Genomic DNA, 72,089 nt, shown 5'->3' on the forward strand with positions numbered 1-72,089 from the left:
TTCAGGTCTCTCCTATTTATATTCCAGTCTCTTATTAAAATCACTGCATGGTTGCTAGGGGAATCTGGACCCTAGCAACCAGATGGCAGAAATTGTAAACTGGAGAACTACTGAAAAAAAAGCTAAATAACTTAAAAACCACAAATAATAAAAAATGAAAACCAATTACAAATTGTCTCAGAATATTCCTCTCTACATCAAACTAACAGTTAATGCAAAAGTGAACAACCCCTTTCTATTCTTCATCTTCAAAACCAGTTGTAGAAGCTGTTGATCCACAGGATCCTGCCCCATTCCCCTGACAGACACATAAACATAAAATTCTAGATTTATAGCCCCCCCAATGTGCGTATGTGAAACTATAAAACTCCTTGTACAAAAACATGGGTTCAGACTCAATACAAAGGTAGAAAGGAAACTTTTATAGCGACAGAACATTCCTTAGTCGGCACCAGTCACAGCCGGGACCTTTCCCCCATAAAATGTAAAACTAAAAACACATGAATGACTCCACATAAAAGAGAATCGTCAGTAAACAAGGCAAAACATACCAACAACTATAAGCAATGGTATTTGTATGAACCAATGTGCAATAGGTCATCAGCTGCCTTAAAGGGGAAGTAAAGTCTAAACTAGAATAAGGCTAGAAATGCTGTATTTTGTATAATAAACATAAACATGAACTTACTGCCCCACAAGCCTAATCAAACAAATGATTTATGCTTTCAAAGTTGGCCACAGGGGGTCACCATCTTGTAACTTTGTTATACATCTTTGCAAGACTAAGACTGTGCACATGCTCAGTGTGATCTGGGCTGCTTAGGGATTGTCATAAATGATCAAAACAGCACAAGTCAAATAATATCTGCCAGAAGTTGATACAACAAAACTGATTAATAATCAGAATATACAGACTGCACTGAGTCCTGTGTTATCATGTAATCTAATGTGGATTTTATAGTTTTTCTATTGTTTAATACAAACTTTCTCCAACTCTGCAGAACCAGTGGCTGCAGCAAAATAATCCTCCAAATAGAATCCCAGTTTATCTGTTTAAATCTGGCTCCATGATCTTTGTCCCTGCAGCTGGAGTTGGAAACAGTAAAGGGGATGTAAAGGCAAAAATAAAATCCAATACAAATCTCTACACAGTCACTGACTGCTCTACAGGGAAACAAACAAAGCTGCTTGAGTTCTGCATGGCTGGGAAGTAAGGCGGGGGCTCCCCCTGCTGTTCATAAGTATGATTGTTTCCCTGCAGAGCAGTTAGGGACCGTCTGACAATTCCTATCCACAGCAGTAAATGAAGGGAGAATTTCACTGCATACAATCAGGTTTCTTATAAAAACGGTACACATTTTTTAAAGTATATTGGAGATAGGTTTCTTTTTAAAGAAAGTAAAAATTGGATTTTATTTTTTTGCCTTTACATGCCCTTTAAAGGATAAGTAAACCTTACAAATTAGTGCATATAAAATTGATGGTTGTGCTCTTCTAAGAAATTTTGCAATGTACATTCATTATTTTTTTTTTTTTTGATACCAAGATATTAAGGGATACATGTGCTGTTAATATGAATGAATTTTGTTACAACAGCACCACCTGCTGGTCAGTTTCCCACCAGTCTGACCAGCAAGTAGTCAAGGAAGTTGTCAGGAGAAAGAAAGAGGCTGCTCTGATGTTCTTCTGCTTAGGAAAAGAATTAGAAACATTTCTCACATCTTTCCTAAGCAGAAGAACATCAGCCTATTTCTTTCTCCTGACAACTTCCTTGACTACTTGGTGGTCAGACTGGTGGGAAACTGACCAGCAGGTGGCGCTGTTGAAACAAAATTATAAAATGCTAGATGTGCTAGCATTCGTTTGTGCTTAGCAAAAATTCTCTTGTGATCTTGCGCTTAGGTCAATTTGCATAGGGCGGGTAATTTAAAGTTGTACGGACGTCTTTATTATAAATGTTGGTACAAATGCTTGAAGTTACCACTTTTTATTACACAAGTCCAGGGAACCTTAATAAAAGAGAGTTAATATAATGAGCCCACTGTAAAATGAATGTTCCATATGTTATGAAATGTCTGGAGAAAACCGCTTACCAAAAAAAAAAGCTTAAGTTACGACTTTTGCAGGCAATTCCGCTTAAAAAAAGGAAAAGTCGCCAGCGTTTTTGGAACTTTAATGCATTTTCGGCTCACAGGATATGATGTAAGTGACAGAAGACGGAGAAAGATGTAGCTGCTTTATAGCACTTCACCTGGTCTGACGTCAGAAGTTCAGTAAAATCCGCACTTTAGTGAATTTGCGGAGTAACGACCTTTGGCTAGAGTGAAAAATCGACTGGCGATAGAGTCTGAACGAACAATAGTGATGGTCTTTTCCACTAGTGAATTGACGCCTGCACCTGTTAGTGAAATGGCGATGTCCCTGCGGATGGTAACCCTGGCGAATTGACGCTGGCGTTGGACACTTTGTCGTTTAGTGAATCTGCCGATATGTATCCAAATCTCAGGGCCGGAACTAGGGGTAGGCAGAGTAGGCACGTGCCTAGGGCGCAAAGCTGGAGGGGCGCCAGGCACGTACCTGCTCAGTCACCTACCCCATGTCCGGTCCTGTCTCTACCCGACTGCCGCTTCTATTCATTGATTAAATGTGTTTCTGCGCATGCGCGCTTTAATGCAGCTTTGCGCATGTGCGCTGGAACGCAGCTTCATGCATGCGCGGTGGAACACAGTTTTGCGCATTGCGCTATCAAGCGCGCACTCAGCCGGCGCTGTGGCTAGCCAGGTTGCCTAGATCGCCTGGTCGGGTTGGCCCGGCTCTGCCAAATCTATATTGATTCTAGCTTCCTAAAAAGCCAGTTTATGGCCAATATAAGTTGCCAACTCCTTCAGACTTTGTATGGGGGCCTGTCCAATTGATTTCAGGAAGAAAATAGATAATATCTCATGGGAAAGTTTGAACATCCCGTTAATTATGTATGAAAAGAGGCACACAGAGGCTATTACTGTACAAACAGTATATCTATATATATACATTTACTGTCATATAAAATTCCCTGTAAATTCTGCCTGAGCCAAACGTCACGATGGCACAAGGTTTCTGACAGAAATAGAACATCGTAACTTCTCCCCCGACTTGTAAAATAAGCACAAACATCAAATTCACACGTATAGGAATGTAATGAAAACTACAGAGGAAAAAGTCCCGCTGCAAATGACAGCCGATTATGTTCAAGGGGCGGATCGTCTTTAATTGAACTTTTGGCAGGTTATGGAATGGCAAATTCTAAGCAACTTTTCTGTTGGACTTCATCATTTATCTTCTATCGTTTTTGAATGAATTGCCCTTTTCTGCTGATTCTTTCCAGATTTCAGATGGGGGGTCACTGACCCCATCTAAAAAAACAAATGCTCCATAAGGCTACAAATGTATTGTTATTGCTATTTGTATTACTCATCTTTCTATTCAGGCCTCTCCTATTCATATCCCAGTCTCAATTCAAAACCAATGCGTGTTTACTAGGGGAATTTGGACCCTAGCAAAGATGGCTGACACTGCAAACTGGAGAACTGCTGAATAAAAGCTAAATAACTAAAAAAACAAAAATAATAAAAAAAGAAAACCAATTGCAAATAGTCTCAGAATATCCCTCTCTACATCAGGGATCCCCAACCTTTAGAACCCGTGAGCAACATTCAGAAGTAAAAGGAGTTGGGGAGCAACACTAGCATGAAAAATGTTCTTGGGGTGCCAAATAAGGGCTGTGATTGGCCATTTAGTAGCCCTAGACAGCAGCCCCGGTGGGCCCAGGGCCCCCCAGTCTGACCCTGCACTTGGGTACCGAGGGGATTATTTAACAAATTCCCATGCTTGATTTGCGCTTATTTATTAATAAAATAACCCAAATGAATTGGATCACGGAAAAACTCAATAAAATCAAAATGCTTGGTTTTTTCAAGCTTTTTCCCGAAAACCCCAAAAAAGTCAGTTTCCTGGACTAAACCCTCCAGAGAACACGATAACTTCAGTATGAGATAGGTGCCTCCCCCATTGACTTATACAGGACCTCGGATTTGGGCTTTTTGTAGTATCCGGGTACAATAAATCTCGAAAAATTCTAGTTTTTCTTTTCCTTGAAAAAATGCAATTTTGCCTCAAAAAAGTCCGACCAGAATAAATTTGAGTTAAAAAGTTCATTCTTTTTATTCGGACATAATAAATAGCCATTTGCCAATTGTGCCTAATTGAGCAATTACTCCTAAGCTAAAGGTGGCAATATGCGCTACAATTACGATCTCGCAGGAAAGTTCGTTTTCAATAGTAAAGTGGTTATTTATCAAAGTACGATTTTATCTCAACATTTTGGGCTATAAACACAGATCAAATCCGCTCAGGTTTTTAACGCTTACGTTTTCCTGAAAAATTGCTTTGCGGGGGAAAAAAATCAGATTTTCGTGTTTTGTACAGATTTTTCATCTGATTTTCACCCGAAAACTCAGATTTCTTATGCTTTTTGTCCAAAAACTCTGAAAACTTCGGAATATTGCACGAAACCCAGCGCACATCAAAAAATCATTGGGACTTATATGCAACCTCGACAGGTCTGAGATGCCTGATTTTCTGATTCTGACTTTTCCATCCTCGGGGTTCAATAAATTCTGAAAAAATTTTGATTTTTTAAAAGTCAGATTTTATAAAAAAAAAAATCACAAATTTTTCATGACTTTTGCATTCGGAGTTTACTAAATAACCCCCTAAGCTGAATTGTCAGATATACAGATTGAAAGAATAGAATTCTACCTGTATCTGACGATTCAGCACTAACAATGGCCGATGTTCAAGTGACTTCAAAGGTGCCCAATCAAAATTTTTGGTCGAGCTGATAGACATCCAAGTCTTCTGCTGATATTGGATGGCTTGTCTCCCTCTATAGATGTACAAGTTTATTGGTGCACCTATGACCACCTTAATTGGCCAATCCTTGTACATATCCAGGGGTTGTCACCAATAACCACCAATCAGAATCATACAAACTCTGAAGATCAAAAGATGGACCTACTTGTGTATATATTCCAAACACATTGTTATATATAAGGAGAACGTCATATTCAAATAAAATATGAACAAACATTCAAAGAATAAGCAAATCGAAATAATACAAATAAAAACAAAAAAAGGCATACAAAATTAGTAAGCAATTTAATACACAAAGGGGTTCATTTATAAACACTGGGCAGATTTGCACCTGGGCAGTATCCCATGGCAACAAATCAGATGTTTGCTTACATTTTTCTTTCTGCAGCTGGCTGAAAAAAATCAAATCAATGATTGGTTGCTTTGGGTTATTGCCCAGTGTTTATAAATGAGTCCCAAAGGGTTTATGCAATAAAAGGGGCTGAGTAAACCATAGCTACCAATCAGAAGGCAGAATTTACTGGTCACATATTTAAAAGCAAACATCCTATTGGTTGCTATCGGATAGTGGCACCGGGCAAACTTATGTAATAAAAGGCACTAGGTTTTCAGCTTTTGTAATGGGGGGAAAAACTTTGGCACCTAAAAGCCAAGTTTTTTTTGGTATGAAACCCTACATGAATGTAAGCTCATACAAACCTTTACAGTTTCCTGAGCACAAAAGCTAAAGGTGGCCATACATGGGCAGATTAAAGAAGCCTATATTGGTCCTTTATACCAATTCAGTAGCCAAATTTGGTAGATTTTTGCCCTGGGCAAAAATCTACCAAATATCGATCGACGAGGTCGAGGGCCGCATCGGCTATTTGATGCAGTCTTTTTCCCGTCGGCGTCCATTTCCTTCGTCATAATCCGATCATTTGGCCCTAGGGTCAAACGATCGGATTAACCCGATATCTCTCTGCCTTTGGTGGGCATATCGGGGAAAGATCTGCTCATTTGGTGACCTCGCTAAATTTTATTGTGTATGGCCACCTTAAGGCGAACATAAATGGGCACATCTAGGACTGACTCCAACATTTAATCACTTCTCAATATACTTTGATTTTAATACGTTAAAATTGAGGACTGAATAGTCATGATGATTATTGTTCCACCTTTGGCTACTGGCTTTAATACAATATACCTATAAAGGAGTAGTGCAGTGAGATAGAAAAAGTTGTGTTGACTAATTAACAACCATCCCACAACTGGGTAAGATAAAACTGTTACCAAAGTGGCTGACCAATAAACTAATTAATAATGGCCATATGAAACATCTGTATCATACAAATATACCAGGTAATCATTCTCGAACGGTTACCTTGACCATTACTAGCGAAACTGCGCAACAAAAAAGTTGCCAAGACAAATTTGAACCCGAAACAAAAAAAGTCGCCATAAAAAGAAATGCCCATTGACTTTAATGTATTTGGACAAGAAAGTCGCCAAGACAAAAAGTTGCCAAGATAAAAAAAGTCACCACAAGAAAAAAATGCCCATTGACTTTAATGCATTTAGAGTGAGAAAAATGTATCCCGCATGTAAAAAATTGTTACACATAAAAAAAACAGCCAATGCGATTTGCAAATTTTTAGAAGTTTTGTGAATATTTTGGCGAAGTGAAACAGGACAGATTTGCTCATCACTTACCATTACAATTCGTACCATATTATTACTATAGAGAAAAGTGATTGTGGAATCCAGAGAAGAGTCATGATCTGCATATTAGGAACCCTGGGACTGATAATGGAATCTCTCTCTTTAGTGAGCAGGTGGCTGTGTCAGGACTGGTCTCCAACGATGTCCTTTTGGTTCCCTGGAACCTTCTGCTGTGGAACAAGGCAGAGATTGATTCAAAGTGCAGCAAAGTGAAGGGTCAGAGAGAATTATGGTGACAATTTTTTGCAAACTTGGTGCCAAAATGGAGACTATGAATGAGGTTATATGCTCCTTGGAGATGGTCAAATAGTTCAGGAATTAATATAAGAGGATACCAAAAACATTGATTTTGTTCAAGCCTCTTCTCAAAGAAGAAGAAGTGGACTTTCAAATAAAACCCTTGGAAAGATTTTCTTGAATGTACTCCTTCATGGCCTGAATTTAAGACCTGCCAGACACTAAGTTCTGCCTCTGGGATGCACAGTTCCAGGGACAAGGTCAATGGGGCCCTAATGGGGCCTATGAGGAGGAATGATATCTACATTCTTCTTCTGAGAGAAGTCCAGAAAGTTCTTGTAATGCTCAAGTAAAACAGTTGAACCATAAGTAACAGAAAGCACAAGAGATGACAATTGGAGTTACTGGAAGAACCCCAGGAGGAGAGTTCCCCCGAGGCCCAGTCAGTGCTTGGGTTGTGCTGTAGAGGAAGACCAAGGATAACTGGAATAGCTGGGCATCTAATGATCAGGAAGGCAATTAGTTGGGAATGAAGCCAACTAATTTGCAAAAGAAGAGGGATGGATTTCTGTAACAATCTCGTTATCGGGAACCTTACTTGGCGACAGGTAAACTCACAATGCACAGAGTATCCCTGCGGATTCCGGTGTTCACCGACGCCCTTTTGGGGGCTGGGCTTTCTGCTGTGGAAAACACAAGGAAGAGTGCGTGCCAACAACAAGTCCGTTAACGAGGTACTGGCAAGGATAAAGAGGAGACGTAGTCGAGAATCAGGCAAGAGGTTCAAGACGGGCGGCAATAATCGGAGTAAAAAAACAGGAATTCATATCACAAACAAATGCTTCGGCGCAAAACTGGAACCAGCTTGCGCACTTTCAAAATGGAGGACTGGCTGAGGAAAAGACGCCAGCGTCAACCAGTCCCGGTGCACAAACCGGTAAGTGCGTGCCTGCACACAAGACGTGAAGAGGCGCACCTGGAGGTAACAGACCGGAAAGATCTCCTGGCGTGTCTCACAATTTCCTAGGGAAGAAAATTCAGATTTTCCTCTTCTTTACACTTAATAATCTGGCCCTGATTGGGGGACATTATTCTCAGTCATATGGTTTATATCCCCATGTACTTTTTCTTGTGCAACTTGTCTTCTCTAGACATTACCTACGCCTCCATCCCCTCTCCAAAACTCATTCACCTCTTTATAACAAACAACGGAAGAATTTTCTTCAAGGAATGCATCGCCGTACTTCTTCATTGCTTTTGGGAGAACTATTTACAGTTACTGTATGTCCAATCATCACTATGTGGGCATTTATAGAAGTTAACTTATCTAGGAGTGAAAATGATTTGCCCAGATGAGACTCCCCTCTCAGACCTAGGCTTTATCAGGCAAGTCTTGAAGAGATGACCTCTCTGGCCACAATGCCAAACCATCTATTCTTCTGTGGGTTCAGGAGTCAAGCTAGTAGTGCTGAGCTGCATAGGTTCCTCAGCTTGAGTTACTTGCAAGTTCCAGGGAGCATATGCACAAGTGAGCCCTGGATTTACCATCTGTACGTGGTATTTTCTTTATTTCTTTTGAACGTTGAACCTACAGGAGCTTCCAATTGCTGAAGCTGAATTGCATGCAAATGGCCATATAAACTTATTTGCCCTTAGTGATGCAACATTCACCTAGTTTATCAAAATTCTTTTTTGTACACTTATGCTGGATGTTCATTAAGAATGTTGTATTGTGGGTAAAAAAAAACATACCATGCTGGTGCAACATTTCACAACTGAGCCCTAATATATTTTTTTTTATAAATAAACCCTATCCTATATTGTTTTTGTGCTAAAAATAAATCCCAGGTCAGCAAAAGCAATTTTGTCAGCACCAAATGCATTCAGCAAATGCAAAAATGATTTTAAAAGAAAGTATTATTGTTTGCAAAATGATTAATACACATACTAAGATAATTATTCCTATTGTTAATTATTAACGGCAATACATCATTTTATGACAATGACATGGTTTTTGTGTTCATTTTGTGTTCATTTTTTTTTCTTGCAGAGAATTCATTTTTGGACAATGAAATGATTTCGGTGTTAACAGAATTCACTTTGAGTGGACAAAATGATTTTGTGACTGTGTTTGTCAACAAAATTCGAATGTGTGAATTTTAAAAAATACATTTTTTGTTCCAAAATAATAAACTATATTTAACTGGTGTTAACATATACCTATAACAAGATAATATTCCAGACTCATTCAGTTACTTGTTGACAATATTCTTATTTTTAGCTTTTTAACACAGACACTTGGACTTTGCATCCTGTAAATGTAAATCTAAAATTCATACACTGAGGAACACCTTGCGTTACTCCTCCTCTCTGCACCCACCCAGCGCATCATATCTATGTATATAAGAGCTAGAGGAGTATGTGGGAGACACACACAAGGAATAAGGGTGAGAATTAAAGGGGAGAGATCTGACCTGTTCCTCATGGGGACCCTGCAATGGACTTTGGCTCTGCTCATACTCATGTGTGGGGTGATATCAGGTGGGTTTTTCTTATGATATAACTTTCCATAAGTTCTAAATTCTAATTGGAATTAGATTTAAAAATCACATGTTAAAATAATATTTTATGCTCTCCTGGGTCTCTAACTATATTTTTTCAAAAAGCGAGAACCAGAGAACAGAAAGGGGTAAGATAAAAAAAAAAAAAATACATTTATAAATAACTTTAAATCCATTGATTTTTTAAAAAAAAAAATTAACATATATTGGTAAGTGGCTTCAAATTATTCAAAATTATTTATTTCTGATTAAAACGACTTAGTTAAAGGGATACTGTCGTGAGAAAACATGTTTTTTTTTCAAATTGCATCAGTTAATAGTGCTGCTCCAGCAGAATTCTGCACTGAAATCCATTTTTCAAAAGAGCAAACAGATTTTTTATATTTAATTTTGAAATCAGGAGCAGAGCAATGGGAAGGTAACCAGATAACAGCTCCCTAACACAAGATAACAGCTGCCTGGTAGATCTAAGAACAACACTCAATAGTAAAATCCAGGTCCCACTGAGACACATTCAGTTACATTGAGTAGGAGAAACAACAGCCTGCCAGAAAGCAGTTCCATCCTAAAGTGCTGGCTCTTTCTGAAAGCACATGACCAGGCAAAATGACCTGAGATGCACCTACACACCAATATTACAACTAAATACACTTGCTGGTTCAGGAATGACATTTTATATTGTAGAGTGAATTATTTGTAGTGTAAACAGTGTCATTTAGAAATAAAAACCACACCATAACAATCATGACAGAATCCCTTTATGTACTATAATAATATATATTTATATACCTTTAACAGCTAAAATTTTATCCATAGACAATCTCTTGCATGTCCATATGCTGAATAACAAATATTGCTGTTTTTTATTTTAAATCTCTGAATATTCAAAATTTATGTTGTAAAAAAAAATATCCTGGGAAAAAATTAAACATACCATTGGCATCTTCACACTTTAATAATGTGTAGAGGCACTTTTTGCAGCAATACTAGTTGGAATTTTGCACCCCCCCAGAATGCTAAAATGTGGGAACTAAATACATATGCAAAAACCATACATGTTATTTTTTGTGAATTTTTGTTTACAATAAAACAATATCATTTGATTGTTTAACGGTTAAAGTTTAATTTTCTACCCCTTTATGTTTCCCAGGAGCAGCTTAGTAATGGGGGAGGGGGCTTGTACTATCCAAACCTAAAATTGGATATAATATTTGATATAATATTTGATGCATTTAAAGGGGAACTCCACCAAAATAAATATTTTTGCAAAACGAAAAAAATTATATATACATCTTCCCATTTATGTAATTAGTTTTAATGCTATTGTATATCTAATTTCTACTGAAAGCAGTATGTGAAACTGGTAAACAAATTACTGCAATCAAGCACGGGTACATTTACAAATAACTTTTCAAATTTTCAATTTATGAATACTGTAAATTCAGTATGGCAGCATTTACAGCTCCTATTGGATATGCAAATTACTCCTTTAATGAAACAAAGTGGTTGGAGTTCCCCATTTCTGAACTGCAGTGAACTCTTTTTTTATCTTTTAATTAAGATTAATTAAGATGCCGCAGTGCCTAAATGGGCTTGCAAAGTTAGTAAACAGAGTTTAATTTGAGCACAATAAGACAGTAAAATGTTGCTTGTTGACCAAGCCTTTTTGGATATATCAGCATGTGTATTATACAGAAATATATGGTTTACTGGAGTCAACTTATTTGTTAGGGGCTTTAACAACATTTAAAATGCAGGCAGTATGTTGATCAGAAGTGAGACAAATGAGAATAGATTTGCATTTATTCTGGGGTCTCTACATGCCATGTACTTTTGTAATCATTTACATGTTGGGTTTCAAACTGTTCAGAAGACTTGTGGCATTCATATTTTGGATGTTTTATCTTTATATCTAAGAGCATGTAAGACAAAAATTGCTGTAAATTGCAAACTATGAGGCCACATTTTGAATTTCATAAAGACAAAAACAAAATGAAGCTAAGATTTACAATTTGGTAGTCTGGAGTCAAAAGAATTATTTATACATTTTGAATTCATGAGAATTTGCACTTTCCAAAAATATATTGTTTACTGGGGTCAACTTACTGTTAGGGGCTTTTGTGCCTTGGAATCTAAAGTATGCTAATTTCTGGTTTAGTAGCGAAAACTCTGTAGTGCTGGGTTTCTTGATATATACAAGTTGAAAGTATCCAAAAACTATACATATTTAATATGTGGGCCTGCTTGAGAGGTATGGGGTTTCCACAAATAGCTGTTTATCATAATTCAATCAAGACCTTACCTTCATGAGATCCTTACTGATTATGATAAACAGATGATGCTGATTGGAGCAACATTCCAGGGTATTTATTCCAGAAAGATATTGGCTAAAAGTCATTCTGAATTGAGAAAGCCAGTCGGATGACTGGTGAAACGTCTTCAAGAAAAAACACATTTTGATTTGACTTATTATTACAGATATAATGTATGCAGTTATATATGTATGTACAAAAATAGTGGCTGAGTAGCCATTACACACATTTTAATAAAATGTATAAAAGTTCCACAGCATATCATAATAACGTAGTTGCAATACAATAAATGCAACAAGAAAATGTTTTGCATATGCTCCTGACAGAGGAATGGTTCTGTACCCCACCAACTCCCATAAAAGGGTATGTGACGGGGGAAGAGGGAACTTTTGCAATATAAAAGTTTTGGCATAGGGGGGTGCTCTTTTGCACTTATATGTTGGGCATTAAACTATTATGGTTAAACAACCTCAATTCTGATACACAGATATAGGGATATTCAGATTTTGGATCTGGTAATAATTCATAATTATATTCAGCTTTAGTAGCGTAAGAGCCCGGCGCACAGAGCTCCCTACCTGACCCCAGCACTCCTGCCCACTCCCCGCCTCGAAACTGCCTACTCCCTCCTCCCACCACCCCCTTCTCAGTGTGTACTCCCTCCAATCATTGGTAAGGGGGAGGGATTCTCTAGCGCAATAGAGGAAGCAGACCCTGTGGTCCGGCCCCCCCTGTTCCCTGGACTCATGCCTATCCCGCCAAAGTATGTATTATTTTTAGTTTAAAGCCAGTAGAGACCTTGTGGCTAATAGGACATGACATGTTAGTCTTTGAGCTTGTACAGATTTAATCTTTGCTTTGATGGCTTTGCTGCAAGGCTGAGAAAGTGTTTGATATCAGTTTCCAGAATATAATAAAGTCTACTAATAACATTAAATATTTTTCTATTGCAGGTTCTACTGAAAGCAGCACATACTCTGCAACCACTACAGACGCTACTACAGACCCCACTACCCACACCACAACTTCTGACACCATGTCCTGCACTACTACCTGCACCACTATTGATACCACTACAGATACAACTACCGGAATCACTACCTGCATCACTACAGGCTTCATTACTGACACCACTACTAACACTATCACTGGCACTATCGGTATCACCACCGGCACAACTACCGGTACCACTACCTGCACCACTAGCGACACCACTACTGACACAACCAGTGGCACCACTACCGACACAACCAGTGCCACCACTACCGACCCAACCAGTGCCACCACTACCGACACAACCAGTGGCACCACTACTGACACAACCAGTGGCACCACTACCGACCCAACCAGTGCCACCACTACCGACACAACCAGTGGCACTACTACCGACACAACCAGTGGCACCACTACCGACACAACCAGTGGCACCACTACCGACACAACCAGTGGCACCACTACCGACACAACCAGTGGCACCACTACCGACACAACCAGTGGCACCACTACCGACACAACCAGTGGCACCACTACTGACACAACCAGTGGCACCACTACCGACACAACCAGTGGCACCACTACCGACACAACCAGTGGCACCACTACCGACACAACCAGTGGCACCACTACTGACACAACCAGTGGCACCACTACTGACACAACCAGTGGCACCACTACCGACACAACCAGTGGCACCACTACATACACCACTACTTCCATCACCACTATAAGCTCTACTTCTGACACCACCACTGGCACAACTGCTGGTAACATTTTTGACAGCACTACCTGCACCGCAACAGGAACTTCTATGGGCACCACTACTAGTACGAGTGCCGATACCACTACAGACACTTCTACCAGCATCACTACCTGCACCACTACATGCACCACTACTGACACCACACCCAGCACCCCTACAGACACCACTAGCAGCACCACTACAGATACCACTAGCAGCACCACTACAGACACCACTAGCAGCACCACTACAGATACCACTACCGACACCACTACTAACACCATTACTGGCACCTCTACTAACACCACTACAGTCACCACTGCTGACACTACCAACACCACTTCTAATACCACTACCAACACCACTACTGGCACCACTACGGATACCACTACCGACACCTCTACTGATATCACTACTGCCACCACAACAACTGGAATCCCAGCTGAAACAACAACTGGTATAAGTATAACAAACATTTCTTCTAGTTTCAATAAGGCAAATACTAGAAATGACCAGGGATGGCTTTGGGGAGGGCGTGGAATCACGTCTGGTAGAGATTAACCAGAGGTCCCCTGTTAGAGCTGAGGGACAGAACTTTCATATGAAGCAGAGTAGGGGGTTCATCACAGTCAGGACAGTGGGGTTGGGGAATGCACTGCTGGGTGATGTTTGATGGAAGATTCTATTGATGCCTCTAAGATGATTTCTTGAACAAGCATAATCACTGGTTTCATTTGGAGGAGATAAACTTTATGGACTATAGTCTTTTGTGAACCCAAACCAACAATGTAAGCAAGCTACAGTTCTGTTACCACCACAACTGAAGGTACAAATATGGCACAGGTATCTATTATCTGGAATGCTTGGTAGTTATGAACAACATTATATCATTTAAGGCACTTTTTACTTTATCTGTTTAATTGACAGCCCATGAAACACATATGTGGCTCCAGTTCAGTTGGAATGATACAACTGCAAGATATCATTAAACTAAAGATAATCACTGCTAATACAATACAAACATTAAGACAGAAAAGTGTTGGCCCTATTTGCTAATTTTCAGAATTCTGTGCCCACTTTTGAAACAATTGGTTACACTTGTTTTTTTTTTTGTTTTTTGCTGCATTTTCATATTAAGAAAGACAGAGGTCAGTGCTATGGGAATTTATGATCTGACCCACCCACTGGGGCTCATTTATCAACAGGTGACAAATTTTGCCCATGGGCAGTTACCTATAGCAACCAATCGGTGATTAGCTTTTTAAAGCCAGCTGCAAGTAGAATAATGAATGCAGCAATTTGATTGGTTGCCATGGGTTACTGCCCATGGGCACATTTGCCCAGTGTTGATAAATGACCCCCCACTGACTCTCTGAATTGAGATCACTGGGCATGGGAAAATACATTTATATTTGAGCTGAAAAAAGACAAAGATCCATCAGGTTCAACCCCTGTAAATGACCCCAAGTTTATATATATGTACATGTACCTATACAGGACTATCTATACACTCATATATATACATTATATATACACCAATACCTTTACTAACTAAGATTCCAATAGCCTTGGATATTCTGCTTGTCCAAGAAATCATCCAAGTCCCTCTTATAGTCATTAACTGAATCATCACCCGGCAGTGCATTCCCCAACCTCACTGTCCTCACTGTGATGAACCCCCTACTCTGTTCCTTTAAATGAAACTTCTTTTCCTCTAGTCTGAAGGGGAGGCCTCTGGTACGTGATTCTCTTTATGGGTAAAAAGGTCCCCTGCTATTTGTCTATAATGTCCTCTAATGTACTTGTAAAGTCTAATCATGTCCCCTCGCAAGCACCTTTTTTCCAGAGAAAACAACCCCAACCTTGTCAGTCTCCCCTCATAATTTAACTCTTCCCTCCCTCTAACCAGTTTAGTTGCACTTAGTCTCTGCACTCTCTCCAGCTCATTTATATCCCTCTTAAGGACTGGAGTCCAAAACTGCCCCCCATACTCCAGATGAGGCCTTACTAATTTTTTTACATTTAAATTTGAAATCTGACATGGGGCTAGACATATTGTCAGTTTCCCAGGTGCCCCCAGTCATGTGTCTTGTGCTCTGAGTGATATCCCTCCCCCTAGCAGTCCATCAGCAGAACAATGGGAAGGTAACCAGATAACATCTGCCTGGTAACATCTGCCTGGTAGATCTAAGAACAACACTCAATAGTAAAATCCAGCTCCCACTGAAACACATTCAGTACATTGAGTAGGAGAAACAACAGCCTGCCAGAAAGCAGTTCCATCCTAAAGTGCTGGCTCTTTCTGAAATCACATGACCAGGCAAAATGAGCTGAGATGCACCTACACACCAATATTACAACTAAATACACTTGCTGGTTCAGGAATGACATTTTATATTGTAGTGTAAACAGTGTCATTTAGAAATAAAAACGACACCATAAAAATCATGACAGAATCCCTTTAATACAAAGAAATGCAAAGTATAGTTGCATTAAAGAGTCAAGTGTTAAAGAAACCAGAGGATGGAGGTCCCAGTCTTGTAGAGTGTGCAGCCAAGAACACCTAATTTCAGAGGGTCCAGATTGTGAGTGTGTGGAAAATTAGTTATACGGGAGAACACAATATATTTTGGATTTTAGAGGGAAGCGGTAGAAGACAGTCAGGAAGGGTCTAGAGTGGCCTCCTTAACAATAGGTCTGTTTGAGAAGAATTGTAGATGTGAGGAAGACAAATTGTTTAAGCAGAGAAGAAGCGCAGGGACAAGAGCAAGTTGAGTGTGGGGATGACAAGAGAAGTTGGGAGACATCAGAGGCTGTTACAGAATGGAATGAATTAAAGCATGGGGCTCAGGCAGGAGGAGCTGGGTTGGGTTAGCAGAGGTGGGAATTTGAATTCTATCTTAGAGGCTGAGCACCGAAACTTTAGCAACACAATTAACTCCCAAAGCTCCACTATCCTCCCAAAGTTGCATGAGGCACAGGCAAAATATCAGAAAAAAATGGCATTGGAAGACCTGTCCTTAATCTTTCCTCCTAGATCCCCGAACTCATTCTTAAAGGTCCTCCATATATATAACATACATTTTGTCATGAGTAACAATCAGTTATAAAAAAAACTCCATGTTTGTTACCCTCCACTTCAAGATCCCTACTTTGAAATTACCCATTTATTGGAGTTCACGGGTTCAATTAATACAATCTGTTCAGTTGCAACTGGTCATCCACCTCAGACTGAGGAAAAGTTTCTGGCAAAATCCTACAGGTTGGGAAAAGCCTGACTCGCACATCACTAGTAGGTGCATCTCAGGTCATTTTGCCTGGTCATGTGATTTCAGAAAGAGCCAGCACTTTAGGATGGAACTGCTTTCTGGCAGGCTGTTGTTTCTCCTACTCAATGTAACTGAATGTGTCTCAGTGGGACCTGGATTTTACTATTGAGTGTTGTTCTTAGATCTACCAGGCAGCTGTTATCTTGTGTTAGGGAGCTGCTATCTGGTTACCTTCCCATTGTTGTGTTGTTAGGCTGCTGGGGGGGGGTGAAAGGGAGGGGTGATATTACTCCAAGCAGTAAAGAGTGACTGAAGTTTATCAGAGCACAAGTCACATGACTCGGGGGACCTGGGAAACTGACAATATGTCTAGCCCCATGTCAGATTTCAAAATTAAATATAAACAAATTCTGGTGCAGAAGACTGCTGGAGCAGCACTATGAACATGTTTTCCCATGACTGTATTCCTTTAAGGCCACAAAGTTTTGCTATTTATCACCTGGGAAATAAAAAACATTGAACACAATTAAATCAGAGGAATGGAATATACAGCTTTTTTGTTGTTGCTTTACTCAGTTACCAGCTTGTTAGTAAACCAAGAGAAGTTTATTGCTCAAACTGTTTCCATTTCTACCAGTAGGATCCTGTATAAACGGATATCAGATTGGCACAGTGTGTGTGTGTAAGGAGAATTTCCATGGCAGCCAATGTGAGCTCTTCTCAAATGAAATAAGACCAGGTAGGTTTGGGGATCGGACGATTCATGGTTTTGGCACAACCACATCTATAAAAGTCTTTAGGCAACAGAAAGGTTTATACATATTTTAGACACATTATTAAGAATTTTCCAGTATAAAGGTATGGGATCAGTTATCCAGAAACCCATTATCCAGAAAACTCCGAAAGGCTGTCTCCCATAGACTCCATTTTATCCAAATTGATTAACACGTGATCTCCTTTTTCTGTGTAATAATAAAACAGCCGCTTGTACTTGATACCAACTAAAATATAATTAATTCTTATTGGAAGCAAAAAAAGCCTATTGGGTTTATTTCATGTTTATATGATTTTCTAGTAGACTTAAGGGATTATGGAAATATTTGTTATTGGGAAAACCCCAGGTCCTAAATATTTTGGATAACAGTTGGATAATAGGTCCTATACCTGTATATATATAAACTCATTGGAGAAAAGAATCAAGGGTGAGATAGAACAGGGAAACACTTGGGTGCTTTATCCCAGCGTTGGTCTGGGGCCACCTAAGGGGCTCACACCCCTCCAAGCCTAATGCCCCAGCTGCATCCCCCTCCATCGCCCACACATTTCTTGTTACATCCTCAGTTGACCCGTTGGGAAGGTAAGGGTGCAGCACCAAGATTGGGGAGCAGGTCTGGGCTGGTAGGGCCTACAAGGGCTTGGGCCCACTGGATTGCAGAGCTCATCATTTGTACAACAGTGGTTATTTTATTGTAGAGCTGCTCCAGATCATTAAAATAATGAAGATCCCTCATTCCAAACCTCTTATAAACGTTGCAAGTCCACAATTCAGAATGGTGGTTGTTCTGTATTGGCTTGTGGAAAAATATGGCTGACAACAAGTCTGCAGTAAATATTTAATGAACCATCTTAAAAATGTAAGATCTTATGGCTTAATTAACTAGGAAGGACGCTACACATCTGATCTGTGATCTGGGGGTCACATAGAGACCAAGAGTATTCCTTGACTTTCTTTAAAGGATAAGTAAACCTGAAAAATAAGTGAATGTAAAATTGATGAGGGGGCTATTCTAAGCATTTTTGTCATTGATTATTTATTTTCTTTTGATTCCAGGATATTAAGGGATACATGTACTGTTAATATGAATGAATTTTGTTACAACAGCACCACCTGCTGGTCAGTTTCCCACCAGTCTGACCAGCAAGTAGTCAAGGAAGTTGTCAGGAGAAAGAAAGAGGCTGCTCTGATGTTCTTCTGCTTAGGAAAGATGTGAGAAAGGTTTCTAATTCTTTTCCTAAACAGAAGAACATCAGAGCAGCCTCTTTCTTTCTCCTGACAACTTCCTTGACTACTTGGTGGTCAGACTGGTGGGAAACTGACCAGCAGGTGGCGCTGTTGTAACAAAATTCATTCATATTAACAGCACATGTATCCCTTAATATCTTGGGATAAAAACAAAATAAATAATGAATGTAAACTACAAAAGTGCTTAGAATAGCAACCTCGTCAATTTTACATTCACTTATTTTAAAGCTTTACTTACCCTTTAATTACCAAAGGAAGGGCGCTCCTCTCCCTCTTACTGCATTGGTGATAAACGAAATAAAGGTGCTGAGAGACATCTCCAAATCTTTCTAGGGGGTCCATACACAGCTAAAGTTAAAGTCACAGTTGTGGTGGTGAACGTCACGTACACATCAGGATTAAATGACAAGAAGTCCCCTGAATACCTAAAGTTTGAAGCCACATTTAAGCGAGAGGTAAGTTTAAATATTGACAAGTCTTGTATAGAACACTTTTTTTTCCAGTTCTTCTGCCCTTACAATATCTGACAGAGACTTAATTTAAAATAGAATTTGCCTTTTGCATCAAATCATCACATGGTGGGATCGAAAATATTAGAAAATTGAAAATATTAGGCAAATCAGAAACCGTCGTGATCATATAACTAGCGAAATCCTCTACAGACATGAAGCTCATCTTGCTGCTGCTCATTTCATCTGCCTGTACAGGTATCCGTTATTCAGAAACCTGTCATCCAGAAAGCTCTGAATTACGGGAAGGCTGTCTCCCACAGACTCCATTTCATTCAAATAATTCAAAGTGTTTTTCATTATTTATTTTTTCTCTGTAATAATAAGACAGTTCTTTGTACTTGATCCCAACTAAGATATCATTAAAGGGGCTGTGCACCTTTAAGTTAAGTTTTAGTATGATGTAGAGAGGGATATTCTGAGACAATCTGCCATTGGTTTTCATTTTTTATTATTTGAGGTTTGTGAGTTATTTAGCTTTTTATTCAGCAGCTCTCAAGTTTACAGTGTCAGCCATCTTTGCTAGGGTCCAAATTACCCTAGCAACCATGCATTGATTTTACTAAGAGATTGGATTGTGAATAGGAGAGGCCTGAACAAAAAGATGAGTAATAAAAAACACCAAAAGCAATACATTTGTGTCTTACAGAGCATTTGCTTGTTTATATGGGGTCAGTGACCCCCCATTTAAAATCTGGAAAAAAGGTGGCAAACAATTAAAAAACTATTTAAAAAAATAATAAAGACCAATTGAAAATTTGCTTAGAATGGGCCATTCTATAACTGTGCTAAAAGGTAACTTAATGATGAACCGCCCCTTTAATCCTTATTGGAGGTAAAACCAACCTATTCAGATTATTTAGGGCCTTATTTAACAAAATCCAATTTTTTCAGAGTATTTAAATAAAAAAGTCAGACAAAACTAGAATCAAACTTATTAATTACTTATTATTTAAAAGGCACAATTTAATTGGATTGGCTACAAACTAGATAAAATCGGGTAAAATCGAGTCAATTTTTTTTGTGTCTTTCCCGTAATATCCGAATTTTGCAGATTTTTGCCTAGAAAAGCCCAAAATAGTCAGATTTTTGGGCTAATTCGAGCACAGACCACAGAAACTTCCAAATAGGACAGGGACCTTTCCCATTGACTTATATACAGCCTCGCAGGTCTGAGATGATGGATTTTTGCATTCAGACTTTTTCCATCCTCGGGGTATTAAACATCGAAAAGTTCAAGTTTTTTTTCTACTAAAAATTTGGACCCCTTTAATATTTAAATCATTTTTAGCAGATGCCTTTGTCATTGAATAACACATTTCCTTGGGTTGCAGATGGCGAAGCTGTATAAAGAAACGAAAGGCTACGCAGGTCTCAAGATCCTCTCACTCACGTAAGAATCAGTTCATTGCTGATACTCAGGAGTGTATTGTTGTGTTTATTTGTTTTCATTTAATTCCAAGATATTAAGGGATACATGTGCTGTTAATATGAATGAATTTTGTTACAACAGCGCCACCTGCTGGTCAGTTTCCCACCAGTCTGACCACCAAGTAGTCAAGGAAGTTGTCAGGAGAAAGAAAGAGGCTGCTCTGATGTTCTTCTGCTTAGGAAAGATGTGAGAAAGGTTTCTAATTCTTTTCCTAAGCAGAAGAACATCAGCCTCTTTCTTTCTCCTGACAACTTCCTTGACTACTTGCTGGTCAGACTGGTGGGAAACTGACCAGCAGGTGGTGCTGTTGTAACAAAATCCATTCATATTAACAGCACATGTATCCCTTAATATCTTGGAATCAAAAGAAAATAAATAATGAATGTAAATTACAAAATTTATTAGTATGGCCCCCTCGTCAATTTTACACTCACTCATTTTAAAGGTTTACTTATCCTTTAAATTGCCCAGAACTAATAATACCAGGGATGCTGAATTAAGATCGATAGAATGATCTATCCAAAAATGCCTGTTTCTTGTGACTTTACCCTTGTAACCTCTCTCTCTCTCTCTTTTGGTGTTACTTTAGGCCAGGAAGCATAGTGGTGGATCATGACGTGCTGATACTTGTCGATTTAATCAATGGAACTGAGCAATACAGGAAGGCGGTCAGATCCCTTAAAGACACTTTAAATGGGGCGAACTCCACCTCTGATGCTCCAGGTCAGTGCAGACAACACATGAGGGGGCAGAACATGTGGGTGGTTACATTCTAAAATGTAGATCTTAGCAAACTGGGTGGGATGTAAGTCCTGGATTACAGGGGTGTAACTACAGAGGAGCAGATCCTGCGGCTGCAGGTGGTTTAGGGGCCCAATGGAGCCCTAATTCATATACAGTTTCAATAAATTAGGGAAGCACCGAATCCACTATTTGGGATTCGGCCGAATCCCCAAATCCTTGGTGAAAGATTCGGCTGAATACCGAACTGAATCTGAATCCTAATTTGCATATGCAAATTAGGGGCAGGAAAGGAAAAAGAGGAAAAAATTCTATTGTGATAAAAAGTCATGTGATTTCCCTACCCGCCCATAGTTTACATATGCAAATTGGATTTGGATTCGGTTCGGCCAGGCACAAGGATTCGGCCGAATCTGAAACCTGCTGAAAAAGCCCGAATCCTGGCCAAATCCCGAACCGAATCCTGGATTCGGTGCATCCCTAGAATAAATATTTGTGAAACTGGTCAACCCCTAGCCATTTTGAGGGCCTGAAAAATAATTTGCTGTGAGGCTCAGTAATATCTAGTTACACCACGGCTGGATTGCTAATGGTTAATTAATACAAGATCTTGCGGCCTCCTTATTGATGAACGCCAGAATCCCATATAAAAATAGGATATGACAAACATGGTGGTGCCGTAATCTCACCGCTCACACACATTATATAACCCTATGTTCTCCCCTACAGATTTCTTGCTCTTCAATATGAGCAGAACACAGGTCCAAGACAGAGCACTGGATGTTGGAGGTATAAACTTCAGAGAATACAAGTTCTTTGAAACACATTTGTTTTTTGTATTCAAACATTTATTTTGAGATATTTCAGTATATTGTGCAACCCAAGATCAGTTTTGTGTTTTCTTGCCACAAAATGCAGCCTATGCATCTCTGTGTGCACCGAGGGGCAGATTTACTAAAGAGTTAACGCTAGTGACTTTTCGCCAGTGTTTCCATCCGCAGGGACATTGCCAATTCGCTAACAGGCATAGGCGCCAATTCGCTAGTAAACGGGACCGTCGCTAGTGGTCATTCGCAGTCTATCGCCAGGCGACTTTTTGCTCTGGCGAAAGGACGTTACTCCGCAAATTCACTAAAATGTGGATTTTACTGAACGTTAGATCATTTGCTAGATTTGACTTCTTCCTCAATCTTCTGTCACTTGCATCATATCCTATGAGCCGAAAATGTATTAAAGTTCAAAAAACGCTGGCGACTTTTCCTTTTTTTTTCCTTTTTTCAAAAGTCCTAACTTACTTTTTTGGGTTTTCTCCAGACGTTTTATTACATATGGACATTAATTTTACAGTGGGCTCATGTGTAGGGCATTATATTAACTCTTTTTCTTTATTAAGGTTAACTGGACATGTGTAATATAAACCTGTAACTTAAAACATTTGCACCAACATTTTTCATCCTACTTTAAATTTCCCACTCTATGCAAATAGACCTAAGCGCTAGATCACTAGCGAAGTTTCCCTAGGCACAAATGAGCGCTGACGCATCTTCGCTATGAAATGCTCGCAATGACCGAAGTCAGGCCCGGATTTGCGGCAAGGCCGCATAGGCCCGGGCCTACGGCGGCAAAAAATAGGGACGGCATGCCGCCCAGCCGCATTATGGGGACGTGTGCGTCCCCATTCAATTACACCAGCTGCGCCGGCGTATTTTCGCTGGCGCGCTGGGAAGGGGATGTGTAGGCGGGCGCCTGGTCGGACTGCGCGGCCTAGGGGCGGCCCACAAAGAAATCCGGCGCTGACTGAATTAACGCTAGCAAAAAGTCACCAGTGTTCGAAGCCCGGGTTGAAACTTCACATTTTAGTGAATTAGCGTATTCGTATCGTATTTGCACCTGACGAAGTTTTGCAATGGATGCGAAGCGGTCCCTGGCGACGATTCGTCCTTTAGTGAATCTGCCCCCAAGTCTGTATCCTGCTGCAGGGGGGCAAATAGTATAGCATACGTTGGTGTGTGGATATTTCACAGGTGCAAAAATTGCACCCAAAAATGCTCCAGAAGGAAGCTTCATCCATGAGTCCCAATGGGTTGGAAAACAATTCCATGCATTTATGAATATAAGGGAACCCTGGAATAACTGGCATGCTGGACAGGCTTCCCATAGCAGATTCAAGCACAGCCCTATTGATTTGGGCAAGTTAATCAGAAGCTTATGGAAGAAGTTCCGCCATTCACACACAAATTCAGCTATAAAAACGTGTGGCCCCTTATTAATGCATCGCATGGATGTGGCGGCAGGTGCCACTTAGCAAACCAGTGAATCTTATTTGTTCGACATTTTTAAATGATTGGTTTCAGATTTACTTTACTGTTACTCTTACTCACTAGATCTTTGCTCAGAGGTTGAGTTGATCCCGGAAGATATGCGCCAATATTTCTATGGTGTAACTGTAAACAAATCCAGTCTCCTCTGTGTCAGCAACTGCAGCTCTCTCAATCCAGTGTTTGTCGATTGTAATGTGGGCCAGTGCTCAATCAGTAACGCAGGACCTCGCTGCTAGTAAGTCCCACACTCCATTTTAATTCCCTTTATCTCTTATACATCTAGTTTTGGAATGTTCCAACTGGGAGGAGAAAAATGTTCTTAGATGAACTGCAAATCCTGAAAAGTGATGTTCCCCATAGGCAGATAATGGGCAACCAATGCTGAAAATTGTCACAGATGGGCTGGACTAGCTGAAGGCTAGATTTACTAATGGGTGTAAAATGTATGTATAGTAAATATTAACCTGCGGCCTACAGTGAGGCAGGTCAGTGGATACAATTAACTATAGATGATATAAACTCTCTAACAGTACATTATATCTGGGGCAGGTTGGCAGTTTCCATCTCTATCTTCCATCTGTGCACTAGACAATGTTTCTAGTCCATTACTTTGGTTATGAGGGTCTTCACCTGTTATAAGAAGTTCCAACAACATTAGGGCTGTCTAGTGTGATAAAATACTGGAATACGTGGGTGCAGAGTCATCACAGAGAGAAACCACATCTTATCTTACTTTTGCCAGAGATATTTCATAGATCAGACAGGTTCTCTAGTCCGTTGCTTTGGTCATGAAGATCTTCACCTGTTATTCGAAGTTCCAACAACATTAGGGCTGTCTAGTGTGATAAACTACTGGAATATGTGGGTCATCACAGAGAGAACCACAGTTTGTCTCACTTTGACAGAGATATTTCATAGATCTGACAGGGTTTCTAGTCCATTGTTTTTGTCATGAAGGTCTTCAAGGTCTTCAGAGATAAACTACATCTTATCTTACTTTTCCAGATATATTTCATAGATCACACAGGGTTTCTAGTCCATTGCTTGGGTCATGAATGTCTTCACCTTTACTAATGGGTATAAAATGTATGTATAGTAAATATTCACCTGGGGTCCTACAGTGAGGCAGGTCAGTGGATACAATTAACTATAAATAACTCTCTAACAGTACATTATATCTGGGGCAGGTTGGCAGTTTCCATCTCTATCTTCCATCTGTGCACTAGACAACGTTTCTAGTCCATTACTTTGGTTATGAGGGTCTTCACCTGTTATTAGAAGTTCCAACAACATTAGGTCTTTCTAGTGTGATAAACTATTAGAATACTTGGGTGCAGAGTCATCATAGAATAAAAACACGGCTTATCTCACTTTGTCAGAGATATTTTATTGATCAGGCAGGGTTTCTAGTCCATTGCTTGGGTCATGAGGGTTTTTACCTGTTATTAGAATTTCCAACAACATTAGGGCTGTCTAGGGTGATAAACAGCTGGTATACGTGGGTGTAGAGTCATCAAAGAGATAAGCCACAGCTTATCCCAGTTTGACAGAGATATTTCAAAGATCAGACAGGGTTTCTAGTCCATTGCTTTGGTCACAAAGGTCTTCACCAGTACCGGAACTACCTGGGCAGCAGGGGGTGCACCTTCACCAGGGTTGCACCCCCTCAGTGCTTGATGACAGTTTGCACGCCTGCATAGCCGGTAAGAAGATTGATTCTGGAGGCGGTTGGGGTAGGCCCGGCGCCTGATTGTTACATTACTGGTCTTCACCTGTTAGGAGAAGTTCCAAGAACATTCTCCTATTGAGTAAACCACCCAAATACTTGGTGCATAGTCATCAAGAGTGAAAACAGAGCTTGCCTCAGTTCACCAGAAAGGAATTTCATAAATAAACCCCCTAATTTTCTGTAGCTTTTCTCTACTAAAATATTTTTTCTGTAGCATTAATCTCACGAAATCTTATCCCCATTTTTCTTGTAGCTGCCAGACGTCGGACCAGTACTGGTACACAGGGGACAGATGTGAGAACTCTGTTAGTAAAGCAGGCGTTATCGCTGGAGTTACAGTCGGACTCGTTGTTTTGCTCCTTATATTTATCATTGTCGTGATCATCCTTATTCGACGACGGAAGAAAACGGGAAAAGAATTGTAAGTTTTAGAAAGTCAATATACCAACCAACAGTGGTGGGACTGGCAACAATCAGGATAGTCAGAAGCTGGAGAGTCAGACAGAAGGGTAATAATAAAGTTCACTTAGAATTTAATACCTACTAATGGGCCTAGAATCCAGGTCTTTAGCATCTGGCATCATATCTGCTCTCATGTTGTGCTCAAAAGCCCAACTATTTTGAATATGGTGTTGGGAGGAGATGGAGTGCCATTTTTTGCCAATTCCAAAGAAGATGTTAGCACAGTGGTTTTACAATGTCCTGGGATAACTGTGACACTGAGTAAGATGCCTAGTTATGAAACAGACTCTATTGAATCATCTGGTGAGGTCTACAGATAACTCAAACTTTATTTTGCCATGACACTGCTCACACAGTGCACACATAATATATCATGCCTCCCTATTCTTATCAGTTGGGCCTGAAGCATTATGGGTATGTTGATTCTGAATGCCAAGGATACTGATGTCATGTCCTCTGCACCCTCCTACTATATCTCTCCTGTCTACTGTTTTACCTTTCATTCTTCCCTGTGCAGATTAGTTGACAATGGACAACCCTGGTATAATCACTGGGAAGGTGAAAAGTTTGCAAAAGGCCAAGCCAGGAACTCAGCATCCAACAGCAATAATGGTGAGGCACTTCTAGAAAGTCTTCCTCCTCTATCAGACACCAGGACCTTTTTGTAAAGGGGTAGATAAAAGAATCTACTCCCATTAAATTTAGACCAAAGGCAGGACACCCACCCAAGCCTGCAAACACCACCTCCGAGTCATTGCTGCTCACACGATGCAGAGTAGTAGTAGTAGTAGTAGTAGTAGTAGTAGTAGTTGTAGTAGTTTTTTTGCATACAGAATGCTCAGCAGAGGATCAATGGCTAAAACGGATTTCACTAAGAACATTGTGTTTCTTCAGGAGAAATCAGCTGAATAGACAGTTTTATCTATTCCCATACTATACTACTATTGTTTGAACAGGCGGCACTGTCTTATATAAACTTCCTTTGGTTGAGTTTAGAATAAGAACACCAGTGTCGGACTGGGACACCAGGGGCCCACCCAAAAACCTTAGACCAGGGCCCACTCTCAGTACTATTATAATTCCTCTCCTCACTCAACCTCTATTCTGCTAGTCTCTTTTCTTTACATGCTATAATCTATAATTCCATCTATTTAGCCTCTTTGTTTTTATAGAAATAGGGAATGGCTATGAAATAGGCCAAACATTTTGAAACAGGAGGGCCCACTGACACCTGGCCCACCGAGAGTTTTCCTGGTATCCCGGTGGGCCAGTCCAACACTGAAGAACACGCTCAATTGTCTAGAACAGAGCTGTCCAACTGGTGGCCCGCGGGCCCCATCCCCCCTTGTGTGCTCCCCCCTCCCAGGAAATTCTGTCTACTGTTTACGCTTTAAAAGGTATCAGTACTGAGATTAACTGCCCCCTGTAAAATCCTGCATTGCTCACACCAGTAATTATCCTGTATTGTTCACACCCCTAAAGCCCTGTACTGTTCCATACCTCCATTGTTTTGGCCACAACCCCTAATTACCATGTTCATTTTACATAATTTGGCAGGTTATGAAAGTTTGAACACATTTCTGTGGTTTTTATATGTAATTACAGTTTTGTAAATGAAGGTGAATTGACCTTTAGGGTAAGGCCACACAAGGAGATTCGGGGAGATATGTTCCCTCCCGAAATTGCCTCAGTGGGCGACTATTGAAAACGCATCGCCGCGTGTGCATTAGCGCAGACGACTTTTCATTGTAGCCTGTGGGGAAAAAACGCTTAGGCAGTTTGGGGAGAATCTCCCCGAATCTCCTCTTGTGGACTAGCCCTTAAGCTGTGAGTCTGAAGTTCTCATCTTATCAAACTGTCACAAAGAATTTCAAGTATCTATTCTGGGCTGTCTGCCAAGACACAATTAAGATAAATACTTTGTATCTGTTTCTGGCTGTTCAGTGCAGCAGATAAAAGAGAAACCCCGGGACTTATCAGTACAAATCAGTGACAGCGGGTTGAGCTGTCAAAAGCGGCTCTGTCCCGCTCAAAATGGGACAGTTGGGAGGTATGCTGTTCACATCTCAGACCCAAACTAAAAGTGCCCCCATTGTTCACCTGTTCACACTTCAGACAAACTGCTGGAGGGGCACCAGCACTGTGTCACTGTATGTAGCACAGTATGAACTGTTCATCTTATAGTCCTGATAGGTTTCCCTGTCTTCTGCTCTATTCTGCCTGCCCTATGCTCCTTGTGTGTCTTATACTCTGCCTGTCCTATGCTCCCTGTGTGTGCGCCATACTCTGCCTGCCCTATGCTCCGTGTGTGCCATACTCTGCCTGCCCTATGCTCCCTGTGTGTGCTATTAAGGGATACATGTACTGTTAATATGAATACATTTTGTTACAACAGCACCACCTGCTGGTCAGTTTCCCACCAGTCTGACCAGCAAGTAGTCAAGGAAGTTGTCAGGAGAAAGAAAGAGGCTGCTCTGATGTTCTTCTGCTTAGGAAAAGAATTATAAACCTTTCTCATTCCTAAGTAGAAGAACATCAGAGCAGCCTCTTTCTTTCTCCTACTGTCTACAAACTGGTAGATAGTATTTGCCCCTTACAACAGCTCAGCTTCTTCAACATATCTCTTAAATGTTATATCTTTAATTCTTCTTCACCCCAGTTTTTCACAGAGCATTCTACAGCACTGTATTATAGTGTATATGGCAAGGGGCAGTCTGAAGGCCTAGCCTAGTCTAGTTGCCTAATTTCATGTGTCCCAGGCAGGGATGAGTTACACAGCTTTATTATAATTCAAAGACCTCATTCACAAAGACTTTTGTATGTCCTCATCTCATCAGCCTACTGTCTCTGCCAGAAGTATCAACATTATCATCCATTGTAATAATCCTGAACCTTGCTCCGTTTTAGGATCTCAGAACCCCAATTTTGGTAACAGGGAGTTCAGCCCAGCGCTGAATAAAGTGGACCCAAGCATTAAGGTAAGAGTTACCAAAAGACAGATGTATAAAGAGCAAAATGGTGATGGTGGAAGAGGACAGTGGTAGCAGCACTTAGTTTTATTAGAAAGGAGAATATGTAAAGAGTAGTGATGAGCGAATCTGTCCTGTTTCGCTTTGCTTAAAAATTCACGAAACAGCAAAAATGCAATTTTTTGCATTTGAGTAATGGCCATTTTTCTTGTATTGACATTTTTGTCTTTGCAAAATTTTTTGTCTTTGCGACTTTTTTGTCTAGATGCATTAAAGTCTGTGGACTTTTTTCTGAAGACTTTTTTTTTTCTGAGACAGTTTTGTCTTGGCGACTTTGCTGTTGCGGCTGATTTTTGCCGCAATTTCTCCAAAAAAATTTGCAGTTGCCGAAGTGCGAAATTTCACCTCGAATGCATACCGGGTGAAAAAATTCACTCATCACTAGTAAAGAGCATGGGCTGTCATGAGCAGCACTTCTGGTCACAAAGCAGCCTTGTACTTACCACTTAGCACCTTGTAGTTCCTGGCATTGGTATTTAAGCGACACAATCTAGGGGTTCAAGGGATGTTCTCATGCCAGCAACCCCCCACCCCCTATGAATTTAGAACCCCCAAATAACGGCATCCAAACAATGGCATCCCTGTATTCAGAGAAAGGCACCTCTCGTTGTACTCCATTCTAGAAATGGAAAGAGCTGCTTTTTTGGGAGCCCAGTTTTTGCACATTGCACCTCGCCTCTTGCTTGATAAACACACTTTAAGGTATGTTATAAGGCAACGATCCCCAACCAGTAGCTCGTGAGTAACGTGTTGCTCTCCAACCTCTTGGATGTTGCTCCCAGTGGCCTCAAAGCAGGAGCTTATTTTTGGATTCCAGGCTTGGAGGCAAGTTTTGGTTGCATAAAAACCAGCCAAACAGAGCCTCAATGTAGGTTGACAATCCACATAGGGGCTACCAAATGACCAATCACAGCACTTATTTGGCACCCCAAGAACGTTTTCATGCCAGTGTTGCTCCCCAACTTCCTTTTACTTCTGAATGTTGCTCACGGGTCTAAAAGGTTGGGGATCCCTGTTATAAGGAAACAATGCAGGTATTTTATTTACATTTCTGTTTTTTTTCCCCACAGATAAAGACTGGGAGAGCCAGAGTGGTTCATTAAATCTGTTGTCTCCTCAAGTTGAAGAGCACTTAACGTCTACAGATGCATCTCTTGGCACTTTTTGCCTCTGGCAGTCTTCTTTAATCACCAAACATATTCTCTGTTCTCAATGAAGATTAATCAGCTAATGATTAGGCTTAGGTCAGAAGTAACAATGGCCCACATGGACCTCTGGTGGCTACAACCATATGCTTCAACATGTCTTATGCTATAACTGAATGAGGGAAGGTAAAATACACTCAGGGCCTTGTTTATCAAAATATGAATTAAATGACTATTTAAATAAAAAAATCCACCATTGGAGCTTATTTATTATTAAAAAAGCACAATTTAATTGGATCGAGGACAAACACAAAAATATCGATTTTTTTGGGCTTTTTCGATTTTTGCCTACAAAGTCAGAAATAATAATTCCAGCGCAGACCACAGAAACTTCCAACAAGGATAGGGACCTCTCCCATTCACTTATATACAAACTCGGCAGGTCTGAGATGGAGTATTTTCAGATTCTGACTTTTTCCATCCTTGGAGTTTAATAAATCTCAGTTGAGTTTTTTTTCCACTAAAAATTTGGATTTTATAGTTAAAAAACTCAATTTTTTTGAGTTTTTTGGATTTGGACTTTAATCAATAATCCCATTAAAGAGGAGGAACTAATAAACTTATAAACTACATATTGATGCTAAACATTGCTTGGAGCAAGTACTACATTCCTTATCATTCATAATGTGTTTCTTCCTTTAACTACTTTATAGAAACCATTCAGTTAGGAAAAGAAATAAGCCTTTAATATATTCACAAATGTGATAAAGCAAATTCCAATCTCTCAGTGAATTAATGCCGCCCATGATTAGGGATGTAGCGAACTGTTCGCCGGCGAACTAGTTCGCGCGAACTTCGACTGTTCGCGTCCGCCGCAAGTTCGCGAACGTCGCGCGACGTTCGCCAATAGGCGTTCGCGTCAAAATCGGTCGCCCATTCGACCATTCGATCGCTAAAATCGAACGATTAAAATCCTTCGATCGTTCGAATCGAACGATTTTCGGATGATCGAAGTTCGCGAACAGTTCGCGAACAGTTCGCAAATTTTGCCGGTGTTCGCGAACGGCGTTCGCGAACACATCGGCGGCGGTTCGCTACATCCCTACCCATGATATGTATCTGTAATGTAAACTGATTTCTTTCACAGCGCTTATATTTTACAGACTCTGTATTGCTTTATACTTCTATATATATAGGAATTAGGAATAAAGGAAATTCTGAACTGCAGTTTATTGTGCCCATAGGGGTCCTATATGTAAATAGTTATAGTACCGACTGGTGTATTTTTAAAATATATTTAAGTTTTGATAAAAACAAATTCCTTTTTATTTATTGAATAAAAATTCTATTTATTGTGCAAATGGTGCTTCCATAATAATATAAATGTATCTTGTGTCCTGCGTAGAGGGGAGCAAAGGAGACACAAGCTTCCATTGTCCCTACACAAATGGGGATTGGTAGAGCTCCAGATGTGACTAATATATAGGGAAAGAGACAAGGGCTAGTCCAGGGATAATGTTTAGTATCTTATACCTGTTGCCATAAAGGTGAGATTGGTTTTAGAAAGGAAGAAGACCATAGTCATACATGCAATGGGCAGAATAATCTCCCTCTCACTTATGTTAGGGCAGTCCCACCTACGGTGCATTTGAGGTTAATTATTCTGCAGACTCTACATTAGGGGTCCCCAACCGTTTTTACCCGTGAGCCACATTGAAATGTAGAAAGAGTTGGGGAGCAACACAAACATGAAAAAAGTTATTTTGTATGCCACATAAGGGCTCTGATTGGCTATTTGGTAGTCCCTTTGTGGGATGGCAACCTACAGGAGGCTCTGTTTGGCCATAAACAAGGTGTACCATTCTCTTTCTATAGGCTCCACTCCCAATACTATTCTCCGGATGGGACCTTAAATCTTAGGGAGTGAGCCCTTGCAAATGGTGTGGAGGCAGGGTGTAATGTAACTATAACAGGGTATAATAATTGGCCGCCAGTGGTTCTTATAACTTAACCATGAAGACATTTATTGAACAATACAATCCTCAATGGAATGCACATAAGAGCAAAGTAGGATCATACAGAACAGTGGATAGGCATATACTAACAGCACCTTTGGTCGGTGTTAGTTCCCACAGGGAAGAGTATGTTACACAGCAGCAAGGAAGGTACACCCAGCTTTCAGCCTTTTCCCTAAATGGAACCCAGGGGAATTCTACATCCCTAAGTCTATACACTTAGTCCCTACTTCTGGACAATTGCACCCGGGATTTTAATCCCTCAGACTCTCCTCGTCAGAGCCTTGAGCTGCTCAGCTAAATAACCAGTCTATTTGTCACTCCTAGAGTGACCTCTTAAGGCAGGGATCCTCAAGCTTTTGAATCCGTGAGCAACATTCTGAAGAAAAAGGAGTTGGGGAGCAACACAAGCATAAAAAATGTTGTTGGGGTGCCAAATAAGTGCTCTGATTGGTCATTTAGTAGCCCCTATGTAGATTGTCAACCTACAATCAGGCCCTGTTTGACAGTACACCTGGTTTTTATACAGGTATAGGATCCCTTATCTGTAAACCCGATATCCAGAAAGCTCTGAATTATGGAATGGCTGTCTTCCATAGACTCCATTTTATCCAAATAATCCAAATTTTTAAAAATGATTTGCTTTTTCTGTGTAATAATAAAACAGCAGCTTGTACTTGATCCCAACTATGATATAATTAATCCTTATTGAAAGCAAAAAGACTATTGGGTTTATTTAATGTTTAAATGAATTTCTGGTAGACTTAAGGCATGAAGACCCAAATTACGGAAAGATCCATTATCCAGAAAACCCCAGGTCCCGAGCATTCTGGATAACAGGTCCCATACCTGTAGAACCAAAACTTGCCTACAAGCCTGGAATTCAAAAATAAACACCTGCTGTGAGGCCACTGGGAGCAACATCCAAGTGGTTGGAGAGCAACATGTTACTCATGAGCTACTGGTTGGGGACCACTGTCTTAAGGTGAGTAACCTAATCCTTACTAGGCCTGACTCATTTAAGTTCCACTCGAGCTCTGCCTGCCCGCTCAGGCTAGAGCCAGCACAAAGATGGACCCTGAGAGCATGGCTTCAAAGGGTTTTATAGTTTAGCAAAATGCCATCTACTGGTCACTATTGTAAACACCAGGACATATCTTAAGGCAGAGCATTAACACAAGTCCCCATTAGGACTGATTTAGGCATCTAGAATACTGGGGAATTGCCTGCCAATTTTTTACTAGGGGTGGCTATTTTACACATCCCTACATTGGTATTTATGCAACTAAAACTTACCCCTAAACCAGAAATTCAAAAATAAGCAACTGTTTTGAAGTCACTAGAAGCAACATCCAAGTGGTTGTTGGGGACCACTGCTGCACACAGATGCAGAAAATAAAAAAATACATTTCCCTCTACTTCTTGTTAAGTAACTAGTGAATCACTCCTCCCTACATCCCCTTCCTCTTATCTTCCAATTATCTATGTGTCTGTACATTGCTTTATGTGTTGTATCTCATCCCTTGTTGCTATACAACTGAGAGAGTGTTTGTTTCTGCACACAATGGCAAAACATTAACTATGGATACACATTTTTTATTGCTACAGATACTAGATCAATAAGGGGCACACATTCCCCTTTATGCTCATGCATGTTACACTTGTGCCCACGGCTACATGTCAGCAAGCACCCACCCCTATGAATTCAGTGCTTCCTAACACAGGCTGCCTTGTATTCAGAGGAAGTCACACCTATTTGCACTCCATTCTAAGAGTTGGCTCTTTGGCAGCCCATTTTTTGCACTTTGCACATTGCATCTTGCTTGATATATGAGCATTATGGTGTTTTATAATGAGACAATTCACATGCTTTATTCACATCTCTTTTTCCACAGATGAGGACCACCAGAGCCAGAGTGGCGCATTAAATCTTTTGGCAAATTGTCTCATCATGTTGAAGAGCACTTAACATCTACAGACACATCTTTTACACTCTTTGCCTCCAGCCGGCACCCGTCTTAATTAATCAACAAATGTTTTTTCTATTCTCAGTGCAGATTAACAATCATCAATCAGTGCAACTTGTGGCTTCAGCCAAATAGTTACAGAGTTACAGAGTTAATTTGGTTGAAAAAAGACCAATATCCAAACCATTCAAATGACACCCAGCATCCATACATACTGTACACACACTCACACCGACCCCTCCATACACTCACATAAACTATATGTAACACCCTCTTGGTGACCCCCCTGGTGCCAAGGTTATACATTATTACAGACTTACAGGTCCTGAGTCCCCTTTGCAAGGTGAAAGGGTACTAGGAATTCTTCTCCGGCAGTGCCTCCACCTAATGGGATCCAGGAATTCACCTGCAGGTGGCCCATTAGGAATAACATGCAACACACACTTTGCTTTTATAAAAAACAACAACTTTATATAAAGAAAGTGTAAATTAAAGGGTAAGTAAAAACGGCATTTACATCATACAAATATGACCCACTCCCCTTGAAACTGTGGCAGTTCATTTCCTACTCCCTTTCGCACAATCAGAGAGTCTCAGTCCCTTTTCCCCAAATGAGCACACTTGGTCATAGGCAGCGCTAACAGCCCAAAATAACTTTTCCTCTGGTAAGGTACTGGCTCCTTCATGGCAGGCATCTACAAACAGCCTGTGTCATAAATGGAAACCATCCTGGATCCTCTCTTTTTCTACCTCCCCTGGGCACACCTTACCCTGGGGATTCACACAGATGGGTAGGCTCATCCAGAGCTGGAGCAGGCATCCACAGCAATGAATCCATTTCATACAGCACATGCAGCTTGCTTGATCCTCCAGACATAGCTCCCAGCATTGTCTATAGCGCAAGCACACTGCTGCTGAATCCGTAGCTGAACTGTAGCTCCCAGCATTGTATATAGCGCAAGCATTTCCACATTCAGTTTGGAAAATCTAGAGCTTCAGACCCTTCTGATTGAGCTCCCAGGCATGGGGTTGCCTATCCTAGTCTCAGAGGCCTCCTGCCTCTACATAGTGGCAGCTGAAATCTCCTTAGTGAGGTACAATCAGCAGAAATCCTCCTGCAGTAATAGCTGTGAGCACATGGCAAATCTCCTTTTATAGGGTGCCGCAGCGACACCTAGTGACGCCTTTATATATATACATAATAATATACATTCTATATCCAACATTTTGTGGTGATGATGTAATGTGTTACTTATCACCACAGAATGTTGGATATAGAATGTATATTCCTTTACTTTCATAAAGGTAAGTATTTGTAGATTTTAGTTAGTTATATTTTGTTATTTTAGTTATGAAAAGAAAGGAGCCTTTTTTATAGTCAGAAATGCGATTCACCAGTTTTACATCAAACTCTCTTTGAATAAATTAAATAAATAAATATATTGCTATAAATAGGAATAAAGTATAATAATTAGCTACATCATTGTACTCATATGAGTTGTATTAGTTATTTTAATATGGTTAAGATTTTGTCCATCAGTGATTAACAATTTATATACATTTATTTATTGAATAAAATGTATTTTTATTATGCTACTATAATATATAATAATGTTTTTGCATCTGTCCTGCATAGAGGGGAGCAAAGAGACACACATTTTCCTTCGACTACACTTCCCTATCCTTCCAGTACACATTGAGTTCCCTTGTCGGCCCAGAGCTCTCCTAATATACTGCCCCCTACCAATTATCTAGTTTGAACATTTAAGCCCTGGAGGCCCTGTAGTTGAAGTGGCTGCTCATACCTTTAATTGTGCATTGGGTTGTGTCTTGCACATTTGGGAAACTGAAGCTCTAGGGCCAATGGTGATGGGGTTGAGGGCCAGGGTTATCAACAATTTTGAAGCATTTTTGCTAGGAATTGATTATATAAAAACTTTTATTGTGGCTGTTGGAAGTGCAAGGTGTGGTATTCTTGGGTATTTCAATGTCCCCTATAGAAAGCACAGCTATTGCTAGGTACGTTCTCTGGCTGGAGAACCTCTGGAAGCTCCATCAGAGGTAAAGATCCCATAGTTGGGTTAGTTTCCCATGAGAGTCAATTTATTCCCATAGTAGTAGATAAGATTCTGATGGTGTGCTCTAGGGCACTCTCTTCCTTTCTTAGCCTTCCGGATTGCTGATTTACAACATTTATTACAGTGTTTATATTCATTAAATGCAGCTTCTGTCCCAACAGATTTGTAGTTATTAAATGCCTTTCTCTTCTTTCCTATTAACTTCTTTACTTCTGTATTAAGCCACATGGGATGATTCTTAGAGCTTCTACATTTACTTCTTAAGGGAATAAATTGAGAACAGTAATGATTTAATATTATTTTAAAAGACAACCATTTCTGTTCTGTGTTTTTAGCTGAGAACTTATTGCCCCAATCAATTCTCTGTAGGGCAGCCCTCAAGGCACTAAAATTAGCTTTTGCAAAATTCATGGTTTTTGTTGCCCCCGTATATATTTGTTTTTTGCACCAGACATTAAATGATATAACATTATGGTCACTATTACCCAGGGGTTCAATGACTTGCACATTTGCTATAAGTTCTGGCTTATTAGAGATCACCAGAATAACATTTTTTCTGGTTGGCTCCTCAACAACCTGTGCCATAAAATTGTCATTCAACAAGATTATAAACTTGTTCCCATTAACTGATCTGGCAGTACTGTTGCTCCAGTCAATATAGCCTGTAGCCGACTGAGAATTCAGCCCAGTTCTCCAAAAACCCAAAACCCTCCTCCCTACACCAATCTCTCAGCCACGCATTAATCTCCTTCTTAGCATCCCCCCCCCAATAACCTGTCCACCCTTCCACCACATGCAGAACCCTAGCACCAGAGACACTGGTGCTCTGAGAGTCAGTCTGCTCCATTCACGCCAGTTCAGAGTTTTCCTCCCCAACATCTTTGGCCTAAATGGTGAATCTGTTGCTTTGAACAAGCTGTGGACCAGCCCCCCTACAATTCTGTCCCCTACTTCCCCTACTGACCTCCACTGGCTCCTCTCCACCCCCCCCTCCACTAGCCCCTGCCAGTGGTCACTCTGTGAGTCTCAACTAACATCTACAAACAATACAACCAGTCCACCCCTACCACTGTATCTACACAGACAATGCCTGTGGTTACTACCACCAGCCCATCCTACACAAAAACAACTACATAGTCAACAACTGTGGTAACAACTGCTAGCCCATCCCCCACCACGGCAACTACACAGACAATGCCTGTGGTCACAACCACCAGTCCATCATCCACTACGGCATTGACACCCCACTCTACGGCAACTACACAGGCAGTTCCTGTGTTCACAAACCCTATTCCACCCCCAACCATGGCAATTACACAAACAAAGACTGAAATCGTTACCACCAGTCCATCCCCCACCACTGAAATGACACAACTCCTCTGGTTAGTACTGCTAATCCACCTTCTACCATGGCAACTAAACAGATGGCCCACCATCAAACCGCCCCCATTAAGCACCGGATCCTCCCCCTTAAGCTCCTGATCCAGTAAAATCATACCTTCCTCTTCCTCCTTCCTGAAGCCTCTTTTTGACATTGGTGACATTATCATCCTGCCCCCTCATGTCATAGCCCCACCCCTCAATTGCATCACCCGCCCCATCAACTCATCATTCCAGCCCTCAATGACATCGCTCTGCCCCTTGTTGTGTCGCTACCCCCACTGGCCAGTAAGAAAATTTTCAAACGGTGGCAACCCTACCCCTGCCAGCCCAGCATTTACCACCGCAACTACACAAACAATGGCAAATAAAGCCAGTCCAATTCCCACCACAGCAAGTACCCAGACAATGCCTAGGGGTAGTAAAATTACCCTTTCCCCTACCACATCAACCACCCAAACAACATTGGGATTAAACCAACAAAACCAACAAATATTGCTGTGGCTCTACAACTGACGGTTATAATTGGGACTAGTATTCCCTAATTGAACTGCAGTTTTTATATTTGATAGGAGTTTGAGTTTATTTTTATAGTGAAATAACAGAATTGCAGTTGGGTAAAGATTTAATTTTATAATAAACATGAAATAGAAGGTGTGCCACACAGGTTCACTTGAGAAAGGGCCTTGCCGAAAATGTACAATAATAAGATAAACAATAAATAATAATTGCAGCAGAGATCGGCAGTGTCAGGTGTCCATGAATTAAAAACCTTTCTCACATCTTTCCTAAACAGAAGAACATCAGAGCAGCCTCTTTCTTTCTCCTGACAACTTCCTTGACTACTTGGTGGTCAGACTGGTGGGAAACTGACCAGCAGGTGGCGCTGTTGTAACACAATTCATTCATATTAACAGCACATGTATCCCTTAATATCTTGGAATTAAAACAAAATAAATAATGAATGTGCATTGTAAAATGTCTTACAATTGCACCCTCATTAATTTTACATTCACTTATGTTAAGGGTTTATTTATCCTTTAAATGAGTGCTTATTGGCCATCTGCACTGATCTAACTGCCATGAAATGCAGATGACACAGGGTATCCTGGAATATCAAAAATTTAGTCTTACCTGAAATTTTCCTTTTCTTTAGTCCGAAAGGCAGCACATCACAATTGGGTAATAGATTCCATTTCCCCTGATAGGACAGAATAATAAACAAGCTTAATTAACCCCTATAAGAGTCACCTCCTCCCCCCAGGCATCAGTGTTCATTTTCTAGCTTCTTAAATAAAAACACACCACTTCTTTAAATTTATCGGGAGGGATTATTGTGCTGCCTTTCGGACTAAAGAAAAGGAAAATTTCAGGTAAGACTAAATTTTTGATTTTCTTTACGTCCTACAGGCAGCACATCACAATTGGGATTTAGCAAGCTAAACAGAGGGAGGGATCATTATTTCTCTGCCAAGGCCGATACCCAAACTGTACTGCCAAAGGCTGCTTCTTGAGAGGCTGCTATGTCAAGCTTGTAGAACTTTGCAAAAGTATGTACATTACTCCAAGGGACTGCTCTGCAGATATCTCAAATATGCACTTGTGATCTTTCTGCCCAAGAAGTGGACACTATCCTTGAATATGCTTTTAAATCTGCTGGAGGTTTCCTCCCTGCCATATAAGCTTTCCTATCCAAGGATCTTTAAATGGTGACTCTTCCACAGGAATTGTTGTTCTTTTAGAAAGTCTTGCGATCAAAACATCCACCTGAAGTGGCTCCTCCCAGGGTGCCTCCTTAGCATCTATAGGAAACATCAATTAGAATCTTTTTATCAATTTGGGTGTGTTTTCCACCTAAAATAAATAAAACCGTTCCTTAGATTTGTGTTGTACTAATGAGGAAGAATCACTATCAGCAACTGAATCAAGATTCTAAACTAGATTACAAATCTCTAGAATGTCAGCAGGTGACATACGTGTATTTATATTTGATCTGACCTCATCAACATATTTTGACAACAGTTTCTTGAACCAGCTAACAAACTGTTCCGTGTTATTTACTGGCCACTTGAAATACAAGATTCACAATTTGACTGAGAATAATCTTCAGGCAATGGCTGATCACATCCTGAACAAATATTATATCTGGATTTTCGCTTTTCCTGGAAGATCTTTCTCCAGACACCTAAAATATATGAAAAGTGAGCATAAGTACACATTAACTTTGTAAATGTGACCCCAGTAAATCTGCTACACATAGTACCTTTAGCAGCCTAATCACAGTCTAGCTTCTTCCGCTACAGGAACGGACACACAAATGGCAAATGCTGCACAATACCTGCTTAAGGGGATACCACACCCTTAGCTGTGAGTTTCCTGGAAATATCTTAAACTCCTCATACTCACCATATTTTGCATGCATGTGGTATAAATGATACTCCCTAACCAGTAACAGTTTTATACTGGTAAAGATAATAGAATGCAGGACAGCCTAGGAATGGTAACAGCAATGATAATTTAAAATATAACTGTAAAGGAGTAATCGGATATTTGCAACCCCTATATCTTTGTAATATAGACAATAAAATTCAAAGTTTCCTGAATGCACTGCCCTTGTACTCTACAAGGTCATGATTTAATGGTGGTAAACTGCAGTGCCGTATAAAAACTAATGCAGCATAATGGACAAGGTACCACTAGTACAATCTACACCCACATACCTCGCATGCTGAGGGATTATAACTACATTATATTAATAACCCCTTAACTAGAACATTAGTGAAAGTACAGTTCTGTATTCTGTATGTTTGGATCTATATGTCACTTAAAGCTAGTCACTTACAACTGGGTAGTTGTATCATTAGAATAAGACACAGCATTATCTATCTAGTATCCATATATTTTGGAATTAACAGATAACCTGCCAAAACCCACATCCATAAATGTAGTACAGTTAGTGTTGATATACTTAGCTATTGAGCATAGTCAAGATAACCTACAGAGTACACCGTAGGATAGAAACACAGAAAAAGCCACAAACACAGTACAAATACTTCAGAAATTGGCATGTGATAGTAGCTGGATTAACCTAGAGAGATACTAAGTACGGTAGTTGTAGAAGGAAATAAAAAGACCTGAAGCACTATGTTAATATGGTGCATAAACCAAAAAAATTCAGACAATCCATCATGAAACTATTTTCACCGCTGTAATGTCATAGCAATGAACTTCCGAAAATGTTTACTTTTAACATTTACAGTGCAATGTCTGCAGAAATTGCAATGTGGTAAACACATTGTATTTCTGGAGTGCCCTTTGTATTCATCTGCTTAAATGCTGTCAACTGTAAAGATTGCAATATGTTAATATATTGAATTGCACAGTACAATAATTCAGCGCCGTGAATGGTTATACAATAACTTGGGTTGCAACCGAACTTGTAGTATGTAGTGAACTGCAGTCGTGCACATAAGATCTGTAAATTGAATGTATGACCTTATGGACAGGTTACATGCAGATGTCATAGTAAGGCAACAAGTGAAGTAAAGGGTGCCCTTAGTATAATGCAAGGGTGTGTTAGTAAAACTGGTTATATCATGATAATACTGATGTTTGCAGACCTATATAGTTGTATGAACTACAGGACTTCAACTGGCCTCCATATTCTCAATGACTATCCTGCTAGTACTGGTTAAATGAAGACATTCCAATATGGTAATATAGAGAACTGTAGGCGAGTATTTAGTACAACACTCTGAAAGGCTATACAATGATAGTTTTGATCATATCATTACATAAATTGTAAATAAGTAATAATGAAACACAGAAGTGCACTTAATATCCATATACTGAATGGCTATTCTGCTCTTACTGGTAAAATGCAGACGTGACGATATGGTATTATAGCGAACTGTGGAAGCACAACACACTGAATGGCTATACAATGATAACTTTGATTAACAATAGCATAAAGTTACATAAGTTGTAATATAGTAATAATATCTGCAGAAATGCACGTAATCCAAATGCTGATGGACTATTCTGCTAATCCGGTTTGATTGCAGCCATTACACTATAGTAGAATAGAGAGCTGTAGTTGAACATTTAGTAGAACACCCTGTGCAGAAGTGCACTTAATCCATACACTGCATGGCTATTCTGCTAATCCTGTTTGAATGCAGCCATTACACTATGATAGTATAGGGAGCTCCATTTGTTGCATGGCAGCTTCATGGTATCACAGGTTAATGCAGATGTTGCCGTATGGTAGCAAAATGAAGATAGCCATGCACTTAGTTTGAATGCCGTCATTACATATGATACTGTATGTTGTATTATGATACTGCTTAATACAGGTATTGTGGTACAGAATCCTGGTGGAGAGCAAGGGTGTGATTAGTGTAACACACTGTATGGCTATATCATGATAGTACTTATGCCTGCAGACATAGTAATAATAACAACCATATATGCTGTTAGAATTCATATGCTGAATGGTAGACATTGTAATTCAGGAATGAACAGACATTTTTACACACAAGATTAAATCCTGCAATACTCACTGCTTCATGGTGAAATTGGAGTCTCATGTGGTCATTTACCACCATTTCCTACTAACCATAACAAGTAACCGGTTTAGTAGCCATATTGTTGGGAAACACGGTGTTGAGAAAGTGACAATACTGTGTATATCCCAGGGATTTGGTTAACCATACCCGCAACAGTTCCAATGCCTTTACTGAGATAGCCAAACAGCTAATTTGTTACGTCAGGCTCAAATACCTGCAATCCCAAAAAGCTAATTTGCATGCCAGAGGCAATTAGTGCACCAGGCTCCTTTGCATTAGGAGCCTTTCCCTTAAAGGGACAGCACATTTGCTGATGTAGGCTGAGAAAAAAAATAAATAAATAAATAAATAAATAAATAAAAACAGCTAGTATTACTGAGGCTAGGTTACCAAACTTTCCATAATGATGTGGATCCAGTCCACTATAGTTGATAAGGCTGCACAATCTGAATGCTATCCGGCAGACTGCAGAGTGCACAGTGAGGAGAGCCCCATACTCCTGTTTGTATGTAAAAGCCAAGTTATTGTATGCATGTTATTCCTCTGAGTACATGATTTACATAGTGAGTGGGAATAGTTATTAGGCAATAGTTCTTCACATCCTATGACCCATAGTAATTCTGCTAAGATTATCCATTGTACCTTAGCAGCCTAGTCAAATTCTAGCAGCCTGGCAGCTTCCGCTCCAATAACTGACCCAAATGACAAAGGCAATAAACGCTGCAAGATTACCTGCTTTCCATAAAGTTCCTGGTTTATACTGCCTTGTCCACTTAGACGCGCACCTACACAGAACGGTAGTGCGACGTCATCAGCATACGCCCGGTAATACCGGCGTGTAGCGCTGAACCACATCCAGACACATTCTTCTTCTCTCTGCAGGTCCTCACCCTCTCTCCCAGCAGTCAGGTTACTAGTGAGGACTCTGCATTGCCTAAGGGAGTTTTTCCTGCCTCCCCGAAGTGACCCACGCTGGCGTGGTCACTTCTACGGCCTTCAAGCTCTCAAGCCTGGATCTTCAGCCTTATGGCCATCTTCTACGTCCTATCCTGGAAGGACAGAAAAAAAAACACACTGATGCCTGGGGGGAGGAGGTGACTCTTATAGGGGTTAATTAAGCTTGTTTATTATTCTGTCCTATCAGGGGAAATGGAATCTATTACCCAATTGTGATGTGCTGCCTGTAGGACGTAAAGAAAATGTAGGGACACCATATGTCCTGAAATGGTCCACGTTATCTTCTATTTCTGCAAAATAGTGACTTTTTTGTTGCAGCAACATTTTTTCAACAGTGGATTTTTGCTGCAGTTTCAGGAAAAATTACGAAGATGCCTGGCAAAAAAATTCGTTCATCACTAGCTGCCATTTGAAACATAAGAAATGGATGTGTTTTTGCGGGCGCTACGCATGGAAGATCATTATGTGACCCTACCTATTGTATCTAGTGAGCCCCCATTTTAATTTGAAAGGGAGGTGACATTTAGCTAGGGATCAATGATATTCTGCATTCCCACATTCCATACTGTACATGTATGTGGGGAGAGGCTCAGACTCAGTTCTAAGCAGGGATCCCACATAGTGGGAGTGGTGTATATACAAAACGCCGAAAAATTCACGTAACGCATTAGAGTCAATTTCTTTTCACTCCAAATGCATTACAGTCAATGGGGTTTTTTCTGAGGCAACTTTTTTGTCTCAACAAGTTTTTTGTCCAAACGCATTTAAGCCAATGAGTGTTTTTCTTATGTGGACATTTTTGTCTCGGTCGACTTTTTTGTCTCATCAACTTTTTGTCCAAATGCATTACAGTCAATGGGCACTTTTCTTATGGTGACTTTTTTGTTTCCTCAACAATTTTGTCTTGGCGACTTTTTTGTCGCATCGGATTTTTGCAGCAGTTTCGTGAAAATATTTGCAGATGCCAAAATGCAGAAATTCTCAGTGAATCTATGCCTGGTAAGAAAATTGGCTTATCACTAGAAATGATCACTGGTCACTGCATGAACTCCAGACGTGCCAGTACGATCACTGCATAATTGAATGAATTGAAAGAATTAACTTACCTAAGTACAATACAACAAGCCCTGTGCCCACCCATTTTGTTGCCTCCTCTGCCTGGCAGTGCATTTCACAGTGGAATTCAGGGCCATCTTTGATTTTTCTTTTAAAAAAACTGAAGTGGGCATATGTGGGGAGGTGCAATACATTTTGTGGATAGCTATGGTTAAGTGCTATTTTTAGTTTGGCCAGTAGATGTCAACAGCCCCTTAGGTTGCCCACAAACAGGAATGCTTTGTCTTACCTCTGAACTGAGCTGCTTTTTACAGGACAGTCCTATTATATTTACCTCCAGCCTGTGGTTCCAGATTGCCCCTAAAATATCTTGTTGCTGGTCCTCAACACAATGAAATGCTAGGGAAGCCATTGTTGTGTGAATGCCATGAAATGCTTGAGGGCCACAGTGAGTCATGTGTTGGGGGCACAATATGCCATGTCTGTCATGTGTGTCTGTCTGGGGGGGTCTTCATAGTGGGCATGTGTCCCTCTCTTGGTTTTTCACCACTTGTCTGGTGGCCTCCTGGATCATTTTAGGCATCTTCAGACTATGGGGCAAAATTACTAAAGGGCGAAGTGACTAACGCTGGTGAAAATGTATCAGCGTGACGTCATTTCGGGACTTCGCTGATTTACTAACGGTCGCCGGCGTAACTTCACTAGCGAAGGTGATAGACTCTAGCGTTAATTCACTCCCTTACGCCTGGCGATGTTGCGCTCTGGTGAATGGACGTAACTACGCAAATTCACTAAGATGCGGATTTTACTGACCGTTACCTCTTGCGCCAGACTTGCCTTCACCAACTCAGACCAGGCGAAGTGCAATAGTAGAGAGGACTCCCAAAAAAATAGCTGAAATAGCTAAGTCCCAAAAAAAACGCTGGCGTCTTTTCCTTTTTTCAGGGTGATAGGCTGCAAAGGAGCATACATTTTTTTTGGGGTAACCGGCTTCCCCCCTACATTTCCTAACACATGGCACATAAACTATAAACTGGGCTCATGTGTAATATAACAACTTTATTTTATTAAGGTTCCCTGGGCTTGTGTAGTGTAATGTATTTGCTGCAACATATACGTCCATTGTACTTTAACTTCCTGCCGTATGCAAATTAGGCAACGCTATCGCAACTTCAATTCACTTATCACAGTAACACTAGTGCAACTTCGCCAGTGTTCGGCGCCCTAGATGCAACTTCGGATTTTAGTGAATTAGCGTTGTCCTGGCGAATCGACGCCTGGCAAAGTGTTGTGCTGTGAGTGAAGCCATCGCTGGCGAATTTTCAGAGGTTAGTGAATTTGCCTGCATATTATTGGTCATCATATCATTGGTCATCATATCATTGGTCATCATATCATTGGTCATCATATCATTGGTCATTGGTATCATAGGTGTGTGACTGAGATGACAGCTCATTGGCCTGTGTAAGAAACCTGCCAGATGGTCCACCCAACTAGTTCCTGGCCTACAATCTACCCGATATTTATTGGGCAGGTTAGAAGATCCCAGGTATGAATTATTGAGCTAGGACAATATCTGCTCAGGTTATAGCATAATGCTGTGCTGCCAAATTGTGAGGGTCAGTGACCCTCTAGTTCTCATACTCTCCTTTCCTCTGTTTTGTTCTCTTCACCTCTCTCCTCTTGTTTCTTCTCTTTATTGTTCTTCTATAACTTTTTCTCTCCTCCTAAGCTCCTTACCTTTCCTTCTACTCCCACAACGTCCCTTACTTCTTCCCTTCTACTCCTCTCTTTTTGTCTACTTTTTTTATCTTCTCTGAGGTCTTTATCTTTACTATTCTATTCTGGCTCCTCTCTTTCCATTGTCTCCACTCATTCTCCTTTCTACTCCTTTCTTACTGTTTCTTTCTTTTTCTTCTCTTCTCCTTCCTTTCACACCTCTTCTTTCATCTCTCTCTCCTCTCTTCTTCTCCTTCTGATCCTTTCCTTTCTTCTCTTCACTGCACCACTCTACTCAACCCCTCTTGTCTTTTCTCTTCCTCAATAACATTTTCCTTTTCTCTTCTCCTCCTGTCCCCTCCTTCCCACTCTCTCTTAACCTCCCTCCATTCCCATCCTCTCTTCTCCTCATTTCTCTTCCCCAGAACTGAGCAGAAAACCAGGGATTTGAGGTGGTCCCCAGCCAAAGAAACCTCAAATCAGCCCTTTCTCATTTGTTAACAATCTGGAGCTTAGACAGTAATAATACTCTTCTTTAATAAACACACTTGCTTCCAGGTAAGCCCCATCCCTTCTGCAGTCTGGGATTTGGAACTGTTGCCCCTGAATTGTGACCATTGGGGTAAGAAAACATCAGTCTCAACCCTCCTAATGTTCTATGACATTTCAGCACAGACAAACACTGCTCAATAGCCCCAGATTACTGGCAGGGATGCTGCTGACTGTAGAGCCTTTTGCTTCTGTAGTTATGTTACCAACACTTTTATTTACAGACTAAATAAGAGTTGAAGATTTACGTTCAGTGCCTGTGCAAAGTGACCTATAAGTATATTATTACCCCCGGCAATAGATTTGATTTGCCATTGCCTGAGAAGGAATTCCGGCACCCGCACCCATCCTATAGCGAGACAGTAATTCCCTCTCTGTCCGTAACAACAGCTATAAATAGAAATAAATGGACTACACTTTCTAATTTAAGGCTAAAGTCTATAAATCTACTCTGCCCAGAAATTTACTGGTCCATAAATCACAGCAGGGCTGAGATATTTACAGCCTTGTAACCAGAACGGAAATTGCATGTGCTGCACCAAGAATCTTTTTATTTTCAATTAAAAAAAGGCGAAAAAGGATTTATAAGCCTGTAACTGTTTGTTTATAACCACCCTGCCATATTCTGCTCTGTTCTACTGCTTTCTCATGTTATAAATCTATTTTTATACATTTGTTCAAAACTACAGTAAACTCAATTTGAAAAAATATATATATATATATATATTTAAATGTATACAGTATATGCACTGAATACAGACTTTACTTCAAACAGACTGTGTTTGACATGGGTGGATTTTTTTACAAAAATAGCAGTGTATCCAGCCAGCTATCTGAGGAATGGGCATCAGGGGTCAATGATGGAGCACCCTCATCTATGGGGAAAAGGAGCAGCAAAGCACGTGCTTCTTATGCAGTGATATAATCTAGCCCCAACCATTAGATCCCGGCAAACCATTCCCAGACCAAACACTCTCACCTCCAAACCCAGAGAGGAATAATGTGGGGTTTATGGTCTGGAGAGCCTGGAACAGGGCAAAATGGGTTTGGCCACAGAGTCAGAGGTGCAGCATCTGCCTCCAACACATTTGGAGGTTCTATCCCTGGATTATAAAGGGAAACCTAATGAGACCCCTGCAGGGTGGGCAGATAATGTCCATGAGGTGCTGAGTTTTGGCGACTGCAATCAGGAGCAGTGGAGACAGTTTATTCTACATTATTTTTTAACACTCATTTTAACAAATCAGGGTCAGTTTGAGTTGCCTGTGACTGCAAAGATTGTCACCCCAATGTCCCTGTACCTATTATTCCCAACATAGTCAGTGGTGTAACTATTGGGGGAGCAGGGGGTGCAATTGGACCAACTTACACAGTTAAGTTGAAAAAAGACCAAAGTCCATCAAGTTCAACCCCTCCAAATAAAACCCAGAATCCATACACACTGACCCCTACCTACACTCACATAAATGATATAAATATACTCATATCAAGACTAATAGTGGATTTTAATATGTAAAAATGAGCACATTTTTATGCTATGTATGTTTTGGCCATGAATTTCTGAGCTTCAACGCCCAGTGAAAAATTTTGTGGAACGGCGGCAAAAAATTCTCGTGCGACAAAAAATGTCTCTCATAGAATCTTATGGATTTTGCTACAAAAATGCCACAGCAATAAATTTTCTCATAGTTTTGCGCATTTTTGCAAATGAAACGGATAGATTCGCTCATCATTATTAGTATCACAATAGCCTTTGATATTCTTCTTGTCCAAGAAATCATCCAAGTCCCTCTTATAGTCATTAACTGAATCAGCATCACAACATCACCCGGCAGTGCATTCCCCAACCTCACTGTCCTCACTGTGATGAACCCCCTACTCTGTTCCTTTAAATGAAACTTCTTTTCCTCTAGTCTGAAGGGGAGGCCTCTGGTACGTGATTCTCTTTATGGGTAAAAAGGTCCCCTGCTATTTGTCTATAATGTCCTCTAATGTACTTGTAAAGTCTAATCATGTCCCCTCACAAGCGCCTTTTTTCCAGAGAAAACAACCCCAACCTTGTCATTCTCCCCTCATAATTTAACTCTTCCCTCCCTCTAACCAGTTTAGTTGCACTTAGTCTCTGCACTCTCTCCAGCTCATTTATATCCCTCTTAAGGACTGGAGTCCAAAACTGCCCCCATACTCCAGATGAGGCCTCACCAGGGACCTATAAAGAGACACAATTATGTTTCATCCCTTGAGTTAATGCCCTTTTTTATACAAGAACTTTATTTGCTTTAGTAGCCACAGAATGACACTGCCCAGAATTAGACAACTTGTTATCTACAAAGACCCCAAGATCCTTCTCATTTAAGGAAACTCCCAACACACTGCCATTTAGTGTATAACTTGCATTTATATTATTTTTGCCAAAGTGCATAACCTGCATTTATCAACATTGAACCTCATTTTCCAGTTTGCTGCCCAGTTTTTCTATCTCCGTAATATTATTTTTATCTGTTCTGTAGGGATGTAGCGAACCGCCGATAATGTGTTCGCGAACGCCGTTCGCGAACACCGGCAAAAATTGCGAACAGTTCGCGAACATTCGATTCGAACGATCGAAGGATTTTAATCGTTCGATCGAACGATTTTCGTTCGAATCGAACGAAAATCGTTCGATTTTAGCGATCGAATGGTCGAACGATTTTGACGCGAACGCCTATTGGCGAACGTCGCGTGACGTTCGCGAACTTGCGGCGGACGCGAACAGCCGATGTTCGCGCGAACAAGTTCGCCGGCGAACAGTCCGTGACATCCCTACTGTTCTGGGCCCTTTGTATCTCATCCAAGATCTTCTTTGTCTGGAATTGAACTGTAAGTCCTTTTCTACAGACAGGAACATATGTAAGTGCTACTGTGGCTATGGTGAAGAACTAGCACCTTGGGGTGCCCCTGTATGGCACAGGATAAATATACAGTATATGCCCATGCATCTCCTGCACCCTTAAGTCTGATTTTTCATGGCCAACAGTTGGCTTTGACCAGCCTGTATACAAAAATGTATTATGAGTGTTTGTTGAGGCCAATAAGAGATATGTTTTTCCATATAACCCTGATCCAGTGACCCCAAATCCAGACGTAATGCTGATACGTAGATTGCAATCAGGGCTTGTGTGCCTGCTATTCACTACAGACGTCACTCGGTGCCGTAATGATAAGCACTGGTTAAAGGCAACATTGACTGACGGCAGGAGCCTCTGTAATTGCTTCACATCATGCAATAAACGAGAAGAAATAAAATGATTTGTTTACTGATTTGTTTACTGTGTGACCTCATGATAAAAACAATGAGTCATGTGTAATCTCTGATACTAAACCGACAAACTCAGGGTGAGACTGTAGCACAAGAGCTTGTACTTTATTCATCTGTAGGATTTTACCCATAGAACATTTTATTGGTGCATTTTTACTCTTTTGTCCTTGGCGCCTGCAGAAACACTGCTGATACCACCACGATGCTGTGAGTAGGAATGTTCCCTCATACTCTATGGATAACACTGAGAATTTCCAGACACCTATAATTTGTTAAACGGCCACACCGGCCAATATTGATTTGTAGTGATGAGCGAAGCAATTTTCCAGGTATATTTCATGGTCAAATTCTGCATTTTGCCATCAACAAATACTTTCTCAGCAAAAAGTTTTTGCCGCAAGAAATTTGCCACAAAAAACAGAATATAAACTCCAATGTATTTTGCAGGGAATAAATTGCTGAAAAAAGGTCCATCGATTTCAACATGTCTGACAAATTTTTCACAGTTTCTCAAATTTCTCAGCGGTTTCACAAATTTTATGGTGAAGTAAAATAGGGCAGTTTCGGTCATGACTATTGATTTTGTATGATATCATTTAACTTTATTATAAGCAACTTTCCAATGTAAATCACCAAACATTTTCACTATTTTTTACAGTTATTTATAAATGTAATTGTTGTTCAAAATAAACCAGAATTCCCCAGCCCTAAAACTAATACAATTTACAGAATGAGGTACATTATCCCTTATAATAAATGAGTAATACTCAGAGTTCCCTGTATAACTCAGCCTGCAGCCTTGTGCCTTTATATGGTCACAGAACAACCCCTCAGTGACTTCTAATATCCTTATCATTTACAGTAGGGGGTACATTATCCCTTATAATACATGAGTGATACTCAGAGTTCCCTGTATAACTCAGCCTGCAGCCTTGTGCCTTTATATGGTCACAGAACAACCCCTCAGTGACTTCTAATATCCTTATAATTTACAGTAGGGGGTACATTATCCCTTATAATACATGAGTGATACTCAGACTTCCCTGTATAACTCAGCCTGCAGCCATGTGCCTTTATATGGTCACAGAACAACCCCTCAGTGACTTCTAATATCCTTATCATTTACAGTAGGGGGTACATTATCCCTTATAATACATGAGTGATACTCAGACTTCCCTGTATAACTCAGCCTGCAGCCTTGTGCCTTTATATGGTCACAGAACAACCCCTCAGTGACTTCTACTATCCTTATCATTTACAGTAGGGGGTACATTATCCCTTATAATACATGAGTAATACTCAGAGTTCCCTGTATAACTCAGCCTGCAGCCTTGTGCCTTTATATGGTCACAGAACAACCCCTCAGTGACTTCTAATATCCTTATCATTTACAGTAGGAGGTACATTATCCCTTATAATACATGAGTGATACTCAGAGTTCCCTGTATAACTCAGCCTGCAGCCTTGTGCCTTTATATGGTCACAGAACAACCCCTCAGTGACTTCTAATATCCTTATCATTTACAGTAGGGGGTACATTATCCCTTATAATACATGAGTGATACTCAGAGTTCCCTGTATAACTCAGCCTGCACCCTTGTGCCTTTTTATGGTCACAGAACAACCCCTCAGTGACTTCTAATATCCTTATCATTTATACTTATACTAGGGGGTGTAAATGGGATGCCAACGTGCAACTGATCTCTTGTTCATTATAAATACAATAGTGTTGGGAGCTGGTAGTGTTGTGTTTATGATGTTTAATACTGCTTGGGCTCTACTGTGGAAGTTCAAAGTGATGCAACTTCAGATGTACTTTACCACCTGTCCAGTGGCTTTGTAAATGAGGCCTTAAATGCATTTATGGTGAGGCTCAAACAAGTGGCAGGGTCCATGTTCCTATCTGATAACAGCTGAAATTAAACAATTTCACTCATAGATACTAATTACTGGAAAATGACCAGAGAAGAAGGGAAGGAGTACAAGGAGATTATTGGCCAATAGAAGAAGGGAATGAGTAAGAGGGGATTATTGGCCAAAAGAAGAAGAGAAAGAGTAAGAGGGGATTGTTGGCCAAGAGAAGAAGGGAAGGAGTAAGAGGGGATTATTGGCCAAAAGAAGAAGAGAAAGAGTAAGAGGGGATTGTTGGCCAAGAGAAGAAGGGAAGGAGTAAGAGGGGATTATTGGCCAAAAGAAGAAGAGAAAGAGTAAGAGGGGATTGTTGGCCAAGAGAAGAAGGGAAGGAGTAAGAGGGGATTATTGGCCAAGAGAAGAAGAGAAAGAGTAAGAGGGGATTGTTGGCCAAGAGAAGAAGGGAAGGAGTGAAAGGGGATTATTGGCCGAGAATAGAAGGGAAGGCGTAAAATGGGATTATTGGCCAAGAGAAGAGAGGAATGAGTAAGAGGGGATTATTGGCCAAGAGAAGAAGAGAAAGAGTAAGAGGGTATTGTTGGCCAAGAGAAGAAGGGAAGGAGTAAGAGGGGATTATTGGCCAAGAGAAGAAGAGAAAGAGTAAGAGGGGATTGTTGGCCAAGAGAAGAAGGGAAGGAGTGAAAGGGGATTATTGGCCGAGAATAGAAGGGAAGGCGTAAAATGGGATTATTGGCCAAGAGAAGAGAGGAATGAGTAAGAGGGGATTATTGGCCAAGAGAAGAAGGGGAGGAATAAAAGGGGATTATTTGCCAAGAGAAGAAGGGAAGGAGTAAACAGGGATTATTGGCCAAAATAAGAAGGGGAGGAATAAAAGGGGATTATTTGCCAAGAGAAGAGAGGAAGAAATAAGAGGGGGTTATTGACCAAGAATAGAAGGGAAGGGGTAAGAGGAGATTATTGGCCAAGAGAAGAAGGGAACGAGTAAAAGGGGATTATTGGCCAAGAGAAGAAGGAAAGTAGTAAAATGGATTATTGGTCAAGAGAAGAAGGGAAGGGAAGAGAAAAAGGTTCCTGGCCCTCCCAACCAGTTGGCATTTGGGCTTATGCTGTAACATGGATATAGTACTGCCTGTTAATGGGGCACAGCGGTACATGTAATAAATGCAAGCTCTGTAAACCTGTAAGGTGCATGGATACAATTATACAATTGCATTAATCCCAAGGACCCCTCAAAACAAATGTCCAGACCTGTCTGTTAACACAATGGAGTAAGGGCACAAAGTAGTAGATTGAAGTTCTGCAATGCTGTGAAGTGCACTGCTCCACTGTCCCATCAAAAAGGTTTAAAAGCAGCTTTGTACTGAGAACCCAGATAGTTATAGTTCTCACATATCCATGAGATTATTTATAGAAATAAAAATGGCTATGGTAGATAAAGAGTTTCAGTTTAAGAGGCCGACTGCTGAACAAGCTCCAAGCAATAGAGCTTCTCCTTTATGACTTTACTGCCCTTTATTGCCTCCTAGATATGGCTTTGTATATGAATATATCTCCCTAATCTCCCTGATCTTTATCTCCTTATTATGATGAAACAATATAGGTATATGTAAGCAAATAAGTTATTGCCATATTCCTTCCAGTTAGCTGCTACTATCTGGGTGCAACACTAAGACCCACCGTGTCTTATTGCTCTGTTATTAAAGCACGGAGCTCATTTATTAAAGGGTTGATTAGTAAGTGTCCTTTTAATTTGCTAAACAAATAATCATTTCCTGGCTTCTAAGTGGTTTCTTCATTCTGCAGCTCTGACACTCTTTTCTGCACTATTAATCACCCCATTTAGTTCATTTTAATGCAATGCTTGTTACAATTTGTTAGTGTGTTAGAGTTCACAGCTGCCACTGAGCTCTAACACCCCATAGAACAGAATGGTGTTTGATTATTATTATTATTATAAAAGGTGTCTTCATGGGTACAACATGGACAGTTGTTCTGCACAAATCTGCCCACTATTCAATATCAGTTCTGGAGGTAGGTAGGCTTTAGGAGTCAACTCTGATAGTTAGGGTGTTAAAATTCACACCTGTTACACCAGTGAGCTCTAGGTGTGGTAGGTAGTAGGCAGAGGTAGGTATGAATCGATACAACTTTGACTGGAACCACTCATCTTAATTCTATAAGTTGCGGTTAGTCATGGTTGCCATTTACAGACTGCCTAGCACAATGGCCAAAAGTCCATTTTTTAATACATCCAAGCTGAAGAACACCAGTGAATAAACAGAAGCAGCTGAGGGAGGGGTATATAATTTGTAGTAGGGCAGAAAAGCTACACCGAGGCTGTCCCCATGGTAGGTGGCTAGTTACAGAATGGAATCTCCCCAAAGTCATATGCTAGTGTGCCCCTCCAGAATTTACCTGGAAATTAAGGTGAAGCCTTCTACTTCCTAGTGCTAGTGTCACAATCGACACCCTATACCCAAAACTAATGTCAAGCTCCCTATCATGGCTCACTCTTCTGCCTATAGCAGCTGCCTTTGGCCTTGGGAGGAGCCCTCAGATACTCAGATGCCACCAGGACTTAGTGTGAGAGGAGTAGGACCAGAGTTCTGGGTGAGCAAAGGGGCTAAGTTGTAGTGGATAGGAGGTTAGGAGGAAACACCAACAGACTGGAGTATTGTCTATGCAAAAGCCTAGTAGTAGGGAAGAAAAGAACAGTCCAGGCAGAATACATATGGTCACGTTACAGGCAAGGGTTGGGCAGAGTTCAAGCAAAGTCAGGCAAACAAAGGTCAATCCAGGCAGAGTTCAAGCAAAGTCAGACAGGCAGGGGTTCTCTGGTATATACACAACATTCAGCTCATAGGTCAAATGACCAACAAAAAGGAATATCAATCTGTGTGTGAGGTGTAAAGTCATTTACGAGGGGATCTGCAAGAGACAAGCAGATAAGGTACAAGATAATGTGGGTCAAAGAGGCTGAGTATAAATTAGGGCTGAATTACTGGAGTGTAGAATCAAAGGAATTCCATATGATCTCTTAGTCCATATCAAGACATGTTGGTATTTGTGATCTGGTTCAGTCCTTTCTTAGTCCATATAATTAGCCATAAACTATGAGCTGAATGTTGTATATATACCAGAGAACAGCACAGCTTCAGTGTAATCCGCTTGAAAAAGGAACTAAAATGTTCTGAAAGCTTGTTATGATTATATTAGTTATCCAATAAAGGGATCACCTTTATATCACTTTGTTATTTTTTATTTCAAAACGGTTTCCCTATAACATATCATGCCCCACAAACGACTGCTTTCTAAACTAAGGTCTGTTGGGCTTAATGAAGTCGTTTGCACATGGATAGGAAACTGGCTACAGGATCGGGTACAGAGGGTGGTTGTTAATGGGACATTCTCTACTTGGAGTAAGGTTCTTAGTGGGGTCCCCCAGGGCTCAGTATTGGGTCCACTTAAGGGGAGATATGATAACTATGTATAAATATATAAGGGGATCATATAATAATCTCTCTAATGATTTATTTACCAGTAGATCTTTCCAGCTGACACAAGGTCACCCATTCCGAATAGAAGAAAAGAGGTTCCAGCTAAATATTGGGAAGGGGTTTGTTACAGTGAGAGCTGTGAAGATGTGGAATTGTCTCCCTGAATCAGTGGTACAGGCTGATACATTAGATAGGTACAAGGAAGGGTCGGATGCTTTATTCACCAGTAGCTCCTCCCAGCAGACAGGAGGGAGCCAATGAGATTAGAGGAGGGAAAGGGGTGTTACAGGGAGAGCTGGGAAGTGAATCAGTGGTACAGGCTGATACATTAGATAGGTACAAGGAAGGGTCGGATGCTTTATTCACCAGTAGCTCCTCCCAGCAGACAGGAGGGAGCCAATGAGATTAGAGGAGGGAAAGGGGTGTTACAGGGAGAGCTGGGAAGTGAATCAGTGGTACAGGCTGATACATTAGATAGGTATAAGGAAGGGTCGGATGCTTTATTCATCAGTAGCTCCTCCCAGCAGACAGGAGGGAGCCAATGAGATTAGAGGAGGGAAAGGGGTGTTACGGGGAGAGCTGGGAAGTGAATCAGGGGTACAGGCTGATACATTAGATAGGTACAAGGAAGGGTCGGATGCTTTATTCACCAGTAGCTCCTCCCAGCAGACAGGAGGGAGCCAATGAGATTAGAGGAGGGAAAGGGGTGTTACAGGGAGAGCTGGGAAGTGAATCAGGGGTACAGGCTGATACATTAGATATGTATAAGGAAGGGTCGGATGCTTTATTCATCAGTAGCTCCTCCCAGCAGACAGGAGGGAGCCAATGAGATTAGAGGAGGGAAAGGGGTGTTACGGGGAGAGCTGGGAAGTGAATCAGGGGTACAGGCTGATACATTAGATAGGTACAAGGAAGGGTCGGATGCTTTATTCACCAGTAGCTCCTCCCAGCAGACAGGAGGGAGCCAATGAGATTAGAGGAGGGAAAGGGGTGTTACAGGGAGAGCTGGGAAGTGAATCAGTGGTACAGGCTGATACATTAGATAGGTATAAGAAGGGGTTGGATGGTGTTTAGCAAGTGAGGGAATACAGGGATATGGGAGAGAGCTCATAGTACAAGTTGATCCAGAGACTGGTCCCATTGCTATTTTGGAGTCAGAAAGGAATTTTTCTTCCTCTGAGGTTTTTTCCTTCCTCTGGATCAACTGGCAGTTAGCCAGGTTAAAATAGAGCTAAAAGGTTGAACTTAGTGGACGTGTGTCTTTTTTCAACCTAACTGACTGTTACTATGTTACATAAAAGAACAAATAATACAGAAGATTGTCATTATATTTGCCCAGAAAGATCATTGGCTTAATCCAATGGACTGTGGGTTATATCCCATTCCCCTTATTCTCAGATCATGGGGACAAGCTACCAGTACAAACACAGCATCGGTATCTTTAAGAGTAACAACTGAACAGATTGAGCATATACAGATATACATTGCCAATATAGAACTGAATAGAAGAGTTCTTCAGCAAGAAGTTGGTGCACACTCTTAATTAGACTGAATTAGCCTGTAAGTACCAAACCCCCAAGAGTTCTGGAGGAAAGTCATACCTACGACCCCCCCCCCCACACACCCACCATGAATTCTTCTGGTGAAGGACAATGCAATGGTTTTATATTAGAATTTTAGCAGGAAACCATAAAACAAAGAAAAATGGAGAAACAGCATTCACACAATCAATAACCTCCATGCAGATGGTAGATATGACTTCAGAGCTATACAATAGACACAGAGAAGAAGGTTCATCAATATGGAAACATCAAGGCAAATATCAGAGAAATAAAAAGACAATTCCTCTTTCAGAACAAACTGTCATGCTAAACAGGGCAGAATTATATGCACTATAAATTATCTAGTCAGAATCGAAGAAAAAATAACTTATGTTTCATATATAATGTGTCGAAGGTACACTGAAGCATAAAGCTTTACTAGAGATAAAACCAACTCTATGACTGAGGCTCCATGCCACCACCGTTGTCCCTCACACTGTTATTTCAATGTAAGGTACATGGCCAACCTGGCAGCTCATCCCCAAAATGTCATGTTTTTCCTATTATTTATAGATGGAAGGTGAGATGTAGATGGCAATGAAAGAGTTGCCTGAATCTGCCATTTTTGTCATTTGCAAATTATTGCAGACTAGTTACTAGACTTCACGGGTCATAAATGTTGGACAAAAGTGCACTAAAGGGTGCAGAACTGCTATGTAAGGGTCTATAGAGTCTTGGAAATGGTTAAAACCCTAAGGGCTTACAGTAAGCTCTTTTATTGTAAGCCACTTACTGTAAGAGAGCTAATTAGACTCCAAAATCTCCTTCTAACACAGTGGGTTGCTCCAGTTGTATCCTCTATTACATTACCCCCTATGGGGGTTGGATGATTAAAGGACAAGGAAAGGCAAAAAAATAAAATCCCATTTTTACTTTCTTTAATGAAAAAGAAACCTATCTCCAATATACTTTAATTAAAAAATGTGTACCGTTTTTATAAGAAACCTGACTGTATGCAGTGAAATTCTCCCTTTATTTACTGCTGTGGATAGGAATTGTCAGACGGTCCCTAACTGCTCTGTAGGGAAACAATCATACTTATGAACAGCAGGGGGAGCTCCCGCCTTACTTCCCAGCCATGCAGAATTCAAACAGCTTTGTTTATGACGATCCCTAAGCAGCCCAGACCACACTGAGCATGTGCAGGGTCAGGGTCAGGCCAAGATGTATAACAAAGTTACAAGATGACAGCCCCCTGTGGCCAACTTTAAAAGCATAAATCATTTGTTTGATTAGGCTTGTGGTGCAGTAAGTTCATGTTTAGTATACAAAATACAGCATTTCCAGCCTTATTCTATTTTAGACTTTCCTTGTCCTTTAAAATGATGCCAATACATAATGCTATTCACCTGTCCATGCAAGATCTGAACATATTTGCATTTCGCTACCCCCAGTTCTTATCTGAGGGTTGTAAAGAGATTGTTCTTGGCAGTTGCGTGCACTTGGTGGTTCTTCACATGCTGAGTATGTAAATACTTTTATGTGCCATTTATTGATGTCCTTCTCAAATGATTAACTCAGTACTTGTTTCCAGAAGATATAATGGTTTGGCTTCACAAGGAGTGACATCCCATGCTCTTGATTGCAGATAAACGTCTAACTTTAAACACTGCTAACTGTTATAAGTCAATGAATGGGCATGGGTAGGCTTTGGTGGCACCACAAGGAGATCCTTCTGGAAATCTACATGTACAGCAATCAGCAAAACTACTCACTCATTCTGTTATTTATCTGTTGTTTTTATGTACACTTAACTGTATATGAAGGACCAACAAGAAAGTTAGGATTCAGGGGCAATAATGGTTCTTTGCCATTGTCTTATTATTATTATTATTAATAACATGTATTTATATAGCACCAACATATTGCGCAGCACTGTAAAGTAAATGTGTTTATACAACTAAATCACATGAATTACATACATAGAACATATGGAGTTACGTACATACATCACAACCAATACTGGGACAAAAGATGAGGAAGGCCCTGTGCAAAAATAGCTTACACTCTAAAGGGAAGGAAATACACAAGGTGTGGGAGTGGACAAGATCAGAATTAAGTGGGTGAGAGATGTGGTACTGTATGTGGTATTGCATTTGGTAGTTGAGTAGAGTGACGGTAGGCTTCTCTAAAAAAGTGCGTTTAAAGAGATTTCTTGAGAGCAGAAAGGGTGGGAGAAAGTCGGAGAGAATTCCAGAGGAGGGGTGCAGTCCTTGCAAAGTCTTGAATGTGAGTGTGTGAGGAGGTAATGAGAGAAGAGTTGAGGAGAAGGTCAGTAGAGGAGTGTAGTAAGCGGTTGGGTGAGTATATAGAGATGAGTTCAGAGATGTAGGGTGGGGCAGAGCTTTGAATGTCATGGTCATTAATTTGAATTTTATTTTGAAAGGTAGTGGAAGCCAGTGTAGAGACTGGCAGAGGAGGAGCGGTTGCTGAGGTTTATGAACCTAGTGGCAGTGTTCATTATGGACTGGAGAGGTGACAGTCTCTGGTGGGGACGGCCAATTAAAAGAGAGGTACAGTATTCTAGACGTGATATGATGAGAGTGTGAACAAGAATTTTGGCAGCATGGGTAGGACTTAAGGACAGATACAAGAGAAAAGTGTTGAGAAGGACAATGCCTGTCTAGAGTTCCTCTAGAGGAAAAGGGAATGGTGGCAGTAGATACAGTAGGTGACTGATGTATATTGAAAGAATCATTGGGAAAGTGTTGAAAGGGATACTGTCTACTCTGCATTCCTATCCCCAACATAAATAAACATGTGGGGAGTGTTTAGGGGGTTAATGTCTACCCTGCCTTAATTTCCACTACAGAAATTGAAAAATGGTTGTCTAAAATATAGTGAGAGAGACATGAAGAAAGGTTTGAAGGTTCTGCCAGTGAATCATTCATATCTAAGGCTTGCTTTAACTACAACTGGTGTTTGCAAAGTTCCCAGAGAAATGTCAGCCCATATTTTTGTATGTAGACAAAGAACAGCAATGTTCTTGTGCAAGCAAATGCGTCAATAACTTCAAAGTTGAGGGTAAAGGTTAATAGAATAAGGGAGAAAGGGTGCTTTGAATTTCTGCAATAAAATGTGAATAAGGCAAATTGCTTCATCCCTATATGCAGTCTGGATAGTAGAACAAGGGAGTCATACAACTATTTGCATAGAGCCAGATATCCTCAATATTAAACTGATACAATGGAAAACATTATGGAAAACGAATTAAAAAGTTATCAAGACAAAACTTTTTCGGATCAGGTTTTTTGACTCCACAAATCCGAGAAAGTCACGGATAAAAAAAGTGTGACATTTTCGGGATTTAATATGCGACAAAAGTGTGAAGATTCTGAATTAGAAAATACTGGAGGATCTTTCTTTGATTTTGTGGTTTTAGAGGTTTTTAGGTATTTTTGAAGCTGACCTTTGTGCAACAACTTGAAAAAAAAATCGCAGTTTTCACAAATTTTCATGTTCAGGCGTTTTTAGTTAGGATTTATAAATGGCATTTGTGGTTTTAGAGATTGTGAGTTTAGCCGTGGTTTCAAAAACCTGAAAATTAGACTGTTGATTGATTAATAGGCCTTTATGGGGGAGGGGGGGTGAATTTTATGCTCTGGATAATTTTTTACTGGACAGTAACAATAGGAAAAAAAACATCAACAAAGAGAAGCATTTGCCAGAGTGATCCTGGGCTGAGGACAGTATATTCAGAAAGTCAGTTATGGGGGGATTTTGGAGAACACCTCTTTGGTCTCTTAGCCATTTAGAAGGCCAGGTAGAGAGACATTTGATAGTGAACACTTATCTGATGTCCCAGATTTCCTTGGATACAACAATGCTTTCATATGTAAACTTGTTATGAGATAAGAGGAGCCTTATCATAAGTTCAGGCTCAGTTGGGGCTTGAAACAACAAAGTCTGAAGACCACTGCTTTAAAGCATTAGCTCTCCTTTAGGAGATGGAGCCATGATAATATTCCAGTTGTAGGACTTTGCTAATCATTTGTAAAGGCTTTTCTCATTCTGTTTCCAGGTTATTTGAATATTTAGAACTTGTTGCTGCAGAGTCAACTTATGTTATGGTGCATTTCCTACAGGTTTACTTGATGCATATTTTTGTGCTCCGCATTCCCCAATAATATGTGTCCTCTAAACAGGAAAAATAATTATATAATTTCTCCCTGGCTTCCAGTGTCTATTATTAAACTGATGCCTTTACTTGAAAGGTGCTTTGGATATGACAATGGTATCATAGGAACATTGTAATTTTGGATGAAAACATACATGAGAATTAAGTTCATCCTTTTGTCAATATGAAACCTATTTATCTGCTAGATTCTCCAGAGGAACCCAAAACCCAATCTGCTCTTCAGTTTCCCTCACAGGGGAAAAAAATCCAGACAGAGAAAGCTATGGGATCAGTCATTGGGTCAACTTTGTACTATTTTGAGTAACCTTGTATTTTCTCACTTGCTTCTTAAAGCTATCTAATGTGTCTGCTAATGTATTGGTGAGAACATGCTTCAGGGTGAGAGAGGTCCTACTAATGAAGTTCTGACTCTAAAAAGAAAAAACCTTTAGAGAAACATAATTTGCATACACGGTTATATTAATAGCTGGTTCCCTTTACCCAATAGTCTTCTAAATCCAAAAACACAGTGGTATGTACTCAAGTAAAGAGGAAGGTTGTTAATATTTGCAGGGTGGGTTCACTAGAAAAGAGTTCAAGTGGGGGATTATGGGTGCAGCTTAGAATTCTCCTTGTTTTATAGTTTCCTAGTTCATTTATTCAGCTTTGAGTCACAACAATTTTACTAGGTGCATACAAGTTAGTTTATTTTATTGGCAGCAGGTTGATCCTATCCCTGTGCAGGTTCTAATGCTCTGATTAATCTTTAATAGATTTTTGGTCTAACCCTGTAGATGTTGTAATGCATCGACTGGTTCCAGGATACTCTAGCCCTGTATATTCTTTCATAATGTGTTTACAGTCTTGGTTCGTACTAGGCTTACATTTTGAGATTTAGCCTTAACTCAATCTCCATTTCCCCCCTGTCAAAAGGAGCATCACCCGTATTTTGCACCTTTGCTCCTAATGCCCAAAGCAGTTGCAACCAGCAATATTCTGTACAACACAGGTATAGAGGAGCATGTTTGGTGCAAGACAAAAGGAACATGTTCTGATGCAAAAACCTTTGAAAATAGCACTAATAGAACATTTATTCATGCCGTTATACACATTGCACTACACCTTGTATTAAGCCTCCTTAATAGTGTTATTACAGTGATCCAGGGCCAGAACTAGGTGTAGGCAGAAGAGGCACCTGCCTAGGGTGCAACGATGTGGGGGTGCTGGGCAGGTACCTGTTCAAAAGTTTAAGTCTGCCTTTAGTCTGGATGGTTTGTCCCCTTCTGCTCTCTCCTCTCTCCTCTCTCCTCCCCTCTATCATTCCCCCTCCCTCCATTACTTCCCCCTACCTCCCTCTATCCCCCTACCCTTCCGCTGCCCTTCCCTTTCCCTTTCCCTTCCCCTTCCCCTTCCTGGCTTAAATTCAATTTTGGAGACATAAAGGCACAGGTTTATTCTAACAGAACCTCCTGCAAGTTAGAAGTCAACAAGGGGCTTTCAATCAACCTATTACAGTCCTTATTTGGCTTTCCCAAGGCATTATTTCTTGCTTGTGTGGCTCCCCAACATTTTTAGTTTTAAGTGGGACTCATAGGTAGCAAAAGTTTGGGGACCCCTATGTCATACATGTAATATATTTCTGGGCTTCAAGGGAACGTGATTGTGCATTTAAATTAAACGTCCAATAAACCCAATAGACTGGGTCTGCTTTCAATAAGGACTATTTAAAACTTAGTTTGGATCAAGTACAAGCTACTGTTTTATTATTATAGAGAAAAAGGAAATACTTTTTAAAGATTTTGATTAATAACATGGAGTCTATGGGAGTCGGCCATCGCCTAATTCGGAACTTTCTGGAAAACAGTTTTCCGAATAAAGGATCCCATACATGTAGCTGAGATGCTAGAAAGGGTCTAGGTGGTTTTCATGGAGTAGATGTATTTACACATTATGAATTTTTCCAAATGTATAATATTTGGAGGTCAAATTCCTGTCCTGCCCATCCACACCACACGCATTGATAAACCTATGTATGTGGAGCATACAATTATTTAGAAGACACTATTCATTCATATTTATGGTGTTTTATCTTGGAACCCAAGCGCATGTGGGTGAAGATATTGTAAAGTGCAAATTTTGGGGAAAAGATCAGAAACATCAAGAAAAAAGCTCAGTTATCAAAGTTTTTTGAATGGAAAGACATGTTTACCTATTTTGAATTTGTCAAAATGTATACTTTCCAAAAATATTTGGAAAATATAAAAATATAGGCATCAGGCTTCATTTTCAGCTACCACAAAAAAATGGACTGTTTCCAGGCCATGGCCCTACATGTAAATGCGACTCATATCAAAGTGTTCAGAAGACCTATGGCGTTTCTATTTATGATGTTTTATCTTAATACTTAAGGACACGCGGGAGATAAGAAGCTGTAAAAACAAATATTAGGCAACTTTCAAAAACATCATAAAAATTGCTTTGTAGTGTGAAATATGAGCACATAAGGAGTTATTTACAAAAGGACAATAGTGTGCCAAATGCAAATAAAGGTTGCTCCCTCCCACCCCTACCTGATTGCTTGGGTGCTAGTGCTAGAGCACAAAGAGACACTCACTTAAAGGGGAAGGAAACCTAGTTGGCGCAAAAACCCTCCCCCCTCCCGTGTGTTGCCCACCCTCCCTCCTCCCCCCTGGCCTACCCGTCCTGCTGAGCAAATGCCCCTAACTTGTTACTTACCCTTCTGCGCAGGTCCAGTCCAGGGAGTTCACAGATGACATCTTCTTCCACGCGATCTTCTTCCTGCTTTGACCGGCGCATGCACAGTAGGAGCATTTCGCCGGTACGATCTACTGCGCATGCTTCGTGACTTTTGGTACATGTGCTGTAGATCCGTACCGGCGAAATGATCCTACTGCGCATGCGCCAAAACGCCGTTCAAAGCAGGAAGAAGATCACGTGGAGAAGATGTCGTCTGTGAACTCCCTGGACTGGACCTGCGCAGAAGGGTAAGTAACAAGTTAGGGGCATTTGCCCAGCAGGACGGGTAGGCCAGGGGGGAGGAGGGAGGGTGGGCAACACACGGGAGGGGGGGGAGGGGTTTTGCGCCAACTAGGTTTCCTTCCCCTTTAAGAAGAGACCCAGGGAATGGTTTAAGCTCCCCATAGACGCGACGATTCTTCTTGCTGAACAACCGATTTTAGGGAAGTCCGACCAATCCTTCGAAATTATCTTGCGGTTAGTGGGATTTGAACGATCGTACATCTTATGATTTTTCGGCCGACATCTGTCAGGAAGTTGATCGGCCAGGTCAAAAAATCTTTGTCGTTCCCAGTGCAATGTATCTATGTTTGCGGGGCCAAGCAGGCAGCTCCCCTTTGTTTTCCTGGCAAATTGGTCTTTTTAGTTGATGGTCAATTCGTACAATTGTTCTGAGAAGATCGTGGACTCACGATCAGGATCTGATCTTTTAAAAATCTCAACATCTATGGCCAGATTAAAAGCCCAGCACTCAGTACATAGAGCAGCATCGGGGCACAAGCGACGGCAGGCACTGACACTGATCTCTACATTTTTTTAGAAAAATTCAAAAAAAAAATCAGTTATGTTAATTCACAAGTAAAAATGGAGGGGGTTATTTATTAAAGTTCGAATTAAAAAGTTTTTTTTCTTATAAAATCCAAATTTTTAGTGGGAAAATCATAAATTTTTCAAGATTTATTATACCCCGAGGATAGAAAAAGTCAAAATCTGAAAATCCTTCATCTGAGACCGGCCAAGGTTGTATATAAGTCAATGGGAGAGGTCCCTATACTATTTGGAAGATTCTGTGGTCTGTGCTGGATTTAGCCCAAAAATCAGACTATTTGGGGCTTTTCGGGCAAAAATCTGAAAAATTCTGATTTTTTTGGGAAAAATCTAGCGATATAGGAAAAAATCGTATGATTCATATTTTCACTTGATTTTATCGAGTTTGTCCCCAATCTAATTAAATCGTGCTTTTTTAATAATAAATAAGATCCAATCACGGATTCTAGTTTGGTCAGACTTTTTTTTATTTAAATACGGATTTTGATAAATAAGGCACTTAATTGCCTCGAAAATCACATTATTCAACTCAATTACAATATTACCCTTTTAAAATAACTTTAGTTATACAGCAGTTATTAAATAGCTTGTATGTTGAAAACATACCTCCAGTTTAATAAAATAGAAGCTCACCAGGTTAATTTTCCAGATCTAAGACATCTTAGAAATTTGAGTTTGGAAAACTTGAAATGGCAAATATATCTGAATTGGCAATTTTTGCCAAGCTTTTCTACAATTGGATCGAAAGTTAGAATTTGAGTATTTTTTGAGAATTAATAAATCTATCACTGTGCTGTTTTTGCAGCACCTGAAATACAAGTTATATGCACAAAGATGATTTTGGGGAATTTAAAGGATAAGTAAACCTTTCAAAGAAGTGAATATAAAATTGATGAGGGGGCTATTTCCCTTAATATCTTGGAATAAAAAGAAAATAAATAATGAATGTAAATTACAAAAGTGCTTAGGATACCCCCCTCATGAATTTTACATTCATTTATTTTATACGGTTTACTTATCCTTTAAATGCCAGATAATTCTTTTCATATTTGGCATTACATTGTTTAGAAGATCTCCAGCATTAATATTATTTTTGTGCCGGAGACCATGTGGGATACAAAATGTTGTAAAATGCAAGTTTTAATTTGATTTGCATGGGTAAGATTACAAATTCATCACACTGTACATATATATTTTCTGGGGTCAACTTATTCCTAGGGGCATTTTTGCCAATGTCATTAAAAGTATACTTATTTCTGCTGTCGTTTTTTTTTAAAACATTCTATGTTGTACTGTTGGGGGTTTTTGAACAATTAACTGTAAATTTTTGGCATTGGCACATTTGGAAGAAGTTAAACTTGTATGTACAAAAACCCTGAATCTGGAAAAATTATTGCGTTAAATCCCAGAAAAAAACAACTTTACAGAAACAAAAATGACATTGTTCCATTTATTTTCATAATGATCTCACTGGCACTGCAAAATTTGCAAAACTATTTTCCCCTTGTTCCATACAAGAGGTACAGCTATGCAGTTTTGGGGGGGGGGGTTGTTTTGTTATAGTGAACATACACATTTATCTCTTATATTCATATTTTTTGATACACAGATACACATAAATATAAAAAAAAACCTGTATCAGTAACGCCTTTTTATTTCTAGTTCCTATCAAGTTGCTTTGATTTAAAGGGATACTGTCATGGGGAAAAAAATTTTTTCAAAATGAATCAGTTAATAGTGCTGCTCCAGCAGAATTCTCCACTGAAATCCATTTCTCAAAAGAGTAAACAGATTTTTTTAAATTCAATTTTGAAATCTGACATGGGGCTAGACATATTGTCAATTTCCCAGCTGCCCCAAGTCATGTGACTTGTGCTCTGATAAACTTCAATCACTCTTTACTGCTGTACTGCAAGTTGGAGTGATATCACCCCCCTCCCTTTTCCCCCCAGCAGCCAAACAAAAGAACAATTGGAAGGTAACCAGATAACAGCAGCTCCCTAACATAAGATAACAGCTGCCTGGTAAATCTAAGAACAACACTCAATAGTAAAAACCCATGTCCCACTGAGACACATTCAGTTACATTGAGAAGGAAAAACAGCAGCCTGCCAGAAAGCATTTCTCTCCTAAAGTGTAGGCACAAGTCACATGACTGGGTGCAGCTGGGAAATTGACAATATGTCTAGCCCCATGTCAGATTTCAAAATTAAATATAAAAAAAATCTGTTTGCTCTTTTGAGAAATGGATTTCAGTGCAGAATTCTGCTGGAGTAGCACTATTAACTGATGCGTTTTGAAAAAAACAAGTTTTCCGATGACAGGATCCCTTTAAGGCGTGAGATAAGCACCAGTGACCTTTGCATCCTATAAAGTTCTTGTGTCCGAGTGTTATTGTTCTAACTCACTCCGGTGTCATATCTTGTCCAGTTACCTATTCCTTTCCCCCCTCCTTTATCTTTCCAGCTGCCTTTGTGTCACACCCAGTGATATATATTAGTTCCTCTGCACCCTATGAGCATTAGTTCAATAGCAAGACAGGGGAGAAGATACCATCTCTGGCAGAGGACAAGTAGCAGAACTTGTGTGCGTCTTTGGATTTAACCTTTAATAATTGCCTGGGATTCTAGGAACCTACAAAAAAATAACAAGGATCACATTTTGCTGGAGTTTGGGAAACACTGGAATATCTATAAAATGGAGTTGCTTTGGAGCTCTCTCCTGGTGCTTCTCCTTTCTCATCATATGGCAGGTGAGCAAAGTACCTTTATAATATTGTATTAAACCCTCAGTTACCCATGACCCATACTGTCCAGTCTGTCTGATTTTAGGGTTTTGTTGGAAACCTTTATGGTCCTTGATCATCATTAACCTGTTCTTTGTTTAGTTCAGAGAATCAACAATTTTTAGGGTTCATTACCCATTCTATTAGCACACAGTCACCGTCATCCTTTAACCCCCAAATAATGGAACAAACTTTGTGATATATAAGCCTCAAAAAAAATTGTCCAAATCTATGGAATCAATTTAAGAGCAAATTTGATTAACAATCTTATTTATTAGTCTTTTTTGAGGGGCTTCTTGGGTGCATTCTTCATGTTCTTCATGTTCGTTAAGGGTGTATATGCTGTCTTCGTTAAAGATATACTGAACAATAGTGAACCCGACCATAACCCGCCCCCCTCTCAATCCTCACCCGGCCCACTGCTGCCCCTCTATTTATAGGCCCGCGCCTGCCCCACAGTGATGTCACAATTTAATTGGATTGGGGGAAAACTTGATAAAATTGAGTGAAATCATTACATATTTTCAAAGGTTTTTCCTGAATCGTACAGTTTTTTCAGGCTTTTTCCAGAAAAGCCAGATTTTTTCAGATTTTTGCCCAAAAAGCCCAAAATAGTTGTATTTTTGGGCTATTTCCAGCACAGACCACAGAAACTTGCAAATAGGATATGGACCCCTCCCATTGACTTATATACAACTTTGGCAGGTCTGAAATGCCGGATTTTTTGGATTCAGTCTTTTTGCATCCTCGTGCTCAAATAAATCCTGAAAATTTTGAGCTAAAAAAAAAACCTCAAAAAATTTGAATTTTGTCCCAAAAAGCCAGAACGGAGTTTAGTAGATAACCCCCTTGGAGTCTGGGAGACTGATCCGAATGGAAGGACCATTGCAATATCAAGTAGATGTGAATTGCAAGTACAGAAAAAAGTTAATTTTGCAGGCATAGGAAAGCGACCAATCACAAAAGTGGAAACAATGAATTTAAAGTTGAATCAGTTTGATGTGCACCTTGGTGGTAACCTTGGCTGATGTCTATTGAAAGACTATGGTATTTAATTAATCAGCCCTCACTAGATACCTTCTTGAGTGGATCTCTCAAGGCAATACATTTACAAACCCTGACATTAAGATCTTTCAAGAACCCTTTTTTGATACATTATCTGTTTTGCATAGCAAATGGGGTAATGTTCCTTATGACTTTAAGAGGAATCCTATCTATTGTGATTCTATATTTGTGTGGAAACATTTATTCACTCGACATATAGCTATACAGTAACCCCATACATGCCAGCCAAACTCTTACTTAAACCTTCAGATTATCAAAAATCTGATACTTTTATATTTTCAATTAAGAGAAAGTCACTGGTTTCGGTAAAAGATATATTTGATCCGCTTAAGAAAACCTTAATGCCCTGGTCAAAACTCAAAGAACAATACAAGCTTCAAGATTCTGATAGATACTATTATTAAGAGTGTCAATGCGGTCTTTCCCCTCTACGTAAAAATAAAAACCTGGTTTTAGCTGAAAATAAACTTGCAGACGATTTGGTGTTTTTGGAATTCCCTGGTTTGATCTCTATTAGTTCTCTTTCTAAAAAATTTTGGAATGTCTATAATACGGATCCGCGTCCGTTATCGAAACCTTCCACTAAATAGTCTGAATTTTTACTTTGTCAACTAACTCCCTCAGATTTGGTAAAATCTATTAGGGATTACAATTAGGGATTACAATAAAATGAATTTTAGCAGAAAGTTGGAGGATACAGCACTTTAAACTTACTCATCTAGGCTATGGAAAATTGTTTTCAAAAACTTCCTCTGACAGCCCTATTTCATACTGTCCTAAATGCAACGAGACTAATGTGTCACTTTTCCATTACCTATGGTCCTGTCCAAAGATAAATCTATAATGGAGAGAAATCTTTGGGTTTTTGAGTTATATATTGAAGATAATTATTCAATTATCTCCGTGCTTTGTTTTTTTGCATCTAGGTGATGTTGAGTTTTTTTTTTGATTCCTAACTCAAATTTTATTTCCCATGAAAATAAATTATTGACAGTTTTTTTTCTAGCTGCTTCCAAGAAAGCTTTATTCAGTGTCGGACTGGGGCACCAGGGGCCCACCCAAAAATCTTAGACCAGGGGCCCACCAAAAGCCTTTAGATCAGGGGCACACTCTCAGTACTATTATTCTTCCTCTCCTCACTCAACCTCTATTCCCCTCGTCTCTTTTCTTTACATATTATAAGCTTTTATTCAATCTATTTAGTCTCTTTGTTCTCATAGAAATAGGTAATGGCCATGAAATACTGTAGGCCAAATGTTTTGAAGCAGGAGGGCCCACTGACACCTGGGCCCACCGGGAGTTTTCCTGGTATCCCTGTGGGCCAGTCCGACACTGGCTTTATTTAATTCTCAGTTACAAAGTGAACCCCCCTCGTTGGCAGATGCTATTTCTTTTATGAACCAACTTAGTTGGCAAGAAGCCTTATTAACCAAAACCAAAGGAAATAATTCCATAGACTCTTATTGATTTGGTCTCCTTATCTTGAAGGTTGTAACTCTAATACAGGTGAACAAATAGGACGGTTTCTCCAATTGTAAGATGTGCTTTCCGACATTCCAGTCGACGAATGGTCATCTTTCTTTCTTTCTTTTCTTTCTTTTCTTTCTTTCTTTCTTTCTTTCTTTCTTTCTTTCTTTCTTTCTTTCTTTCTTTCTTTCTTTCTTTCTTTCTTTCTTTCTTTCTTTCTTTCTTTCTTTCTTTGACTATTACCAGGTTCTTCCTGGGGGGACTTCCATTTTTGAAATGTTTCCTGGCATTCAGGAATGAATAAGAATCTCCCCTAGCAGAGTAATACTTGCCACCCCCGCTAACGAAGAAGACCAACTCCTGGGGTCCTTGATGTGTCTAAAAGTTGACTGTAACTCAATCTGCTTTCCAGAAATGCTCCCCAATGATGTACCTACCGAATTTATTTTTAAATTCTATTATTTTATTGGTTATAACTCAACAATTTCCATTAAGCATCAAATACCTTCCCATAAAATGGGGTTCTTTGCTACTTTATCACCAGGTATAAAGAAACAGCAAATCAAAAGACAATGTCTATATTTCTTCCATATAATATTCAGCACTGGTATTACTGAAATGTTGTTGTCACAACCGGCACCCGATACTAGAACAAATGCCAAGCACCCTGGTCTCGGCTCGGCTTCACCAGTAGTGTGACCACAGCTTACTTGGGTGCCACCTGGACTTAACGAGGGGTACAAGGCGAGATGTTCTGGCTGGCGAAAGGGCACGGCAGTTAGCAGAGTCTTTTGGGCCGAAGGTCACGGTACAAATGGAGCAGGCAAGAGAATCGTCAGACAAGCAGAGTCGAGGCAGGCAGATATCAGAATCGTCAGGCAGGCAAGGGTCAAACCGGGTTGTCAATCAAGGGGTTAAGCAGGAAGAGTTGTCGTAGGCAGGCAAGGGTCAGGATACAGATTTCAGAATAGTCAGGATACAGGCAAGGTCAAACACGGATAATCAGACAGACGAGATTCAGAACAGATGCACAAGGCTCAGGAAACCACTAGAAACAAGTTCTATCACGGGCACTGGCTGGGGGTCAGAATGGGCTTTAAATACTTTCAAAATTGGTGCCAAAAGGAGCGTCAAAACGCGCTGACGCAATCACGCCAGCGCGCCTGTACCTTTAAGAGGCGCGCAGGCGCGCCACGCGCGCCCTAGAATAATCAAGATGGCGCCGGACCAGGAGCGCGGCGGCGTGGCGCCCATCCACGCCGCCACACCCCAGGTGATTTTATTACAGTTGTGTTAACATGTCTAGCCACTTAGCAGCCTATAAATTCTCTTCACCATTTCTTCTTGATGGAATCACTCCAATCATATAATTAAATGTTTTTATTTCAGAAGGTCAATCCATTACCATTTCATCAGAGATTACTCAATCTGAAACAGACATAAAATCAAGCTCTTTGGAAATAAGCCCTGGTGTAGCAATCACAGAGGACACAACTGTCATTTATGCAACAATCACAAAGGACACAACAGTCACTGATGCAACGATCACAGAGGACACAACAGCCACCGATGCAACAATCACAGAGGACACAACAGCCACCGATGCAACAATCACAGAGGACACAACAGCCACCGATGCAACAATCCCAGTGGATACAACAGCCACCGATGCAACAATCCCAGTGGATACAACCACCACTGATGCAACGATCACAGAGAATACAAACGCCACTGATGCAGCGATCACAGAGAACACAACCACCACTGATGCAGCGATCACAGAGAACACAACCACCACTGATGCAGCAATCACAGAGAACACAACCACCACTGATGCAGCAATCACAGAGAACACAACCACCACTGATGCAGCAATCACAGAGAACACAACCACCACTGATGCAACAATCACAAAGGACACAACGGCCACTGATGCAGCAATCACAGAGGACACATCCACCCCTACTGTAACAACCACAGAGGACACATCGTCCCCTGGTGTAACAACCTCAAATGTCACATCCAGCCCTGATGTAACAACCCCAAGGCACACATCAACTAGAATAACAACAGATGGAGAATCTACATCTACGAAAACAATAACTTGTTTTGCATCCAGCCCTTCCACAAGTACAAGTGTTGCTCTTAGCTCTCATACAACAGCCAGCAGTCCTACTACTTCATCTTCAATACCAGGTGAGACTTCTTTACATTCCCCATTAAATTAATAGAATTTCTTTGCCAGACCCTTGTAAATGACATCTTTGGCAGGAATGACGATTCTAGAAGGAAATGCGTAGATATATCCTACCATAGTATACAATATCCAGGCATGATAAAACATTCTCATGGTAACCAATTGTATGACCATTAGCATTGGTAATGTAATTAGC

General features: G+C 40.3%; 2 protein-coding genes across 2 annotated transcripts in view; both read left to right on the forward strand.

Annotated features, from left to right (window-relative positions):
* Nucleotides 1-7,283: 7,283 nt before the first annotated feature.
* Nucleotides 7,284-30,554, forward strand: LOC121402051 (mucin-5AC-like). Its single transcript, XM_041587777.1, has 12 exons — nucleotides 7,284-9,390; nucleotides 12,676-13,917; nucleotides 17,370-17,468; nucleotides 19,086-19,207; nucleotides 20,596-20,654; nucleotides 21,283-21,416; nucleotides 22,164-22,223; nucleotides 23,819-23,990; nucleotides 25,738-25,905; nucleotides 26,464-26,558; nucleotides 28,854-28,924; nucleotides 30,046-30,554. Exons 1-12 carry the CDS (start codon nucleotides 9,246-9,248, stop codon nucleotides 30,076-30,078), a joined length of 2,400 nt encoding a protein of 799 aa, XP_041443711.1. The 5' UTR covers nucleotides 7,284-9,245; the 3' UTR covers nucleotides 30,079-30,554.
* A 36,479-nt stretch (nucleotides 30,555-67,033) lies between these two features.
* The window catches only part of LOC108703411 (mucin-17-like), a 12,306-nt gene continuing 7,250 nt past the window's right edge, over nucleotides 67,034-72,089 (forward strand). The window contains exons 1-2 of the mRNA XM_018239540.2: nucleotides 67,034-67,131; nucleotides 71,086-71,892. Of these exons, the coding sequence (XP_018095029.2) occupies nucleotides 67,077-67,131; nucleotides 71,086-71,892 (862 nt within the window). The 5' untranslated portion in view covers nucleotides 67,034-67,076. The remainder of the gene's footprint in view (nucleotides 67,132-71,085; nucleotides 71,893-72,089) is intronic.

The sequence above is a fragment of the Xenopus laevis genome, chromosome 3S, assembly GCF_017654675.1.
Source record: "Xenopus laevis strain J_2021 chromosome 3S, Xenopus_laevis_v10.1, whole genome shotgun sequence".
NCBI classification, from domain to species: domain Eukaryota; kingdom Metazoa; phylum Chordata; class Amphibia; order Anura; family Pipidae; genus Xenopus; species Xenopus laevis.

Bases quoted from the DNA above. Each gene is read 5' to 3' on its own strand.
- LOC121402051 (XM_041587777.1), top strand. From the start codon at position 9,246: ATGTATATAAGAGCTAGAGGAGTATGTGGGAGACACACACAAGGAATA. The intron at 9,391-12,675 runs GTGGGTTTTTCT...TTTCTATTGCAG, and splicing joins CATGTGTGGGGTGATATCAG to GTTCTACTGAAAGCAGCACA. The intron at 22,224-23,818 runs GTATAAACTTCA...CTTACTCACTAG, and splicing joins CAGAGCACTGGATGTTGGAG to ATCTTTGCTCAGAGGTTGAG.